The following is a 72,089-nucleotide window of genomic DNA, read 5'->3' as shown; positions in this document are numbered from 1 at the left end:
TGCCTGCGTGCAGTTTGGAGGTGCAAGATACTTGAGTGTGTAATGTTAACTTTACCTGTGATCCTTTGAATAAATCAGCACTGTTTTGAAGTTACTTGGACTGGCTCGTCTCTCAGAGTTAGCAATGGTAATAAGAACCATATCCTACAATACTGTATGTGGCGTCAGGGGCCGTAATATCGGTTTTTACTCTGAAAACAAATTTCCCCACAGGTATCACAGTTCTCATATTATATTAAACACTTCATTCAAGGTTCTGGTGATGTCCCTTCTAAATAGCAACTCTGTCTCTTTTACATGAACACACACACAGACTGACAGGAAAAACCAGACATAGAGGCAGTTAATAGCAGGCTTCATGGTACTGGTTATCTGGGGAGGACAATGTTAGACCCTGAGGCCAGGTAACCCCAAGTTAGCCAGAATTATCTGAATTTACTTGGTAGTACAGGCACCTGATGGAAACATCCGGGATTAACATCATTCACAAAGTTGGTTACTCCCACTCGAGCTATGAAAAGATACAGGAGTCAATACCACCTGATTATCAATTGGAAAATGACTCAGCAATTTCACAACAAAAGACTTTGGAGAGTTGACATAACAGCAGTCAATAACAGTCTTCATGTGCAATAGCACAAACCTGACATATCAAGTCTGCCAAAAAAGATATAACGTTAGTCAAACATACATTTGACAGGACAAGTCTAATCAGGGGCGTGCTCTGTTTTCATGTTGCATTTTACTGCTATGAGCTAGTTAAAGCAAGGCAGCTACTTGTAGCTCCAAGTTCACTACAAGTTACATCACAATTGTAAAAGTCACAGTATGACCCCTAAGCAAATCCTGACAGGTTAGCACGAATATAGTTTACCCTACAACGCTAAACCTCAGGGAACTAACTGCCACATAACAAACTCGTCCATTCATGCCTACTGCTGCCTGCATGTGGCAAAGTTACTAGATCCCAAGACTCGGGAGCAGGCAGAGGTAACTGCTTCAGCTGAGGTCTAAGCATGATAACACTCGACTTATTAGGGTTAAGGGGAAGCTCAGATCTACAGAAGCTCTGACATTTACATGACGTTAATCGTGCCTGCTTTACGTGCTTCACAACAATGACACTGTGGCGTTTGCCAACAAGCGTGTGCAGATGTGTGGCGGTGCCGACAGAACAGCTACCGACCAGCCAGTACTCTATATAGTTTCTGTAAATGGGCGTGTTTATGCAGTACATGGCCAGCTGCTGTATATTTACTGTGGTTGCTAAAATGAGCTAATGTCGCTGCTAACAGTTCCTAGTTTACAGACAACACTTTCATTGTTTTGACTGAAGCTATAGTTACCTAGCTTGTCCTGCAGTTGCACCAACCCTTTCTCGTTCCCAGGTTGCCAGATACTGACGCTTTGGGAACCAGCTGACCTCTCAGCTAGGCAGAGGACCGGTAGCCCGGAAATACACCGGTCAGGCATCACATTATGACCACTTATACATCTGTATGCACGTCAATGCAACACTTCTGCCTTAACATTTGTGTTTATGAAGCTCAAATTGTCGTAAATGTGTAAAATCAATTATATGATCATTATTGAGGTCATAGTTAAAGGTGGTGTTGTACTGGACTACTTTATATTTAGAGGTGTTTGTATATTTTTGTCCTGCCCATTGTCATACACGAGAGGGTCAGAATATTAGGAACACCTCTGAATATAATGTAGTCCAGGATGGATCACTGATTTCTTACATCTTTAGTTGAAATATGCCACACACACACATAATACATATAATCAGGTGACTTTTTCTAAGAAGGTGGGTGGAGTGTTTAGGACTATTTTTGACTGTTACAGGAAGCTAGAGTAGGACAGGGCTCCAGGTTTGACAGTAGGCTTTCTTATTTGCACTGTAAATGAAAAAGAATATGCTATGTAATAATATTCTATCTGAGTGTATCAGAAAATGTCCAAGCAGATTCTGTACTTTACAAATGAATGTTTTGACCTTGAAGGCCTAATGTGAAACCATTTTTCAATCAGTGAAGTGATTTAGCATATTGGAAACACTTCCCTTTCTTGTAAATTTGCAATACATGTATATATAAGTGTGAGTGGATTGTTAGGGGCACAACATGTATGTACAGTAATACAGGACAGAGCCTGCAGTGGTGCTACAAAATGCTCCTGCCTTTGTTCTAGACCAAGGCACTGACCTCAGAGCTGGAGCTGATCCCAGGTGCTGCATAGTGACTGCTCACTCACACTCTTAAATATTTAGGATGGTGTAAATGCAGTGGACAAATTTTCCCACACACAGATTAATGAAGTCTGTTCCACTCCTCTATGACTAACTCTTAAAGAAGCTCCCTGGGTGTCTGACAACTTTCACCATACGTCAGCACACTTGTAGGTGTGTTACAACCGTTTTGCCTCTGTTGTGCTGCTGTTCCACCCCAGTGGCAAACCTGGCTAAGTGAATCTTCATCCATAAGCAGCAGTAGTGAAGGAATCTGGTCTGACTGCGCCAAGCATGCACAGACCAGCTCAGGAATCCTCTAGAGGCTCTCTGACAGTCAGGAATGTGATTCAGTGCTGTGATGTCACCACCGGGGGGAAGTAAACAATTACATTTACCTCCTGTTATTGTGTAGGTTTTTTTAAGTGGTTACTTTATATTGTGTTTTAACTTTAGTGTCTTTCTTTGCTGCAATGTAAAACCATGTACAACACAAAGTAAACAGGTGAGAGATTACTTTTTAGTGAGATATGAGGTAATTTATGAAACATGAAATGTTGAAAAATGTAATTTCTAATGAAGCAACTTCAGAAAATAATTTAAATAATAATAATTTAAAATAAAACAATATTTTTAGTATTGTTTTATTATAATAAATGAGATAGCTGAAGGGTTGAAAACAGGAAGATTTACAATTATGTTTACTCTCAGTAAAAAAAAAAAAGAAGAAGAAGTAAACAGTGAATGCTTCTCCTTATCTCTAATGCTAGTTACATAAGTAATATACCATCCACTCAGCTCTATCTACCACATGTGTGAATGGTTGATATGTTTCTTCTGGTCACATAGCTGTTTTAGTTTTACTTATGAAAATAGTTTGGTACGCATTAAGCAAAATAACAAACTTATAACTGAGTCAGAATTGTGATGCTCTTTACTTTTAAAGCAGCTTCCCACCTGTTGTTTGTGGTCTCACAAATCATCTAAACTGTCAACTAGACCAATACACTGGTTTTTAGTATGTTTAAACCAGCATCCATTTTATTAATAGCATAAATGGCGGTGCTGCTTTGTTCAAATATCACAGTAAGACAAGCGTGACAGTGAGTCAGTGTAGCACAATAGCGATAAGTCTTTGAAACTGAATTAACCTTATTGTGTTTTCATAGTGTGACATGTCAAAATGTCTTCCATAAGGAAGGCCTGGGTGCACATCTCTGCATCAGCATTCAAACAATGTATTACCTCAGACAATATAAAAACAATCAGCATATGCTAATGTACCTTTTAAACACAATATATAACATTATAGAGGGCTATATAAAGAATAACTAGTCAAAATGTCTGCATTGTAGTTAAATAGATGCCATTTGACTATAGTCCCATGAAAGCTGACTCTGTTGCGAATGCTAACAGATTAATGATTATGCTGGCTTTTGTCTTCTCAAGATTTGATTCTTTATTTGAATAAGCTGTTACATGACATCATGAATCATAGGCTTTATGATGATTTAACAACAACTATATGTTACTAGGAAGGTAAAGATATTTTACTTAATGTTTTTAATTTACAATGTGTAGAGAAAAGTGTGTTTTACCCATTTATATTAACCAATTAATAACATGTTGTCATGAAACAGGCTAACAGTAAGCTCCTTTTCAGATACAGAGTTTACTGAAAATATCTCCCCTGTCAAATAAAGATCACACAAACATTTTAAATGTCTGGGATATTGATGTAAGGGTCGTAATGTTTCTGAGCTTCCATATGAAAATGCATGTGTGAGATCAATGAGGCCTAGAGTCTTCTATGTTAAACTGCTAAATGGTTTTTTTGTTTGTGTTCCAACTGATAAAATCAGAGCTGTGTTTAACAGGTCAACTGAACCCCTGAGCTAACAGGCCTAATTAAACACCATTGCCATGCTATTGGCCCTGTGTGTGTGCAAGAGGGAGAGACAGATGCTTAAAAAATGTCCCATGTAAATCAGTAAATGACCACCAGAGACTAAGAGTATAGATTTCAGTAGGCAAAAGCAGCCTACAGTTGCCCAGTACCTGGCAGAGAAAACACACCTTGTGCTTCTTGGTTTTTCAAGCCTACTGTGTACTGGCATACACTGGGCCACAATGAGGGCTTAGCTGATGGGGGAACTCATGGGTAAATTGAGGCATTTAAAAAGAAGCTCTGTTCAGCGGTAATCTGATCCACACCTGACTGGGGCTCAGCATTCCGGTCTGACTGAGAGAAGAGTTCACGATTACCAGAGAAACGACTACAAAAGACCCAGCACACAGGAAACCTGAATAAATGGTTAAAACCTGATTCTGGAAACATGTTTAGAAAGAGAAAATGAACAGGAGAGACTTTTCAAATTTTAGGCCATTTTATTTGATCTTTTCTTTTACATCACATAACATTATACAATGATAAATGCAGTTAATGTTATGTACAGTGTGTCATTGATAATAAGTTTCAAAAACTGTGCACATTGTTCTACTTCAACTGGAAAAAAGCCAAGGTCCTAGATGGAATTCAGTTAGTAAGGGGAAGAAAGCATGATCTTTCAACAGATAAGTCACAGTATTTTCTGTAATACATTTTTACATGGCATTCACATTAACATTCCTGCCTGCCAGCACCTAATTTACTGCACAGCATTCATGAAGAAAGACTATTGCAAGTAGAACCACTGCTCAGTGAAGAAACTCTGACTCAAGTCACATGGAAGAAACCCAAAGACATCAATCAATCTTCCAGTGCAAGGATCATAGTTCCATAGTTATAATCATTCAGCCTCATCTAAACAGTGCTATAAAAATGTTGATGTGCTTCCTTGGACTGCTCTTTGTCAATACACTGTATTTCAGGTGTATGAGAGCAAGAGAGGGGAAGTAAGAGAGTGGAAGGCAATGCCATTTAATGGACGGCATTACCAGACAGTATTAGACACTAATAATTACATCTAACCATGTCTGGTAAGACGCCTATCAACGGGCTGGAAGGATGACCTCTGAGCTTTCACCTGTGCAAAGAGGAAGAAGACAGTTGGAGGAAACAGAACAGTGCAGCAGAAACAGAGTGAAATGAGCAGTTCCTCTTTGGTTGCAATCATAGAGTTTGTATGTGATCCACTGTACTTTCATTCGTCCATACATTTAAGTTGGCCAAGCATGCAGACAGAGACTACAAGCCATGAGTAAACAAACCAAAGAAAGAAGCAAAGTGAGCATTCTGTTTCTGTTCCACACCTTCTACACTATTACATTAATACACAAACACGTGACACTAATGCAAAGAAAACTGATAACTGGGGAAAAGCTATTTCATGTTTCTATGGCTTGGGTAATAGAGCTGGGTGGGTAAATAAAGGTGCGGCTCAACATTTGTGGGGTAATTCTCCCTCCTTAAACAAACAATAGGCTTCTGCTTGCCCTGTCTGTTATTTGTCTGTTTCTGATGCCCGTTTGAAACCTGTACCCATTAAATTCACATTTCTATCCAGACACTGATGAAAATTGCTCATTGTCTTCAGTTAAACTGTATTTAACCTTTATTGTTTCCAATCAACACTGCAAGAAATCAGCGAACGTTTGCTTTTAATATAGTTGTAGTTACTTCATTTTGTGCGCACCTAAAGTACTAAGTTATCATTCAACTGTATTTAAAAGCCTTGGAAACCTATGAGGAGGCCACATGTATAGCTTTTTTTTTTTATCAGTAAAGTACTCTCACATGAACTCGTGTCACTTTCAGGATGTGCCACGCAGGTATGGTTAGTTGGACCGATCACTGCCACACAACACAAAGACCGATGCTGTTCAGCTGTCAGGGAAGGGAACAAGGAAATAAGGCCTTGCAGGACCGGTGGAACCATCAACTGACTGCTATTCTTTAACCTGGGTGGGGTGGGGTTGCTATAAAAGTTAAAAAAAAACATACAGGGTAGTAAAGAAGTAACTAAAAAAGTAAAAAGCATAAAACCTTAGCTTTAGGACTGTTACTGAATTAAATATTTACTCTTTCTAACCTGGATCCATTTCTCTTAAACCTTTTTTAAATGAAATGAAATGTTCATGTACAGTAATTTGACACAGACTAATACCCTGTCTGTCAACACAGTGAATTGTCTGGGCCGCTCTCCCTTTGTAGTTGTGACTGATGGACATACAGTATAGCCTCAAGCATTTAAAAAGATAAAGTGTACGGTAAACAAAGTCCTGGTAATCCTTTCTTGGAATTTAAATTCAGAGTAAAAAGTGAGACACTTGACAAATATTTTCCAGTCGCACAACCTCAGAATAGAGAGCCAAACCGGCTTAATAGGTTTACCCTTCGGTGACAACCCTCAAAGGACTGTTTCAGATTTCAACAGTCATTACCATTTTGAGATTTCACGATAGCATTGAATTGGCAACTATCCAAGAGCGACACAGGAGACCACAGAGCCACCCAGAAAACATCGTTACCAGACAGTGTTAGAACAACAGTCGTACAATCCAGCACTGTCGGGTAAGATGGATCCTGAGAGCCACTTCTGTCACTGCTCAAGCATTTCAGCTCATTCAGAGCCCCAGCCCGAAGTAAATTCCTGCTAACATGGTTAAAGCCGTATGGTTAAAGCAGTTTGTGTGGTTGCAGTTCACAGATGACTATCATCATCATTACCAGGCAGTATTAGAGAAAGTGATGAAATCCAATGCTGCCTCGTAAGATGGAGATAATCACCCAAACACAAAACATCTCGTAACTACACTTCTAAAGCAAACAGTACTTAATGACTCAAAGGTTGGAATATCTTTAGTTGCAAAACTTAATATGTTATCAGTGTAAGTTACTGAAGTTTAATGAATGAATGAATGTGACATCTTCTGAAGCAGATGCATGTATTGGTGTGAGCTGTATACCAAAACCTAAATATGAATGTGTATGTAAACAAGAGATAAGTGAGTATTCAACACAAAATATAGCCTAAAATATGTAGCACTAAATTGGTTTAGTCATGCAGATTTATGGTGGTAAAGTTGTAGCTCACACTGCACCAGGTACTGCCCAAAATTAGCATTGTAAATAAGAACGGGGCAGTCTGTGCTTGGAGAAGACCTCTCCATAGTATACTGTATTTGTTGTGGTTGGGGTTTTCAGCTTAAACTCCCTGTCACAGAAGAGTAGGCCATAGTAGTTGTTAATGATTGCCCAAACCTGTTCCAGCTAGTCTAAATCTATGCAAGGTTGGGAGGGCTGCATGACACACAATACATGGCAGTTACTCATTTCAAACACTGCATGTTGTGCACATTGACTCTAAAATGCCACCAAGTCAAAGGCATGTCAGCCTGAGGGAGCCGTTTTTCCTCCACATCTTACTGTATTGCGGCAGATGGTAACTGTTGTTTTGTTGTTGCAACATACAGTACTGCTCTGGCTCAAATTGTTAGGTTTGGTCCAACAGATGTTTTGTGGAATGGAAAAGAGGAAAAGCCTTTTTTTCTGTTTTCCACTGGTGGACCTCTCAGGCCGCTGTCTTTGTGTTTGCTGAGTGATGAAAGGCTGATGGAATGCTACTCAACTAGACCTGAGCCAATGTCGTGTATGCAGAGGGTCACTGAAGCAGCCCATGTTTACTGAATAACATGACTCTTTCACAGGTACACCGTGTGAAATCTTCACACCCCATGCTGACATTATAATGTACATTATTATTCTCTAAAGTTAACACTAAATAAGTTTGTAGTTACCCTAAATGGCCATTATACTACACTGCATATATAGTCGCATTCGATATACTTTACACTTTACTAAGTAATGCGAAGGTTAAAGCTTAGCTGAAATAAAAGGGGGGCTCTCCAGTATTAAATAAGATTTTAGTTCTTGTCCTGTTGTTCAAACAATGAGAACCAGCCCTCCCTTTTTGCCATCTTTTACACGTGAAAAAAATTTCCCTCAGAACAGAAACCCAAATGAAAAGCTAAACAATTATTGTGTTCAATAAGAAAGAACAGGTTTCCAGTCATCCTGCAAGCAATGCAGAAATAGAGCACATGGGGGGTGGGGGTGGGGTGTAAGGGAGGGAAAAGTTCAGGGAAAGAAGGTGGAGAAGGAAAACAGAGAATGCACCTGTAACCTTACCGTCATGAAAGGTACCCCAAGGAAAGAATGTAACAAAACCAAAGTGAAGTGAGTACGGTTGAAGGGAGGGGGCTGAAAAAGAAAGAGAAAAAAGATCTTGAATTTCCAGCCCGCTGTCTGAGAATGCTCCGTCTTCCTCTTGGTCAGTCAGGCCCCATGAAATGAGAAAGTCAAGCAGACCTGCTCTCCCAGACTCTATTTAGTTAATCATCAGCATTATAAACCAGTGCTGCAGGCCCTCTGAGGAAGAAAAGAGGGAGAGAGAGAATGAAAGAGTGAAAAAAGATTAGCCCAGAAAACTGTAGCTGGTAGAAACAAGCAGTGGAAATTACAGTACCTGGTTCAAGTAGAACATGTACTCTAACCAGCCCTCTCACTTTGTCCTCCATGTGTCCAAATACTTCCTCCTCTTCTCCTAGTCATGGTTATATATTACAGAGTTTTTCCCATTGTTGTGTATGGTGCTCTGTGCAATGGGGCTCTTAACCTCTTACGGCTGCCCATGTTTTTTGCCTGCTGGAAGTGAGGCGTGATCAGGTAACTCTGCCCCCTATGCTGGAATGTGACTCCGCTGTGAAGCGAACAACCCAATAGGTAAACTGGCCTGGCCCTTAATCAATAGTTGCTGTCTTTGAGAGAAAACAATGGCAAGGAAACCCAAAACCTTATTTAACTCTGGATGTTATCTCAGTGCCACCTATCTGGGCCTTCAGACTACTGAGGGCCAGCCTGCTAACCATGGTATTTAGGCTGTAATACTGCTTATCATCCATGTGCTGCTGTGGCTACTTGGTTGTGCTTCTAAATGTAGGCAACGCTGTACTTGCTCCTCCCCCTAGCTCAATGTCATTTCACCTTCCTGTTTTGAATATTTCAAATGAAAGACTAAGAGGCCATATTAAACAGATCTGAATATAAAAAAGCAAACTTTTCCTTTCCTACTAAGTATTTGTTTACATACTTTAATGTAGCTGTATATCCACCCTTCCTCCTTAAAGGGGGAAAAAGTAGAATTTATTATAAATCTGAAAATTAAAATGATTCATAGTACAATGAATAGTTTCATATTAGTATGATGTCACTGCCCTGATAGCACAAAATGATATATGGCATCTGTTAATGTTAATTAAATGTTGAATAATGCCATATAAATGAATAAATAAATTACAAGAAGAAAACCTCTTGAATCACATTACCTAATCACCATGGCTCCTTGATGAACAACTGTATTCTTTAAACGTTAGCATAGCATTAGCTTTTAAAAATGGCTCTGGCCCATAATGCAGTGTCATTCACCCTATCAGCTGAACCAGACCACAGCTTGAACTTAACCTCTCACCCCACAAGGTGACAACAGCTACATCTTCCTTTCATTTCAACCTGTGACTCAAACATGAACAGACATTAAAACAATCCACCAATTTGCCTGGCTTCCAAATCCCTAGATCTCACTTTTTGTTGAAATTCAACTCTACACTTCCCACCCTGTTGCCATACACTGGCAGACTGACTAGCAGTCATGTGACTTGCAGCTATTCAGGTGTATGAAAGAAATGAACAAATGTTTCCCTTTCCACCAATCACAATCCTCCACCTCGCTCTGTAGCCGCTGCTGTACAGTATGCGGTCGACATTTTCCCTCCATTTTCCCTTTTCTTTTCCAGAATGCACCAATCCTCATCTGCTTCAAAATATCTAGAGGCTAAAAACCTAATAATATATATGTTCTATCAAGTGGAAATTCTCTATTCTGATAAGTCCAGCACTGCTGTCTGTCTCAACTTGCAGCCAAAACTCAGAAGCAATGAAAACAAATAAGCAGACATTTTACGTTCGACACACATCTGCTCCTAGACACTTCCTTTTTTGCTTTAAAAGTTCATAAAACAGGCATTGTTCAATTAGATCTCTATTTTAAAAACCCAAAAGAGAAAAACTGTAACAGGCTGACTGTGGAAATAAAACCACTAAAGAACATCTGACAAGATAAGCAAGGCTTTACGGTTCAACAGGTTATAAAAAAAAAGTTGCCAAATGAGTTCTGAGCTCATACGAATAAACATTTAACATTTAGTTTGTTAAACTATTAGTAAACTACTCAGGTATCAGGTTATTAATGTGTAAAGCCGTTTCGTACCGTAATTTCGTGGATGTCTCCTCGTCGAGCACATTTTAACGCTCTTAAAGAAGGAGTCAGCCTCATATCCTTTGACAAGTCTGGCAGTTTTACCTGCCCCAACTGGTCTATCCAGTTTAGGAATGAGCATTGGCTTCTATTGTTTCCTCTTCTTTCTCTGTGGTTAAATGGAGCTGGAATTCGATACATATTATTTTTGCTTTCCATCGAAACTACCTAAACCCCCCTATACCAACAAACAACCGCAGAGGCCTTCGTGATCTAATTTGTTTGCCGCCCATTTCCTGATCTTAGCCGATGAGCAAATGTCCTTAAGGTTTTAACTATGCTGTCACTGAGCAGCAGATTATGACAACAGCTTAACTCTTAAATATAGAGAATGAAGACAAAGAAGGATCACAACTGTGAATTTACCCCATCTTTTCAAGGTGTGATCATCGAGGCAGAAACCCAAGACAAGAGGCATCATTGTATGAGGGCTCTTGACGCCAAGTTGACTGGTCTTCCTCTTTCCTGCTGCTGCTGAAGGACAGTCGACCTCTGGAGTGGTGGTTAAGAAGAGGGAAAAAAAAGCCGTCCCTTTCAGGTAGATGCAGCCATAGACAAACCCCGGAACCAAACCAACCAGTTCAAAGCGCGTCAGCAATCTTCCTGCTGCGGGAGCAGAACTTGTTTTTTTTTCCAGGAGCTCTTGTCGGCGGTGTTAGGTGAATAAGCTCCTCAAGAAGACAGAGGCTGAATTTGTAAAGGGCTTGGTTTACATGTAGCCTGACCCCCCCTCCTCCCCTCTTTCCCCACAGGTGTAATTTTCAGGTCATAGCCACTCTCCTTAGCCTCTGGCGCTCACAGGTGTGTCACCAGTGCTGTCTTTAGCCAATGGTGTTTGAGACAAAATCTCCCCTCACCAACCCCTCCCACCCTCTGACTCCCACCTCACCAGCTTGCTCACCTCCGCCCTCCCTATCAGCCCCCAGGTACCTTGTTGTGTGTTTTTTTATGATGTCAGCTCAGGCTTCTGTGGGAACAACCTCCTCGATTCCTATTACAACACAGACAACAGCTAAACCATCATCATCCTCAACTGCTGAACACACCCATCCTGTCCAAGCAGAGAAAATAAGGTATGAGGCCCGATACGCCAGGAGGGCCAAGTATTCAACATCATATATCTGTGAGGTATCACATGCATAAACCTTTACCTACTTCTGAGCTATATAAGCCGCCATAACCTGAAATACCTGCCCTTTGCTCCCATGCCTTCCCTCCGCCTCCCTTTGTGTCCACAGACCTTTTTTGTCCTAACAATGACAGGGATGAGTTACAGTGAGAGCGACAGGTGAACAAATGTAGGTGAGTATAACTTGAGAAAGACACATCAGCAGTTTGAGGTCAGTCTGAATAGTGGGAGGTGAAGTAACAGCAACAAGGGGGTTGGTGGGGTACTTGGCCCCAGGGGCAAACAGGGGCCTAATCCAAAGCTTGGCCAAAGCTTGACTGGATGCTGGGCAAAGCAGCCACTTTCGGTCTCAAGGTGTAATTGTTGGGATTAGTCTCTCAACAATGAGCACAATGCCAGGGCCATATCCTGTTACAGCAGGGGCGTGGCACAGGTTGCCTCAGAAATATGCTGGCAAAGATGGAAGAATACGATTGAATGTGTAAACCATAAAATCCATAGGCTGTGAACTACTGACCCAAACAATAAAATCACTCATTATCCACCAAGGACATTGTTTTACCTTTAAATTCACAGCTGTGATGGTAAAGGTCTGTGTTAAGCCTTACTTTATATTCTAATGTGGATGATGAGCTGATTCTGTGGCTGCGTGGTTCTCTTTCCTCAATAGAAAACCCTTGTCCACACTGCAGCCTCATGTTCCAAACATCAGAAAATGAAATAAGCAGGTAAATTAACAACATAAAGGCGGCCTTAATGCCCCTGAGCCTGAGCAAATAGCTTTATGGGGCTGAAACAGTCAAAACCAGAGATATGCTTGAATACACTGTGTATTCAAGCATATCATATCAATAAAGCACTTTGTGCAAAATAATTGTATGCTAGTTAAAACAGGCTGTAGAAAACACAGTTTGCTGTCATTTCCTACTTTATCAGACCACCAGACTAAGACTTGTTAATAATAACAGAAAGTATAAGCATTAAAAGTAACCTATTACCTTTCTTTGTCTTTGGCCAAGTCAACCCTGAGTGAAGCTCAGTCTCTTCAAAGGGAGGAGTTAGGAAATCGCTCTGCTCTCAAAGGTTTGCTTTGTTCAAGCTTTTCATTTGCATACCAAATGAGGTTTGGAGTGAAGCACAGGGGCCTGACCTGAACTTATTTGGGTACTGATGGCTATCTGGCCGACCGGTCACGCAAGGATAAGGGCATTCTTCAACAGCACTCATCCAGCAGCCACAGATATACCACAAACACAAACACACAGGAACAAATACAGTAGCTTGCATACACATGCTCAAACTTCCCAACTGCTCAGAAAATGCTGCTCCAACAGTTGTTTAAAATGGCAGCTTGTGAGAAAGTTAAAATGTGTGTGCACAATTTAATAATAAGTCCCAAAATGATAATTTTTGCTTTGATTTAGCGTAACCTACCAGCTTAATGCCATTAGTGAGCACCCTTCCAAGTATCACTATGGGTCTCTCGATTTTGACCTGACATATACTTGAGGTTTTGGCTGTTACGCATAACATTGAGATCCCTTAAACCTTTACAGGGTAAAGAATTGTTTTCCCATAACAACTGTCTGAGTCCATGAGCCTAAGACTTTCCTATGCACAGTGGTGGAAGAAGTACCCAACTCCTTCACTTAAGTAAAAGAAACAATATAATGTCAACTACTTAATTAAGAATAAACATCTTCTATTAAAAATTGTACTAAAGCTGAACTGAATTCACTGGTTGTCTAAGGGAGAGAAGATAAACCTAAATAAATGTGAGCTGATTAATGGTGTAGGAAAGAAGAAACAACAATGTTTTATATATTATTAATTATTGTTATTATGTTTTGTGTATATATACATACTATGGCAAGCCGTTCAGGAAATAAAAGCTGATATTGAAAAGCTGAATATATTGAATGAAACTTGAGAATATATATAAGGAAAGTCTGAATATATATATATATATAATAAAAAGCTGAATATATTGAATGAAACTTGACAATATATATAATAAAAGTCTGAATATATATAGGCCCTGCGATGGATTGGCGACCTGTCCAGGGTGTACCCCGCCTTCGCCCGATTGCCGGCCGGATTTGGCTCTGGCCCCTTCTGTGACCCCGTTCAGGGATTAAGCAGTAGAAAATGAATGAATGAATATATATAATGAAAGTCTGAATATATTGATTGAAACTTGAGAATATATATAATGAAAGTCTGAAGATATATATATAAAATGAAACCTGATGTCATCAACGCGTGCGCCATCTTATGTTTTAACTGGGTGTTTTTTGTTTGCTCAGTCTACTGTGAAGTTGACAATGAGCCAGTCAGCAAGAAATTTAGTGGCTGCCATCCTAAATAACGAAGAACTAATTAACACACTGGCGAATGCGTGCAGCACCCAAGATAATACCATAAACCCCACCCATGTACCACTGATGATGAATTTTATTCACTGTTTAATCGAGGACAGCCAAATGTAGTGAGTCTTACTAGCCAGACTGTTCCCAGTCACCAGGCTAGTAGTAGCAACGTTACAGAAAGAACCTTAGCGCTAGCTTAACGCTAAAAGTTGTACTCTCACAGGTGTCTGCAAACTGCCTTAAAGCATAGTCGCAATAGCCACTTTAGACTTTCATTCAATATTCTCAAGCTTCATTCCATATATACAGCTTTTCATTATATGTATATTCAGACTTTTATTATATATTCTCATTTTTCATTCAATATATTCAGCTTTTCATTATATATATATTCAGACTTTCATTATATATATTCTCAAGTTTCATTCAATATGTTCATCTTTTCATTATATATATTCAGACTTTCATATATATTCTCAAGTTTCATTCAATATATTCATCTTTTCATTATATATATATTCAGACTTTCATTATATATATTCTCAAGTTTCATTCAATATGTTCATCTTTTCATTATATATATTCAGACTTTCATATATATTCTCAAGTTTCATTCAATATATTCATCTTTTCATTATATATATATTCAGACTTTCATTATATATATTCTCAAGTTTCATTCAATATGTTCATCTTTTCATTATATATATTCAGACTTTCATATATATTCTCAAGTTTCATTCAATATATTCATCTTTTCATTATATATATATTCAGACTTTCATTATATATATTCTCAAGTTTCATTCAATATGTTCATCTTTTCATTATATATATTCAGACTTTCATATATATTCTCAAGTTTCATTCAATATATTCATCTTTTCATTATATATATATTCAGACTTTCATTATATATATTCTCAAGTTTCATTCAATATGTTCATCTTTTCATTATATATATTCAGACTTTCATATATATTCTCAAGTTTCATTCAATATATTCATCTTTTCATTATATATATATTCAGACTTTCATTATATATATTCTCAAGTTTCATTCAATATGTTCATCTTTTCATTATATATATTCAGACTTTCATATATATTCTCAAGTTTCATTCAATATATTCATCTTTTCATTATATATATATTCAGACTTTCATTATATATATTCTCAAGTTTCATTCAATATGTTCATCTTTTCATTATATATATTCAGACTTTCATATATATTCTCAAGTTTCATTCAATATATTCATCTTTTCATTATATATATATTCAGACTTTCATTATATATATTCTCAAGTTTCATTCAATATGTTCATCTTTTCATTATATATAACTGATTCACTAAGATAGCCAATCAGAGTGGTCTCTCTCACCACTGAGGCCCAACTAGCCTATGCCAATATGTCGAATCTGCTGAAAAGCTGCCAACAGAACTGACTAGTGCTAAGCCCTGACAAACGTTCACCAATGGCTAACCATCGGCTTGATGTGTCACGGCCATAATGGCTGACACAGGTGAGTACACAGTATAGGCTTTAAACAAGTAAATAGGAGCACAGAAAGTATAATGGTAGGTATGAAGCATGCAAGCTAAAACACAGGTAAGCATGGTAAGCACGATGGCTGGCTTAGGTTAATACACAATGCAGGTAAGATGGCAGACACAGGTATAATGACTGAACAGGTGAGTAATACAATCCTGGGAAGATGGTTGACTCAGGTGAATACACAGTGCAGGTAAACAGAAACATAGGTAAATATAATGGCAGGTATTTGGCAGGCAATCTAAAGCACAGGCAAATGTAAAGGCTTTCAACCATAAACAACTACTGACCAGGTCCAGGGAATGAACAAGTGTCCATAGACAGGTGACTGCCACAGAACAAGCAGGGAATACATACTGATCGGAACTGATGAGAAACAAGTGTTAGTACATGAGAATCCAAAACAGACAGGCAAACTCAGAGCCTGATGGGAGATACAAGTGGATAGCAGAACAGGAAAACAAGAATACAGTAATGTTACAAGTGTCGTTTGTGTACTTACAGCAGTTTCTGCTGAAGGTTCATTTGAAGGCTTGTATAATATAGAATCACATGATCAGTGACAAACAAGGCCTCAGTTTCTTGTAGAATCACATGGTTGTTTCAGTTTGAGTTTTGATTTATGATACAAGCACTGGAAAGATGCTGAAAGGTCACATAAAACGTTTCTTCATGAACAAACTGGCAAGGAATGAATGCTGGCTGCTAACTTAAATACTGGGTGGTTGATTACACTGTCAAACAACTGAGTAAGGGTTGATCCGGGTGGAGCAGGAGGGAAAAAGCAGGAAAAGAGACAAAGACAAGGGGCAGAGTCAAAACAAAGACTGGGCACTAGGGGCCAGTTGTAGAAAAGATGCATACACACAAAAACTATGCGTACTACTTTTCCCACACAAAAACTTGTATGTATAAACACAGAATGTGCAGGAAGAATGTGTGCACCTCACACATACTGCAGCCCATGCGTACACATGGTTTGAGTCGGTGAGATATCGTAGGCATACTGTAACTAAGGATGGCTGCTCTGGCGTTACTAAAGGATCTTGAGAATGCAGCTAGAAGATGAGAATAAAACTGTTTTGATTCCCCGTAAAGCTGTGTGGCCAAATTATGATGAATTTGTCTGTTATCAATAATGCAGGAGTGGTCGGCCTGCCTATGTGCACAGGCACATATTTTCATACGAGGCGCTGCCTGGGATACATGCATGCACCCGGTTGCCTTTGTGCGCATGTTTAGAATAAAATTTGCATGGAAATGTGGTATATTGCTCTACATCGATTTATGGTTAAAGGTGGGAGTGGAAAAGAAGCTCATGCACATGTGCTGAGTTCCACAGTGATTGAGATTTATAAAACAGAACCAGTCAGATGTACACTCTGTATTTCCACTATCGGAACCTAATGAGCAGTCTACCCTGTACTTCCTTTAACTATCACCATCTCCAGGTTTGACACAAATCGTCCTTCTTTGTTTTTAGGTTGTATTTTATCTGTCTCGGTCTCTGTTTAAGGGCTGTTCCTCTGTCACTCACGCAGTCAGCTGTATCTTTACGCACGGTACTTGCAATGCTAATGCATGAGGTGTGAAGACACAGACATTTAACCAATCACTAGCGACTGCTCTGTACGCATACACCCCCATCTCCCCTCGCGTTCCTGGTACTTGATTTTAGTGCTAGCTCCTGAGGGGCACTGAAACTTAGTTCGTGGAACGTAACTTCACAGAAGACACACTGTAATGGAAACAATAGCAGAACCCGTGCTGAGTAAGGCACGGGTTGCTGAGTATGTTTCTTCTTATAATGGAAAAGCCCATGTTAGTGAATACGCACAGTTTTAGTCATGAATCTACTCAGAGTTTTGTGCATCTGTCCCCTGGCTATATATAAATTAGATGTTTTTTCAGCTTTTAACATTTTTCTCTTAATTGATTTTCTGAATTACACTGTAACCCCAAATGGGTCACATGAGTGTCGTACATACGGAATCCTGGGAATAAAAAATGATATGGGTCAAATCTGTGACAAGTAAATTCCTGCACATTGTAAAACTGTTAAGGTATTGTAAACACGCTACTGGACAGCCTGGCAGGTTTATACACATTTGTCTTTGCAGTAACCTGGCAGCAAAGGTGTGGATCACAGCCTGGATCCATGCCATAGCTTGTCAACTGAGAGAAGGAAAACAAAGACTCATGTTTGTTTTATCTTTCCCTCTGTGCTGTTGCAGAACATGTCCATATAGCCCTTCACTTATCTGCACCGAGTATCCAAGGTTACTAGTAAAGCTGGATATGCATCTCCTCTCAGGCCTTTAACGTAGCTTAATGTAGCTTTGTGGCACTTATCCGACTGAATACACACGAGGTGACCTTGGAGGGCATGCTTAGCCCTTCTAGGCAATCTTGTCTGTCTTGTTCTAGTTTATGAGTGCCATTTTAATTTGTTTCTGTAAAGCACATTGGTCAAGATCTGCTTTTTTGAAATGTGCTATAATATAAATTTGACTGGTCAGAACACAACAGAGTTAAAGTGAGTGCTGTTTTCTCATAAAATATATAGTGCCGCTGTGAATTAATTATTTAATGTGACTCTCTGAGCACAATGTGTCATTATATGACCATTAGGAAGCAAAGGCATCAGTCATTATATTATTAGGTCATATAATCTCACCTCATTTTGTCATTTACAGTATATTATCGCTGTGCCGTAATATAACCGACTTTTCAAATCTGTTTCCAGTAGCTTTACCTAATAAATAAAGAGCCAGATACACACTGTCTATCACTGGTGCTTATTTTATTAACATGTCCGTCCTCAGACTTTCATTAGGTAAAAATGAATTTTTCATCAAGACATCATTATGTAGGTGAGTACAAGTCACATAGTGTGTGGAATCCCTTGTTTTCCTCACAGTGCACAGTTGTTGATCTTATGTATTATCTGCTGATGAGACCTAATTTCCATGATTTTTTTTCTGAAATGAGTTACGAGTCTTTGTAAATCAATTTTCCTATAATACTGAAATAAAATGAAACCAAGATTTTCTCAAACTCTGCTCTAAAAATCTTAATCATTATGATGACTCAGTCAAAATAGTGTGTGTATGCAGATCAGCTCTAAATAGTGATCATGTAAATGTATGATGTAATGGATAAATACACTGCTTTAATGGGGCTGTATGCTGATACTTTGCTTTGCGTGATTTGTAGTAAATAGCCACCTTTTACTGTAGCCAAACAACCCATGAAACTGATCCTGAATTATATCCTGTGTTCTAACATATTCACCAGTGATGATTAATCGATAACAGTCTTTCTATGGCCTCTGAAAAGTCCCAGACAGAGTATAAAGCCATCAGAAGCTACTTTTCTTGTAGCTCTCTTGTAGAGGCTTTTATACTCAGTATGCAGCATCTGTGTGTTCAGTCCTTTCTGTTGTTTTATCCACCTGTCTCCTTGTCCTGCCCTTCTGCTCAAGTGACTATGGCATAATTATAGAGAATTACATTGTCTTAGAGGAAATTGGAGGACTTAGCCCAGGTGTGATGTTTAAAGGCCCCTCATTACACTGATCAGCACTTACCCACTCATTTTTACCAAGTCTCTCACAATTAGCTCCCTGTCTCACTACCGGGGCAACAAAGCCCCTTCCCCAGGTTATAATATATAAGGAAAATATATAATACATAGTTTTTAGGTACAGTAATTAAAATTGCATATTGAACTTTTGTCTTTGCCTGGTTGTGAGGAGAACCAAGCCTCATTTCTCTTCACCAAGCCAGAGAATCACCAAGGGAGCAGCATGCACACAAGCGGTCTAGCAGCCGCAGCCTTGCTCTGACTTGCCGCTTGCCACCGGCAGTAGGTAATTGGTCCCAAGGGATTTAAGGCAGCGCGGTGTGTATGGATGGCACAGTCGTATCCCATAATCTCCAATGGGGCACGTTGCCATAGAGAAGTGGAGTGAGGCATACCAATTATTACTGAATCTTATTCCACAACACACCTGTTTGGCTCATGTGCTGGTTTAGAGCCAAACTGCTGCTGCTGTGATCAGAATGACATCAGGGACAAGCAAAGCGATAATCGGGTTATATCCAGTCATGTTCACTCATCAAAATGTACCTAAAGTTGTTCGTGATTATTAATGAAGATAAATCCATGTGCAGTTGCTTTAGCAAAGTACAAATGAGTGGAAATGTGTTGTCATTAGGTTTATGTTTATGTTTTTTACTGCATTATTATTATTCACTATTAACATTTCTCAGTTGATTAGTCCTCAAAAGTTAATGCACTGTGATTTTAACACTGAGTTATGTGTCGGTTTGTAACTGTAACTGCTTTGCTGTCAAGGAAAGTGGTTGGTCTTAGTAAAATATAAACTAGTCTTAAACTGAACAGAATCTGGTGTTGAAGGCACCAACATTGTTGTCTTTTGCCTCCAATAGACAATAATACTGTATAAACACCACCAACATTGTTGTCTTTTGCCTCCAACAGACAATAATACTGTATAAACATTATTAATTACTGTACAAAACACTGCCATTGCATGAAATTCATTGTGGATATTATTAAAATCAGACATTTTAAAAATAAAATTATTTCATGCCAATATTTTCTAAAAGTGAGGCAGTTTTGTTGTTCCCATCTTGTACGTTCTCAAATGTGAGGTCACTGACCTTGACCTTTGACCTTTGACCACCAAACTCTAATCGGTTCATCCTTGAGTCCAACTGGACGTTTGTTCCAAATTTGAAGAAATTCCCTCAGTGCATTCCTGACGTATCAAGTTCACAAGAATGCGACCTACACACAGATGACCGGACAAACTGAAAACATAATACCTCTGGCTGCAGCTATTGTTGGCTTGGAGGCATTAAAACAATGAACAGCTAGCAGAGCTATTGCAAAAACGTTTTTGTCAAAAAGATTATAACCCACACATTGAGTTACTGTTCCAAAAATTATGTTTATTCGGGCAAAGCTGCCACAAAAGTGATGTTTCCACATTAAATCTTCATTAGCTTGTACTCTGACCTTACACACAACTTCAAATTGATTGTCAGGACAAAAACAACAGCACAGTAATATAATAAGTTTTCTCACACAATATTTTTACCCACGCATCATATTACAGTACAAAATACAAACACACATTTATGCACATTTTAAAAAACTAACAAATTCTTATATAAACACATACAGTAATTGGTTGAATAACTCCGTATTAGACCAAAAAATTACAAGTATCCAATAGTGCAAAATGTTGCTTTCAGTCTATACATGACTTTTGCACCCACTAAATAAACCATAATAATCACATTGTGATTAAATCTTATGCTAAGGTCCAATTCATAATAAACTAAACCTACAGAAAAGGTCTAATATCAAGTTTTTGGGGAGGTGCATGAACTGTTCTCAATGTATTTAAAAAAAAGGCTTTACACATGGAAAAGTTGGTTTCATGAATGAAAAAATATATGATAAAGGATGATAGAATAATATCTTGCAAATGCATCTTGACACTATAGTATCTGCTTCTGCTTCTTTTACTGTGGAGAAAACATTTAAGGATAAAGTATAAAAGAACTACAAGGCATCAGGACCCAGTCGGGGTCTTTGTTGCATGTCACCCCTTCTCTGCCACATTACTGATGGATAAAAGTTGTGTATTGAGGATCAATGATCTATGTAGTGAGTCAAATATCAATAACAACACACTCTTCAGGTCATGTACAACACATAATAGGAATTTAAACCTTTAATTAATTGCTTTTTAGTATGTTGAATTATGATTACATGATTACAGCAGGCTGTAATGATTCTCACTAAGTGACTGAGCAAAAAAATGTTTGACTTAATGATTTTAAACACGCCCTTTGAGTTCAGGTGAAACATATGATGGTGTCAGAAGAGACAGTGACAAAGTGCACTGTCACTGTCACTGTACATAAACATGAGACGCTAATCTTCTAAAAGTGTTTTCTGGTCAAGTTCAATGTCTCTGAATGGATTCTTACATGTGCACATAGTCACACGCATACACACACTCTAAAGTTTGACCTGTCAAACACACCTGCTGGCTGGGTCAAGTTTCAGTCATTCACGGCCGAGACGTTGCAGTTTGTTTAGGAAATGAGTGCAAACGTTGACCTCAAGGCCATCATTCATTGTGCCTGACTTTTAATAGCTTGTCGGCCTCACCTGCCTCAAAGGGTTCGTGTGTGCTCGGTTGAGGGCACCATGAGGTACTATGATAGCAGCAATCACCAAACACACCTGCCTGTTTCTTCCAAAAGACTCTCTATATTTGGTTTCATGTAATTAGCCCTCTGTTTAATGTATTTACTAAGGCATTAGGCATTTTCAGAGGACGAGCTATATGCTTTAGTTTATCCGTATGCTGAATTCATCCAGGCATTGAACTGTATGAATGGCACTAACAGAAGATGAGTGCCCACTACACAAGCCTTTTGAGCCTCATGGCATGGAAACATCGCTCTGTGAACATGTCCACACAGCTGATAACAATTTGGGTAAATAGTCAGTTGCTGTATGTGATTTTACAATTATTACATGAGCTAAAAAGATTGCAATGAGACAAAGTAATAAAGTTTTAGAGCTGCATTTACATTTAGGAAGAATTCCTTTCTCAGGTCAGTCTAGTCCAGAAAGCAGAAATGGTTTAGAAAAGCCTTTGTAAGATCAAGGTTTAATTATTCATTTCACCAAGAATCATGGATGACTGAAAGATGCCTGGTTTAGCCTAAATAGTTATGAGGCATGAAAACACACTACTGCTTTCAGTTTCACTGAATAAATGTTGCTGTTGTTGTAGCAAGTTTGTGTTTGACTAACATGCAACTGAAACAGTCAGCAGAGCAATCTTCATCTGGACAGTCCCTGGGTCGTCAAAAGTTTAGGGGCTGGAAACAAAGGATTGAAGATCTGAATGTCAACGTAAATCCCCTTTCTGAAATGCAGGAAAAATCCCTGCATTGCTGGAAAAGGGCTCTATGACACTATATCAAAGGGAAGCAAAGGATAGCTCAAAATAGACCCTTACACTAGACGGTGATCATGTAAATTAAGCCTCGGAGTAGATTCGCATCTGCTATATTAATCTGACTTTAGAACAAGCTGTACTGAATACCTCAGTACTCTGAGTATTTGGCAGCGGGAACACTGGCTTCATTATTTCAATCATATTTTTTAATCCTTGGATATTAAAGGTATGAGATGTTAAAGACAAAGTTAATGTGAACGTTGCAGAAGCAGACTTAATAGTTGCCTACATATTCACATACTTTAATACATCACTTGTATTAAAAGCTATGGAACCTAATCCAGGTGGCCCGACAACAGTTAAAGAGCAGATAAACAATAAAAAACAGACAAACAAAACAGAAAAACAATAGGACACGACTCTGGTGGTTTGAAAAGCTCATACAACTATTTTTGTAACGGAGATGCTGACAGGTTATATTTTGTGGTGATATGAAATATAAAGTTTAAATATTTTTGTTTCATAAAACAATAAGCAATATATTTTGTAATACTGAGAGAACTGTGTTGTTTTCAGTGTTAAACAGCAGCTCAAACATCATTTACTGTAGAGCGCAGTGATAAGATACAGTACACATACTAAATATTTAAATGAAAGCAAATACATGTATTAAAATGTCTTATTAGCATAAGGGCTTTAAAACTCTGTGCTGGTGTAACCGTCAGAATAAAGGTACATTTCTTTGTTTATATTGGTTGATACAAAGCTTTGACATGCACCGTGCATTCACAGTGTGTTGGGTAATGACTGATCTCTCCCACAGAGTGTATCATGGGGTCTGGATGCAGGGTAACAGCCGGTCATGCTAATGATGCAAGATGTGTTTTTGATGTGGAGGCTCTTTGGGGAGGCAGGGTTCAGGTGAAGACGGAGCAAGGAAGTGTCCCACTGGGACCAGTTACCAAGAAACACAGCCCTCACCTTTTCATCGGTACCTGCCTGTACCTCACTACTTCCTCTGTTTGTAAGGACAAGGGCCGTGACCAAAACATAGTCACTAGAAAAAACATGCAAGAGTAGCTTTATAAAAAAATCTACATATTATTGTCTAATAAACAGGAGTACCTCATGTGTCCCACCTCTTTATGCATCATTTGCTTAAATAAAAACAATCTCCAAGTCAGGACAGATTTCCCAGTGACCTTTGTATGCAGTAGATTTACACACACATCTGACAACTACGCACAATATTAAATACAGTGTAAAAGCAGGTGGAAGCTGTCAAATTTGTCACCTTTCGAACTTTTCTTCAAATTAAAACACATTATGTTTGCCCTAAAGTGTACACACAAAACAAAGACCAAATTAAAACCCAAATACTTTTTGGGTGTGTTTACTTGAAGGAGCATCTCTCATGTTCGGTAAGAAACACACTCAGCTTACTGCACCATCCAAAGTAATCGCAAAATCATCAGCTGTAAGTCCAGTCTAAGAAAATCATCAGCCTGCTGAGATGATGCAGCTGCTGCTTATTCGAACACAGGAGGAGACACTAGATTTGACCTTTTGACAAACTTTGTTGTTTTTTTTGTTTTTTTGTCCTGGGAGTTTTATATTCCTGTATGACTTCAGCATATAAAATGATCATGAATGCATTGTCTCTCGTCACTGCCTGTTGGCGGTAAATTACTGCTGAGCAATGCAAGAAGGTGGTACTGTAATTAAGTGAGATTTATAGCTCAGAGAAATTTACTGTTCTCGGTCATGCTGATGACCACAGCCAAAATATACATCTGACCTAAGCAACGAGTGGGCAGGAAGATACCAGTATATTCAACCTGCCCACAAAATTATTTGATGGGAGGAGAATATCAAAAGAGATCGTTAAAAGCAGGAAGAGCAAAGATTCTTTCTGATTATGTTGAAGGTTATTATGGTCAGCCTGTCCCTCATTTAATCTGAGGAGGAACACACTGGTTTCTTGAATGAGTTATTCTAAAATGAAAGTGTCGTTGACAGCTTACATAACCATGCCACAGCTCTTATCTATGCAGGTAAAGTTAATGATTTCCATTACATCTGTAGCTTTTGCTCAGGTTCCTCAATTGTAAATGATGAAAAAGGTAGTTGAGTAGAGGAAACTGCAGCACTGATTAGACTTCATTGTGCAATTCTGTCACCATATATCTGACGAGCACCAAGCCTGAGCTCAATGTATAGCAAGAATTTACAGAAATACGCCTGCACAGTTGGTGTGTTCCACTGAGCGATGACAGTGCTTTTATAACTAAATAAACCTTAAGATGAAAATCATCAGTGCAATGTCATGCATAAGCTATAATCATGTACTACAGACAAAATATTTGGCTGATATTAAGAAGTAAGTGCAGGTGAGGTGAAGCCGAAAACCTCCCAGTCTGGAAAAAACCCCCACATCAGTTCTAACCCAGACTGACACTGAATCTGTACTAAATTTACAGGCCAGTATGCAAGTTAATTATCAGTAGCTTCCATTCTTCAGTCTGAATCAGGTAGAAATGAATATCAAAGTCCACGGGCCTAAACATTATCTGAGCCTCTGTGCTACACAGACCTGTCACTGTATGAGAGCTACACATTAACACATTCAGGGCATCGGCTTTCTCAAAGCCCAGCCAGGGTTTTACAACCATTCAAACACACCCTTTGGATTTGGGCGCAGCTCTGTCAACATTACAGCCTCACACAACACTCCTAGGCCCATCTAGTCCTTCCAGCCATTAAAAATGAACTACAAAGAGCAGGTACTGTAAAGACAACATGGTCTCATGAGAACATGTGGAAGAGCAGGAGCCATGGAGACCAGCTGTTCGTCTCCTTTTTGAATAGTGAGGTGTGGGGAAATGCTGTGTGTGCAGGTAAAGTTGGCATTTTGGCAGAGTGCATATGTTGACCCTGGAGTTTTAAAGTATAACCACTATAGTAGTGTATTTACAGGGTCTAATCACTGGTCATTCGGGAAGACACTGATCAGAGAGGATCAATATCTTGATAGTTAAACATGCAAATCACATTAAATTCTGCATAAAATCAAATAAAATACACCAACACGACCTACCTTTCATTATACCTCTAATGACACTTCATACCGACATGTTAAGGATCAAATATGAGAAATCTTTGCAAAAAGAACCCCTACCTGTGCATTTCCTATGAATCAAACCTTCCTGTTCTCTTTTAATAAATGGTTTCCCAGCAGCATGGAGGGTATAAATATTCAGGAGATGTGGGATCACCTTCAGCTTTAACTGCATACAAGCAGCTGGCCTACCTCTTGATGAATGTGACCTCTGCCCTGGCAGGTCACCCAGTCTCTCCATCTTTTCAAGACAAAACAGGTAGAGAGGGACTCCTCGAACATGTTGCCTTAACTCCTGTCTCCTCATGAATGGCTCAGGGAAACTCACACTTTCTAGCTCATCCAGGGTTGTGAGACAGTCTGTATTTAATTGTGAACTGGGAAAAACCAAGGCAAAGATGCTGGCAGCTGTGATGTGTGTTGAGAGGAATGCGCCAGTGTTATCACTCACTGAGTTATGCAAGAACAGTTTGGTGGAAACCTTTGCCTGGTACAGTGTTGGGCCTCGGCCTCCTTGTGCACAGGCTAAACACACACTCAGCAGCATGCTGGTACACACACATGCACAGATCCTGCCCTGAGGATTTTCTAATTACCCTCAGTGAATGGGAGGAGGTCAGACACAAGGAGGGCAGACTGCCTGGGTTATCACACATCCCCCCAACACTCCTCATTCTTCTTGCAAATATCCTATTTTTAGCTTTCATCTATGGCTCTTCTTCCCTCAGAGGGCACAAGGTGCATGGGAGGCATAGTGAGGAGAAGACCTGCTTCACTGTGACCTTTTAGTTCGAGCCTAAATAAAATCTTCTCTATAAAGAATTTACTACCAGTTGCTTCTCCTTCACTAAGGAACTCACCAGTAGACGTCTCACAAAAAACTAGTTCTTGATCTAAATAAACAGACATCTTGAGACAGAAAAAATATCTGACATAGCAAATACAATCAGCAACAGGGGAAAAAACACTTTTTGCACTGAAGATGTTACCGAAAACCCTCTTAACTGAGCACACTGTGAAGTTTGTTTTATACGTGTCCCTTCTCATTTAGTCCATTACACTGGGAACATGCTGACTGTGTCTTATATTTTATAGAACTTTCTCCTGGTGCATTGTGTAGCCGGTGTCAGCGCTCAGCATAGTCAGATTAACAGCCTGGGAGGCCTCTGTGCAAAAATATTCTGCTGAGACCTGGGGCTTGAAAAAGATTAGGCCTGAATGTTGCCCCAGGTTTTCTGTGTAATTTGATTACAAACTACTTTTTTTTAGAAAATGTAGCATGTAAACTTGAAATAAGAAAAAAGTAGGAAGACAAAATATAGTGTCCCCTGCTCAACGGAGTTGGTCTTAAAACAATACTGACATTCCTGTATGTATGTGAGAATAACTTTTCTTAGTCTCCACACTGAATGTTTCCACCTTGTCCATTTTGACCACTATTAGCTACAGCGTGGTCCTTTCAGAGTCTTTCGGGTGAAATGAAAACAAAAACATTAGTTTTCTTGGATATACTGTTGTTTTTGCAGGATGTAGTCTTTTAAAATCACAGGAAAACCTTCAATATTAAACCAGATACATAATCTCATCTGATAGTTTTCTGTGGCAAGTGTTTATTTTATTTAGTGTTTAGTGTCAATTTGATGTCTTATCTTTTTTTATATCAGATGACAAGCTTTAATCTAAAGAGCACCAAACTCATAAGCTTTAACATCAGCAGCTAAACAGCCTTCTGACAGTACTACAGTACTGCTTATTTCCAATCATAGTGAGGGTGCAAATGGATCCATGGACTCCAAAGGTTGAACACGGTGTGGTACGAGTCCTCAGCCTCGGGCCACAGAGCTGAATGGAGACAGTAAGGTGAGGAAGAGCGATATCACGTGAACACATGAAAGAGGGAGGTTGCTGGATTTAAGGCTTTTTGTCTTTGGGTGTTCAAAGGAGACAGCTGTTGACTGCACAAGGCCCGTCTCTATTCATGTGGGGGAGACTGCAGACAGAAACCACGCCAACGTACATACATACACACTTCAAAGGTGGTGTGCGTCCTCATGCGTTTGTGCTTCTTCCAATAGATCCACGCTGTTATTGTAATCAGTGAACATTACTTTATTCGGAAAGTACACTGAACTGCATATCTAGACACGTCACCTATGTATTATTCATAGGGAAGGTGTGTAACATTTACAATGCACACAGTATTCCTCTGTACCGATAGGTGTTGTAGCCTACTTCCGGGACTGAGACAGGACCTACACTTTAAAGGAACAGACCAACATTTAGGGAAATACTCTTGTTTATTGTCTTGTCTTGCACAAGAAGATTATTATAATTTTTATCTTCGTCCAGAACAGAGAACATTTTGGACCAGCTTAGCACAAAGTCTGGAAGCAGCTCCATTACTGCCTTAATTACAGAACGTCCTGTTCATTCATGTAAAAGTGAGAGAATAAGGTTGTAGAACCTGTTAAACAATATTTCTTGACAAACAACCACTTACTCACCCAGCACCTGTTGCTAAAACAGTTTATCCTGAAAACAAGCCAGTGATGTTGGACCATGTATAGACCCTCATGAAGGTCATATGATTCAATGTTTTGATGAAACTGTTGATTCAGCTGTGCTGCTGTTGAACTGTACTGCATTGTACAGAGAGGTGTTTCTGTTATTTACCCTTGCCTTATTGATATAAATGGAGAGGACAAAGTGATAGAAACACCTGTCAGTATGACACAATACAATTTTAAAGCACCACAAGCACTTAAAAAAAAAAAAAGATCATACAGTTGAATCAACATCGTTATAAAACAGGTTAAACAAAAACGGAACATTACCACCTTTGTGAAGGGACAATTTATTGCAAGATTGTTGAATCAGACAGCACTGTAGGGCCTGCCAAATAAACTGTCTGTTTAGTACTGTACAGTAGGTATACTGTATATAAAACATAAACCTGTAAACATTACAGCTTTTAAATATGATAAGATTTAATCCCCTGTTCTGTTTCCATCCTGCTTTTTAGTGCTACACTAAACTTGATGTACAGGCGTCTAATAAATATCTTGTTGCCTGACTCTGGGCAGAAAACTCCAAAATTCCTGTTTCTTTAAAATAGTCTATTGTTTTGTTGGCATAAAGTGAACATAACACCAGTTCTTTTTTTTTTTTATTCACAGCAAGCACAAACTGGTGACACTGTTTGGCTGACACATGAGCTCAGGGAAGTAGACGTACATGCATAGCACTAGAGATTACAGAAAACAGATCCACTAGGAACTAAAGGTTTACCACTTAAGGGGTCACACGTATCATTACTACAGTCAGAGGTCTAAAAATTATGTGAAGGTGATCTAAACATGGTTATGTCAATGCCAGTAACTCTATAAGTATACGCATCTTGTATTTTAATTATTAATAATGCTTAGAAACTGTGAGCTTTGATTAGTAAACATAAAATCCCTGTCTGAGACTAAAAGTCAACTCTCTCCCTTTTGCCTGAAGGAGCTTTTTCCTCCCGAACTGCGTCACCACTGCAGCTTGTCTTCAGTTGATATTTGCATCAGATGGAAATCAGTCAGCGAGAGAGAGAGAGAGGTTGTGTGTTTACCAGCACATAAACCATGTGTTTGATAGTTATAGGATACAGATGTCTTTCTGAACTTGCTTCCGCAGTGTCTGTATTGTAATTAAGCACTAACAGTAACTCTTCATTTGCTTCTATATCGCAGCTCGTATTTATTAATTTTTAGCCATAAGAATGAACAAATACACAGTAGCAGAAGGAATATGTAATACAGCATATATTGTATTCTTTTTCCTACAGCACAGTACATATTGTAAATAGCATCACTATACATACATCAGCTTTTCTCCAAACTGAATCCTCCAGTGATGTCAGTGGTCACACCCCATCCCCCACTGCCAAGGACTTCACTTGCATTTTCCTATATGCAAATAGCTTTGCATTCACTGAGCGGATGCAGGAGACAGGGCTGATCTGTTGTGCTTAGGTCTCATCGTAACCTCTTTTGTTCACGTCAAGCCAGGATGCAAAACCGGGTTCAGCAGCACACGCGACTAGGAAAACACATTTATCTCCTACAGTTTGCACAAGAAAACCAACAGAAAACACCAATGGGGACTCTGAACTGCACTGATCAGTGAACATAACACTGATCTCTTTCTAGGAAATGTATTAAAACGTAACAGCATCACAAAATATGTCATATATTTTTAAGAAAAACAATCCAAAGTGCGTGAAAAGGAAATTATGATAAAATACTCTGATAATTTCTTATAGTTTCAAAAAAAGAAAAACTGAACAGACTGAGCATTAAACCTGCACCGTGTTTTTTTGGATAAGTAATCTCCAAAGAAAGGGGGACATATGTCATCTGGCTGTCATCAGGCTTTAATTAACCTGTTTCCCACCCAGTTTACCCATCTGCTGTGGGGAGTCTCTCTGCATACTGTATGCATATTCTCCTATAGGAAATTTAATGACCACCTTTACCAACCTGCAGTAAGAGGCCTCTGGGCCAAGGCAACGGCAGACTGACAGCGAGGACAGGATGGAGGAGGGGGGTTCACTGGTTGGTGCATGGGCGGGCTACTGATGTGTTAAGCGGGAACACAAAGGGTGATATTGGCCTGTAAGGAGGGAAAAGAAGGCTATATCATACAAAATGGGTTTTCAGGTTACTTATTGTCTGATTGAAGTTGGATAAAACTGTATTATGTAGTTGATACTAACTGTGGAGTCATATTAAAATTATTTTTGTTGCTGGAAAACACACAAAGAAAGTGGTTCCTGTTACAGTCCTTTCATAACTACTGGTATATTGTGAACAAAACACCTCAGACCAAAATTAGACTGAGCAATGCATCCAGAGAGTTGGCTGATATTGCATCAGTGGGAATCCCATCATAGCAACCAGGTGCCTGTGGTCAGCCCTGGAGTCTGGAGACAACATGGAGACAGAGAAAAACAAGGTGCTTAATTTACATCTCACCTCCTGATCGAAACAGGCTCACCATTTCAAATGCAACACACACACACACACACACACACACACACACACTCACACACCATTTCATTCACATCTACTGTCCATGTAGTATCTGTTTTATAGCAGTACTGTGACTGGGATGTAACAATGTAGAACAAAGCGCAAACCTGTGTCATTAATCATTAACCAGTCACAGACAATTGACTGTGAGTGCCAAGTTTAAGATTAAGTGTTGTCTTAATCTGTCCTATGACTAACTGTGACACTACTAACACTTTGATGCCACACCATCCGGTATCATATTTAATTTTTCATCTTTTCGCTGCTTTTAGTTTTCATGTTGTAGCTACAGAGTGGCTCCAGTTCAGGTGTGCAGTGTTAAAGGGGCACACCTACAGAGAGACAGACTAAAACAAACACTGTAAAAATAGGTAATCTACAAACCCATTTCAAAATAACCTCAATGACATCATTGTACATGTGGCCATGTATGTGTGTCTTTGTGGATGTTCATGATATAATAAAACAAAATAAAACAGAGCTACGAGTGGTTAAAAAAGGATGTTTTTAAGTGACATGATGCACAACAATTTACAAAGACAGTGTTAGGTTAGAATAGTGTCTTAAATAAGACACTTTTGATGGAGCAGATCAATGTACCTCTGATCTAAAGGAGTAAAAGCCCTCATCACAGGAACCAGTAATACACTCCCACATATGTCAGTACCTGTCCTCTGTAACAGGAATTCATAAATAACAGGCCCAAGAAATCAACCCTACAGTTATATTATGGCTGTTCTGACTTATGTTACAGAAAAACACCTCATAGTGAAACTGGAAATATTCATTTGAATAAAAATTAATCTGATGTTATGTAAAAAACAGCAGATAAGTGTAATGGATTAGAGAAAATGAATACAGAAAAATGACAAAGGGCTTTAAATTTAGCTTGAAACTGTTGACAGTGGGAGTTTCTTTTGTCTCATTTCACTGAATGACTGAAATGACCTTGTCTGGCTAGTGTCACATTTTGCTTATAAAGTATAATTAACATCTGCTCTTTTGTCTCAGACATTATAGACAAGTAAGGTGAAACTCGGGGGCTCCGTGGGGAATGCTCATTTACTGCATTCATGAAACAATAGCAACGCCAACATCTCCCTCCACCCCAACAACCCAGTTTCATGACACAAACCACATCAGCAAATCCTCAGTAATTGTTCAACTGCCTGTGATTTTTTTGTTTGTATGTGGAGTGAAAACCAACCGATGCAGCACAACTTGTTGACGGAACAACAGGTGTTTAGTGACAGTGTAAACAAAGCCACCTCATCTTGAATGTCTGGTTTCCTACTGCTGCAGAGGAGCCGATTCACTAAACACTCTCCGGGCACCAAAATATCTAAACCTCATTACTTTATAAAGTTCAGGTGACAAAGAGGAGCAAACACTGATGAGATCATGTTTTGTCAATGTGAGAAATCACCAAAGCACACTTACTAGAAAACTCACTGAGGGTACCTCATCTTGTAACACAGCTGTTTCCCTGGGGATCACAGATCTGGACGCTGCATGCAGGGCACTCAGAGGGAGGGGTCGGGGCTGGTGCGGTCACAGAATCAGAGTTCAAATGCAGATGCCATGTACCAGTACTCAAAGGTTTGGACACACTTTTCCATTCAATTCAGGGGGAATGTGTGTCCAATTCTTGAACCAGTAGAGATTTAATTTCATGAACACTTTGCAAAGCATTCACAGGGACGCCCAGCTACTTAACATTTTCATATTGTCATCTGTAATGATAAAGTGTTAAGAGGATGAAATCAGGAGTCAGCTGCCTGAGTGAACCTGGTAGCGTCAGTGGTTGAGTCAAAAAGAGGAGTCAGTGAATATGGACAGGTGGTTCAACGGAAAATGAGGCAAACCTCTGACAAGCCTCAGAGGCAGATGGACCATCTGGTAGAGGGATTGTGGGTTGTACTGAATGTTAACATATAATTTTCTGTCTGTGGGATGATACTCATTAAACCACTAAATGAAATAGCCTAATGTTCCTATATTATCTTAATATCAGTGTTGGAGTTTTTCTCAGAAAATAAGCAGGAACAAGTCAAAGCACACCAGTAGACACTGGTGAGCACTGAAAAGCTCACAGATGAACATATTAGGCTATGTTTCGTTTTGAAAAATAAATACAAAAACAGAAATGTAGAATTGGAAGTGCAAAAACAACAAGTTAGCAGTATTTGCCCTTGGGGATTAATAAAGTATCCAGCTCTATCTAGGCTATCTATTTAAACTAAGATAAGCTAATTGTTTCCTGAGTCCAGGCTAGTTTTGATCTTCTCTGCAAAAACAGTGAACAACACCAGGATGAAGCTAGTCTGGCGTTGTCTGAAGGAAACAAAATCCATCTACCCACACATAAAGTGTCTTGATTAACACATAACCTGGTTCTTTAAACCATTCAGAAAGTGAAGTGTAGGCAGTTATCCCTGTTATGACTGTTTCTTGGTCGGACACAATGACTTCCTGAAGCTCCGTTGGTTGTCAGCCATCCTCACCGAGATGACAAGGCTCAGGGTCTTGTGTTAAGCCAGGCTGACCGATCACTGGCTGTATCTTAAACTTAAAATGTGGCATTCTTTATGAATTATTTACACTAAGACAAGTCTTCCAAATGTTACATTCAGGTGCTTTCTGTTTGTATGTTTACGGGGTGTAAGGAGCAGAAGTCTGTCAGAACTGTTGAATTGACCTTTTTGACCTTACTCAAAACATTTTGGTGCAACTCTTATCATCTTCTCAGATTCAAATGTTTTTTTTTTAACTCCTGCAATATAATGAGTGCAATGTCAGCAACAGTGTGAGAAAATGCCAAGAAATAGGGCTGCTGTGAATATGCTGTGCAGGAGAGAATGATGATACCATGATATAAGGAAAGTACTGAAGCAAAAGGAGCCACTGGCTTCATTGGAGGAGACAGTCTGAGCTCACTGCAGCTCAGACAGCAGTTCTGTGAGCAATTACGCCCCCTAGGAGACAGTACTGTTGTTCCTCTCTTCTCTTTACCTGCTGAAAATAAGTTCAGACGCTACATACAGTCCCCTAAACAAAATCATTCACTCACCTATGACTTTACAGGAACGAGTTCCATGACTATTTGTGTGTTCTGACTGAATCTGGCTTTAGGTTTGATGATCAGGGAGTTTACACAACAGGAAACAATATTCATCTCTTACATTTTTCATGCAACACTAGATGGTGCCCTCCACCCATCTTGTCCACACAAGCTCTGCTATGCTGACACACAACAGGTAGACAAAATAATAGGAGCGCCTTACCATATTTATCAACAGTGCTTTGGTAAAGCTTAGAAAGTTGTTTTTGTTGACACTGTATCAGAGCTGCTTTTGTATTATTTTGTATTTTGATGTGTTATGATCCCCAACCACTGACAAACTGACATCACAGGGACATTTTCTGTATGAACATGTAAAACTGAATGATTAAATGTCTTTCAACACATAAATAGTATTTATCATCGTATTCTGGAACAACATTTCTTTTTCTGGAGAATTTATAACAACTAAAGTGCATGTGATTGACTTTAGCTTGATGTTTTAACTCCAAATAAAAGTAATTTCCATATATGGAACAACTTGATTGCAATCTGATGTTACCAACATTTTTCCTTGAACTAAGTTTAGCACATGATTTTGACAGGAAATGCCATGTTTGATTTTATATTATATTTCAAAAGTGAAGATGAAAACATGCATTGATGGTGAAGCAAACAAATTTTTTCATCTTAAAATGGATTTAGCAGATATTTAGGCCAGTGTTTTGACCATTACAAATGCAAATGGCCTCTCAAAATATAATCACAAATATGTACCAGGCATATAAAAATAGATTTAGTCAATCCACCAAAGACAAAGTTCCATAGTGTTACACTGAATGTACCGTATATAGTTAACTTTTACATTCATTTCTTTTTAGCTTTGTGGATATTAAATAAAAACATGAAATGTGTTGCAGCGCATCTGGTTGATGCCAGTGTTCAAATCTGCCATCCTGTCCTCAGAAAGGACGTCACTCCAAAAGCACTGACTCATATGCCAAAGCCATGTGAGCTGTAAGACAATTAGCACTAAGTAGTGGAACACAACAGCATTTAACAGGATATGCTGTAAGATAACAGCCAGTCTAAATGGGGTACACAAAGCTTAGCTTGCTTGCCTGTTGTTTATTTACCTGAACAGAAGAGCAGTTGGTGTAAATGTGAAATAGGTCAAGAAACAGTTCACACAATTAAATCTTTAAACATTTATTTTGATGCATCTGTCAAATCATTTTCTCCTCTCAATGAGGAAAAGTCTGACTCATTTAACGCTTATAAACAATCACCACAATAATTTTGAGACATCAGTATAAACAGGGTGGGCTACGGAGAAGTAGCCCGCCTCTAATACCAGTGTTAGGAGCCAGGTACTTGTACTTAGGGTTCCGGGCTAGTTTCCCCTGGCCCACCCTGTATAATATAGTTTTTGCAAGACTAGTTAATGCTTTTTCCATGGTATAAGCCTATTACTGCATCAGAAAAGTGCTTTGTTGTTTTACAAGACAAAACAATAAGATGGTGCTACTTTTAGGAGGCAAAATGTGTTCCTAGAAAAGGACGAATGGATGTGAAAATAACCTTTTGGCCTGAATGTAGAGTTTAACTGTGGAAAAAACAGAAAGAAAGAGGTTATCAAGAAGTAATTTAACTCTATTAATAATGAGAACATAAATAACAGTTCTTTAGAGCCATCTTCTCAACCATGGTGTCATTTACTGTAATTAAATTACTAAGCTGCTCAGCTGCCACTACTAGAGGAAAAATATCAGCTTACAACAAAGTTATTACAAGTTACTAACTACAAACTACTAGTGATTTTTCAACACTTGTTCTTCCTTTCTGGACTGTGTTTAATAAGTGGAAAGTTAAACATTTCTTAGCAGAAAAAGCTGTACATTGGCAGTGCTTGAGATACACAAGGTGCATGTATCTGCTAACTGGCCACTTGACCTACATTGCTAAAATGTATAAAACATGACTGGCAGTGTATGGATTGCTGTGTCATCCTACTGCACAATGCTCAAGGTTTTGTGTTTCCAAACTTACTCAACATTTAAAATATATGAGGACTAAATATCATATTGTGGGATAAATGAAACTCTCTCATTTACCTTAAATGACATAAAATGTCAAAATGTTTTGATAGGTTGTGGACAATGTAAAGTATGGGAGTTTGGTGCTGTAACACTGAGGATACTGGTGAAAAAAGATGGGAACAATATGGGCCAAGAAGTTTCTGTTTCACCTGACTTGTCTGCAGTAAGCCTAAATTTATAAGGCAATTTCAAAATGTCAAAAATACAAACAACCTGAAAGAAAACGTTACACCAAATCATTAAAAAACAGTCCATATTTATTGCAAAATATTCTTGTACAGAATAAAACTGAAAAAACGTGAACAGAGGAGGAATCAACAGTAAGGCCAACATCATGACGCCGAGAGCTGAACTGTACAAACACCAATAGTAACATTTGCTGCTTAAATAGTGTTTTTATACATAAATGGTTCCCCATGATCGCAGCAACCTCCTTAAGGGGGAGAAAAAACAAACTGAAAAATCTTCACCATTTTACTAAAATGTTATTGCCTTTGACTGTAAATCCATCAACTTGGGACACCACTAGACAATCCTTGAAACGCTGGAATTCCTGTAAGAAACTTGTCACTCAATTGATAACATCTCATAAAATATAAATATATATACTTGTAAAAAGCTCCACATGACATGGGACTGATAATATTTTGGAACTGAGTATAGAGTCACTGTTGTCACTGTTGATTCAGAACATGAGGTGGTTCTGAGCACTACAGCTAAAGTTAGCAGGCTAACACCATTAGCTCAACTGCTAATGCCAGTGCTGTAACTGGGTGTGCGCTGCTGAGTTAATACTTCTGATTTGAAACTAAACAAAATATCTTAAATATGTTTAAAGTTTGCTTCTAGTTTACATCACACTGCTAGAATAATCAAACCCTCACTTGAGCTAGGAGGGTTTTAGCATAGGCTGTCAAGATAAATTCAGGTGTGCATGCCCATGCACATCCTCATGCGATTTGGCACTAATGTCAAAGTTCTTGCTTCACAGTAAACCTGGTGGTAAACACATTGGAGTCTCTCCAGCTCTTCCTCTTACATCTTTTTTTCTTTACATATAAAAAGGCAGAGTGAGACAGGACATATTTTTTCTCTGCACATTCAAATGTACATCCTTAATACCGGCTCTCCCAAAATTTGGGATCTAACAAAGACACACACACACACACACACAAAAAAAACAAACAAAAAAAATCCTGTCTCTGAAAGTACACTGGGGGAAATAAAAATTAAATAAGAATTAAAACTGATAATTATTTTTTCTCATATGCATAAGCCCTTCAAGAAAACACAAGATGATGTGCAATCCAGAACTCCAGAGGAGAATTAGGGTTTCTTATGAAATTACTTGACCAGAAAGGTAGAGCTAGAGACGCAACACAACAATGTCATGTTTCTGCCCTTCTGACACTGTATCTTACAATACATCTGGTGGATAAATAACAAAACACAAGTATCCTTCCTTAAACTGGGAAGCCGGTGCTCAGTGGGGTCTCCACGCCAGTCAGAAGATGACAGACACTAACAAACAGACTAACACAATCTCCAAAATTAAACAGAAATACAGCTGACTGGTGCTTCTGGGATGCTTTAAGGACAATTTTGTGGCATTTGTTGGAGTAAGATGTCAGTTTTGTTGCAGAAACACCTCTGTAAAAATTCATTTTATTAATAAGAAAGAAGATTTCAAGGTTAACTGAGTGTTTCTTCTGCAGTTTTGAGTCACAATCCACAACTTTCTGATCAGTTATTACTGACCTTTTCTTTTAGTGATCTGTAGCTCTGTGGTGGTGGCGCTGTTGGATATCATAAGTGCTTTCAGTAATTTGATACCCTGAGCGGAGGACATAGGCTTGGGGTGAATTTCAGTAGAAACAAATAATTTTTGCAGAGCAAACAACAACTGAAAACAGGACACTACTAAGTACTACCACAGAAATAAAACAACACAGTCAGCTTTACAATATGCATATACTCATGCATATATAGTGTGTATTCCCTCTTGCATACCGGTGAGTGGCTGGGGACTATATAGAGAGCTTTTAGTTATACCAACTCCCTCTGCAGAGACTAACAGTGATTATTTAGAGAGACTGATATAAATGAGAGCCAACATAACTAACAGGACTGGCAGAGTGGTGAGAAGACAGGGACTGATTCTGTGCAGCTTGTAAACAGAAGAGGCCAGACAGCCAGAGAGGATAATGGGTAACAGACATCCACTTAAAGCAGCAAAGATTTAGAGCCTGGATGGGAGTGAGGAGAAAAGGTGAGGGACCTTTTTCTCTGGGCTTACCAATCAGAGTGGCAGCATCACCTCAAGACTTCGCCTTCACCGCTTCCCATTGAGCTTTAGCTCAGAGAACTTCAGCTGTGATGGCAAAATAAAATTAAAGTGATCGACATGTTCCTGTCTGTGCTTCTCGGGAGAGAAACTACTCAACAAACAGTGGACTCTCAGTGATGTAACAGCATCTTATAGTAAAGCAACTGGTGGGCAGAGTGAGCATTTGATCACAGGGGGATGTGGGTGCGACAGGTAGATATAGGTCGCTAGGTCTTCAAAAGTAACAGTTATCCCCTCCCACCCCCACCCTCACTTTTTTCCAACCCTTTCCGACATCCTCTTTGGGTTGTTAAGAGCTGAGAGGTCAGAGAAGCTCAGACAAATAACTGGATCCGCTCACGGATGGCCTGCCGGCAGATCGGACATGTCTTGAGCGCAGCGCTGCAGTCAATGCAGGAGGCATGTCCGCACTGGAAGACCAGCTTGATGTGGTTGTCGATGCAGATGGGGCAGGTAATCCGCTCCTCCATCTGGCGGTAGCGAGACTGCAGCTGCTCCAGCAGGTTGTGCTGCTCTGAATTCTCATTGCCAGGACTGCAGTCCACTTCTGTTTGGTCTGTGATGGGGAGCAGTCATCAACAGAAATGAAGCCCACAAAGAACTGAATTTACAGACTTTGACAAAAGCTACAGGTTACTGTTTTCTGATGTTAATGGAAATGGAAATGGAATTCATGCAACCTTTGCGATCTTGTGCAAGATGACACCATCCTGCTGTTTCACCGTGCTACTGGTTCAAAGATAACAAGGGTGCAAGATGACACCATCCTGCTGTTTCCGTGCTACTGGTTCAAAGATAGCAAGCGTCTATACTATAGATTCATTGGTGGTTTGTTTTCGGCACAGAGGCCTTTACTCTACCGTCCAAAGTTGTCCTACTGGGGCCTGGTCAACAATAGTGATCATGGCTAAAATTCACAGATTTTGAATGTTTTGAAAGTCCCTCTAACTCTAAAAAAAACAAGATGGATGCACTGAAACATTTACTGTACCACTGTACATGTAGATAGATTACAGCATTAAAATGTCCTTTGTCTTACCTTGCCTAATTTTCTTGGTGATTGTGACTTGGCATTTAATGCATTTCTTCATTCGATGGGCGCACTCTGAAAAGCAAAGACCAGGTCAGCACAGACATACACAAGAAATACAAAGGAAATACAATATGACAAAACCTAAATACATCGTCCACAGTATTTAACATAAAGCATAAAAAATGAATTGTAAGATTTTCTTCAAAAATAAAGTACCATAACCTTAAAAGACCACTTACTGTAAGGGCGCAGCTGATTCACCTAGGTTTTTCTTAACTACAATTGCAAATCCTGATTGTTCTCAGTAAATATTTCTGACTTTCTTTCAACTTACACACCTGGTATCTGCCTATTGATACAAGTCCTTTCCTGCCACCGGCTCTACACAGAGCCCTCCACTAACTCTAGTGTCTACACACCTTCACAGGCCACACTGTGCTGGCAGGGGCAGAAGAGAACCAGCAGAGCCAGCTCAGAGCAGATGAGGCATTCACTGGGCCCTGGCAGTGTGGGAAGAACCAGGTTGGTCATGGTATTGGGTGTAGTGTGGACCCGGCGCAGGCTGGCACTGCTCAGGCCCTGTCCACATGTGATGGCCTGTAGACACTGCAACCTGTCAGACAACACACAGCTATTACAACGTACAACACTGTTTGCTATAGCAGTTGGAGGTTGAAAACACGTGTTTAACAAAGTTATCAAAAAGGTTCTATGAATTTCATCCCTGTCTACCTATACTTCTCAGAGAAGCTCTTGATAATTTGCAGCACTGCGCTGTCTGCCACCAGGTCCAGAGGACTCTTGCCCTTGTGGTTGGCATAGTTGGTGTCAGCTCCTTCCTGTGCTAGAAAACACGCGATAGCTGCCCCAACACTCAGCTCAGTACTCCCCAGAAGACCTGAAGCACTCAGCTGTGGATGCACATGGGGATAATGGGAGAGACAGAAAAAGGGAAGAGCCATTTAAATGAACAGTATGCAGACCCTGAATTGTAGAAGAGTGAGAATACAATACAACAAAGAGGTAGCTGGAGTAAAACCAGCGCAATCAAGCTAAGGCTGGTACAACTCAAATCTAAGCAACACTGAAGAACCACCAACTCATCAGCTGACAGTGGCCAAATCAGCCCTGAGGACTTTAGTTCAGGCATCCTCAAAGCTCTGTGTGTATTAGTATTTGTGTGGTGGCTTGGCAGGTGTCCAGGATGTTGAGTGGAGCTGCAGTGTTTGCAGTCATGCGGACCAGAAAGGTCATTTATTCAATGGTACAAAGATATAAATAACAGCTGATGTAACAGTATTTAAAGCAGGTAGCCGAGGTTCGGCAAAAAAGTTCCCATAAACCAAGTGAATGCAACGTGCCCAGCACCAAACAGCAGACAGAGAAAGTTAGCAACTGCTTGGTCAACAAAATAGAGCATTTAGCAGCTAACAAGTCAGACATTTCTCTCATAATAAGGTGGAAACCCAAACTGAGCTAAAAGGCAAACCAATTTTGGATTAGTCATGTCACTTGAATTACAACCCCAAATGAATGTAGGTGATAATTTTACAACTTGTTGCACTGCCCTTTAATGCTAGATAAAGTTACTAAACTACAGTGGACAGTAACATGCAGCCTTTGGTTTAATAAAAAGGGTTTCATGAGCATCATTAATATAAGTGTTGCATTATTCATGCAATAATGAATATTAAAATGGCCTCAGGCCTCTTGCTCCATTTACAGAACAAGCTAAAAAATTGAAAAATGAAAAACATGTAAGAAGTTTAAAGAAGTGTCAACAAAACACTACATCCACTCCAGCTTCCCCACTGGTCCTCACCCTGCAGTAGAGTGATGTGGTGGAACAGCCCTCACTGCTCTCGTCAGTGCTGCTGGTCCCCATGGTAGGGCTGAGCATAACATTGGCCAGCTGTGGGCGGAGAAGGGCCACGTGCATGGCCGTGTCTCCATCCTCGTCCTCCATGTTGACGTCAGCGCCCTCGGCCACCAGCAGCTGCACCAGGTCAACGTGGCCCTGCGTCACTGCCAGCTGCAACGGCGTCTGGTTGCGGTTGTTGCAGATGTTGATGTCGCAGCGACCCTTTGCATAAGGATGTGGGGGAAAACAGTATTTTATAAAACCAGAAAAGCAAAAATGTCATTAAATCTTAAATGTGTAAAGAAAAATAAAATTGGTGATGGCAGACTTTGCTGCAACTGCTGGTATGTATTAATCTAAAACAACTGTTTTAAACGACTCTTAACTTGCTCCCGACCCCAGTTCACCTCCTTGATGAGGATCTCGGCGACATCCCTGTGGTTGTTGAGGGCAGCCAGATGCAGCGCAGAGAAGCCGTCGTCCTTCTTAACATCCACCAGTTGTCGTGCTCGGGCCAGGATCTTCTCTGTGGCCCTGCCACCAGGATAAACAACACAAGATTCAATTAGCTAAAGTGAAAAACACTTCTCATGGTTTATGACCTAAATTAAGAACAGTTATATCTGCAGCATTTTAGCCAGTGCTTTTTACCACTGCAAACACTAAAAAAAAAAAAAAAAAAGAATAAATGTGACTGACCAACATTATATATTTAAGTGTCTATTTTCGTACCAATATCTTGATTTGAGCCTAGTATTAACAGTATGTACTTGATCCAACAGAGCGACAATGCATTAACAATGCCGCCAGTGCAGACAGCATAGCATGAACAAACCCGCTCACAATATGAAGCTAAAGTTATCCTGTGTCACACTGTGCTTGACATGAGCTTGGAAAGAGACGCAGCTGTTGCAGAACTGTTAACAAGAAAACACTGAGCCACAGGAGGCAGCCAGTTCTCACCGAATGCAGCCAAATGACCTCCTGATGTACAAATAATAAAAAAGGAACCACTGCTTTAACAATTCCATAACCAAAGTGTTACAAGTAAATTGTTGCTTTAAGCCTTAATTTATAGTAGATTAATAATATCTGTCGCTTGCCATCATATAATATTCAACTACTGTGCTATACAATAATATGGACACACACTCAACATCTCACAGCTTGATGCCTGACACGAGGGCATCTGTTTTTGTCAGATCACAGCAGGTTATTTTTAATGTGAGGGTTAACAACAGAGAGGAAGTTTAGGTGCGGTGCATTATGAGTCCACAATCAGTGAAGTGAGACCATTAGAACTTTTTTGTGATTCATGCAGTGGGCTGATAATGCAGCGTGAAGCTGGGCAACACTGTCGAGATGTTCTCTGCTTTCTAGCCGAGTCTGCTTTGTAATGTGTGAAATTCAAGCTGGCAGCCTTAGCGAGCGCCCAGGAAGCTGGCATGGCAACACAGAGGCTTTCTATGGACGTTAGGTAAATTTTAACGTTAGCTCTGCTGGACCTCACTGTTAAACTCTGGTGTTGCTCATGTTGACAGGTGATGCAGGTGCCAGTGCTTTGTTTTTAAAAAAAATAAAACTCAACATGAAGCACATGAAGGACAATACACAAGAAACAGATCAACTAAAAGTATTCAGTTTCTTTTACATTTTTGATTGTTTGCATTTATTTGATTTCTTTTACCTAAAACTGGCATCAGTGCAAAGCAGCGCGACTCTGTGCTCCTTGATCAGTCCAGTCCAGTGATCAGTGACACATTTAAATGTATCAGCAGTCTGCTGCTAATGAGCCTGTAAACTGATGTACTTTCCATGTTACCATAATTAGAACTGCATTAATGTATTTAATTTGTGCTATGAATATAGTATTATGGTGTGCCTGGATACAGTGATTTGTGTTCTTACTACTCTCTTGCCTAACCAGTCTATCAGATAGGGGCACAATATGTATTGGGGATGACACGTCATTGGTATGGCTATGTGCCATATTGGATGGGGTGGCCAGGTTAGGGCACAGACTTGGAGAGGGGTGGCACATTTGAAAATTGTAAAAAGTATATTAAACTCCTAGTTCTATGAAATAATAAACCATACATTATTAAGAATCAAACAGTTTGTGTTAAAATGAAACACACATAGTGCTTTCTTTAGCTAACTTTGGCTGCGCTCCTGGTCGGGGATGGCACTGCAAGTAGTGCACTCCACAACAACACAGTTGAAGAAATTAAAGTAAATATTGTGCTGCATGCATGATATAAAATAAAACCAATTAGAACAACATCAATAAAACACCAGATAAATGTTAGTTGTGTTCAAGGCAACAATCTGTTATTCTTTTTCATTAATTAATACTGACAAGCACCACATTTTGACAAGCACCACACTCTGGCAAGGATGGCACCAGGGCTGGCTACCCCCTGGCTCTACCGATGGTGCTACCTTGGGCAATAATACCACCTTTTATTTAAGTTGCAAAACTATTTTAAAATGTATCAAATAATTCTAGTTGTAGAACTCTGCTCTTAAACTTGTCTTAATGTGGAGACTGTGCTGTCAAAGCCTCCAGACACCCAGACTTAGTGAACACCACTGGCAGCAGTTCAGAGATATAAGCTTCTAAAGGGTTTTGAGTAGGACTGATCTCTCTAACCAATCAGGGATTTTCAGTTATTTCTGGTTGATTAGTAAGTTTTGTTGCGTTTTCATTTATTGTAATTTCATAACAACAAATATCTGAAGAGCTGGACAGAATGGCAGGGAGAGGGAGCGCTGGGCGGAGCAGAGTGGGTTGATTTGGAGTGTCATGCTAGTGATACCTGTTGAGGAAATTAAATTACCTATTGTAGCTTTAACTCTTATAAAACCTCCCAAAACAAATGAGTAATATGGTATAGCTTTATCAGCTTTTCATTATGGCTAATCCTGCTTTCTTTACCTAAGATGTTGTTGCATACAGATGGCTGAAGTTTCAAATAATAATAATAACAATGCTAATAATAATATTACATTTACAACATTTACAGGGTCACTGGCAGCAGACTCCTGATATGTTTTAAATTCATTACTGAGGAACACAAGCTACTTTGTTACGTGTAGTCACACATGGCCTGAATCTCCTCTGAGTGTGCAATTAAATAGGAAGGCCGTCACTGGTACCTGCAACTTGGTTCAGTGTTTGGCAGAGGCGCTGATAAAAGAAAATACTATTTCTGCTTTTAAGCTGTCTCCCGAGTACCTTCATTAGCTTAAAGAGCTTGCCCTTGCAGTTGTAAAGCAGCCTCTCTCTTTGGATAACAGCTATGTCAGACCGTGTCTCCTTTGTATTCATTATGCCACACTTCACTGCATTATTTCCATGATTTTTATTCTTGTACGTTCGTGAACATTCAGCCTGACATATGGCCGACAAAACAGCCAGAGGGCATCTCTGACATGCTGGAGATGACTTTTCAGGAGGCTGAAGACTTCATCTGGTTATTTTGGGGAGTTTGCATCATTCATGTTTGTAAATTGCTTCTTGATCAAAGCTTAATAAAAACAGAAGAAATGTACCATGATAAGTACTAATTATTTGACTCTGGAAATAAGAAATGATAAAACAGGAAAGAAAATAAAGCATTTTAATTTCATGTCTAATTAGCTATGAAAATGACCTTGCTGTGAAATATACAGTATCAGTATGTGTTAAGACAGTTTATGCTGTACTACTAAAAGGCACAATGTACCTACAGACATACGGGAGTAAATAGGAAGAGAAGGGTTGTAAGAACACAACAAACAAAAGGAATCTGGTGAAAGTGAGGAGAAAACCAAGCAGCTACTATAGGAGGATGCAAGACCACAGGAAAGAGAGAGAAATCCAGGCAGGCGATTTTTGTTTTCAAGTAAATACAGTAAACAGACTAACCATCCTGCCTCTTGTGTCTAGCTGAAAACTCCTGTAGAAATCTGGCTGCTTGCCTTGTTTCTCTTCTTTCCCAGGACTGTTCATGAACTTTCCCTCTAGCCCTCTTTTTCCATTTCCTCACAGTAAATACTCTAATAGACATAACATTCTCATTATTCTGTCACAAAAAAAAAAAAACAATAGAAGGCCACAGCTGCTCAAAGTAACTCCAAATAGAGTAGCATCAAGAAAAAAGAAATCTACATTTATGGTTAGGATAGCACAACAACCATCAATTTACCTACAATAGAAAAAGTACCAAGCATACAGATCAGATCGTACTTTGATAGTTATTATTTTACTCACCTTGTAATTATAACTCCAGTCAGAAACCACAAGAAAAATAAATAACTATAAATATACTTAAGAAAAGCCCTAAAAATATTATTAAAACTAATTCATTCCACAAGGTTTAAAGTCACTCTCAATCAAATGCCTGGAGACATTCAAACTGTAGCTTCCAATTTGTTTTTAAAGCTATCTAATCTCCTTTCAGCTGCTAAAGGGTCTAATGAAACTTAAAACAAACTGACACCATAACCCACTCCTAATCGCTGTATTCCCTTCCTATCACATTCCGTTTTCTATTGATCTTGTACGAACTTGAACTACGGATGCCTCGTTGTGACAAACTGTACAAAATACAGCCTCCAGTCCAAAGCTAGCGTTGGCTGACTAATGAGTAAATTTGGAAGCACAGTAGAAACGTCTGGTTACTGCTAATGTGACACAAAGCACTGACATAAAACAAAGCTCAAAACTCAAAAAATAAAATCATATTAATTCAGTACAAAGGTAAAATCACCACCATGCTAGGTTGCTAATGTTACCAAAACAAACACATTAGCTTTAGATGCTAACACATCCAGAAGGAAGAACAAATGGTCTTATACTTGTATAGCGCTTTTCTATGCTTTACAGCACACTCAAAGCGCTTTCACACTACTTGGCCATTCACACTCCCAAACACTCACACACCGGTGCTATCACCGGGAGCAACTGGGGGTTCAGTGTCTTGCTCAAGGACACTTCAACATGTTGACTGGACAAGCCGGGAATCGAACTGCTAATCCTCTGGTTAGGAAACGACCCGCTCTACCTCCTGAGCCACAGGCGCCCCCAGTTCAATTACATAATGAAATTCAATTGTGAAAACTAATACTTAATTGTTTAATTGCCTCACAAGTTCTCATATGTCACTGTACTGAATGCATTGCCCGATGGACAGAAGTCACACACAACATTACATGCAGAAACAAAGGCAGAATTCACAACAACGGTATGGGCTTTTCCCTCTCAGGCAATATCACCATTTCACAGTATTACACAAATACTATTATCAGCTACAATTACCCTCAAAGGAGGGAAAACAGAGGGTGTTTTAATGCAAGTGACTGTGACAATTAATTAGTTGAATTTCAGTGCTAGATTGACCTTGAAGAAAAAACCATTCTAAACATAAAAAAAAGAATGCAACTAAAGCATGTTAGTTGCCATCTTACATGAATAAAATTAAGTTCATGGGTGAACTTAAGATCCCCGACTTACCGGGTGAGAGACAGGTGATGTTGGCCAGCTAACCCTCAAAATGTCAACTCACGCCAAAAAAAGAAAAGTTAATGCCAACAACACATCTGAATCAAATTCGAATCCTTTGGCTCAAATGGAGATACTCTCCATCTCCACAAGGTCAAACCGATGTTAACAAGGGTTTTTGCCTTTTCTTTGTCCCACTGTCTGTGTGCAAAAGAACACAGCCTCTTCAGTTTGGCAGCCACGGTTTTGGACTATTAGCTGCTGAGAGTGACTTCATTGCTTACAGTTTGAAATGACTATTTGAGGTTTGAAAGAGAGGGTCATGGAGGTGGGCAGTATGGATGAGAGACATCAAGTCCTGTCCCATTTTAGCTTTATTTATCAAACAATGTGTAAAATCTTAGTTAATGCACCTTCAAGCCGAAACAAACTAGGAAAACATGCAGAGGACCCACAGCACCTGGACTGTATCAGTGTAGTTTAAGCCTGCTTGATGATTTATGAATGAACTGGTGAACTGAATTGATCCTGAATGTTGTAAATCCTGTGTCTCTACATTTGGCACAGCGCCTGATGTCAGGCTAAATGAATGCTGCAGAGCATAGCCTCCAAGCACTGCACATATGACACTCGCCAGAACAGATCAGATACTTATTAAATAACTGTCTACTGTGGCCTTCACTACTGTTCTTACCCTCTCTCCATTGCAGTTACTGGTTGCCCATAAACATTCGGCCACATATTGCACCGATATACACGGCTCTCCTGAAATTATATTTTTTGCAGGATCATTTTCAAGGTTTCAAGTATTTTCAAGGTGCATACAATATGAGCTGGGGGGCGGCTGGTTGTTGACCCGTTGATGCAGACTGCAGGCAAACAACCAGGCTGTGAGCCTGACATCTTTACTGATGACAGGAACAGTGCCACTCTTTGGAATATCCATTTCCAAGACGTCCCTCATTGGGTCACATAAGTTACAGTTTAAAGGTTTCTCTTTGAACCTGGTATTACTTCAAAGAGGATGGTTATGGTGATGCTGGTGTTTTTCACTCCTGCTTGCTTTCTTTCATGAAAGGAACAATTTTCCATTACATGGTTTTGGTATAATTTGAGACACAAAGTTCATATGAGATCATGAAAGTCAAAAAACAGGAGCTTCACCATGATCAGGCAGACTTGGTGCAGTGGGAAAAATATCAACTCTAAGAAGTTCCTCAGAGCTTTAAGGAGATGTACTTCCTTGTATACTGTATGAAATTGGTCAAAACTGTTATTTGTTTAAATAATATTTCCTTGATCTAAGCACCTTAAATTGACTTGTATCACCATATTAAAAACAATGCAGTTTATATTTCCACTTAAAAATAATAACATACATATTAAATAACCTTAGTTTAGTTGTTTTTTGAAGTATTACACTGTAATAAATAAATTGTACTGCTGAAAACAGAAAGAAAAGAAATATTCTATAGATCAATCAACACTGCTCAGTTGCACTCATGCACACATTAGATGTATGGCAATGCCTGAACAAAGTATATGATGGTGCACAATGCAAATAATCTGAATATTGTATCTAAAGACAAACTGCACAACTGTAGAGGCTGGTTTAAAGTAGTGGGTAACTGAGTCACAGGATGAAAAACTGTCTAAATTCTATTCATACAGTGCCTTGCGAAAGTATTTGGCCCCCTTGAACTTTGCGACCTTTTGCCACATTTCAGGCTTCAAACATAAAGATATAAAACTGTAATTTTTTTGTGAAGAATCAACAACAAGTGGGACACAATCATGAAGTGGAACGAAATTTATTGGATATTTCAAACTTTTTTAACAAATAAAAAACTGAAAAATTGGGCGTGCAAAATTATTCAGCCCCCTTAAGTTAATACTTTGTAGCGCCACCTTTTGCTGCGATTACAGCTGTAAGTCACTTGGGGTATGTCTCTATCAGTTTTGCACATCGAGAGACTGAAATTTTTGCCCATGCCTCCTTGCAAAACAGCTCGAGCTCAGTGAGGTTGGATGGAGAGCATTTGTGAACAGCAGTTTTCAGTTCTTTCCACAGATTCTCGAGTGGATTCAGGTCTGGACTTTGACTTGGCCATTCTAACACCTGGATATGTTTATTTGGGAACCATTCCATTGTAGATTTTGCTTTATGTTTTGGATCATTGTCTTGTTGGAAGACAAAGCTCCGTCCCAGTCTCAGGTCTTTTGCAGACTCCATCAGGTTTCCTTCCAGAATGGTCCTGTATTTGGCTCCATCCATCTTCCCATCAATTTTAACCACCTTCCCTGTCCCTGCTGAAGAAAAGCAGGCCCAAACCAGGATGCTGCCACCACCATGTTTGACAATGGGGATGGTGTGTTCAGGGTGATGAGCTGTGTTGCTTTTACGCCAAACATAACGTTTTGCATTGTTGCCAAAAAGTTCGATTTTGGTTTCATCTGACCAGAGCACCTTCTTCCACATGTTTGGTGTGTCTCCCAGGTGGCTTGTGGCAAACTTTAAACGACACTTTTTATGGATATCTTTAAGAAATGGCTTTCTTCTTGCCACTCTTCCATAAAGGCCAGATTTGTGCAGTATACGACTGATTGTTGTCCTATGGACAGAGTCTCCCACCTCAGCTGTAGATCTCTGCAGTTCATCCAGAGTGATCATGGGCCTCTTGGCTGCATCTCTGATCAGTCTTCTCCTTGTATGAGCTGAAAGTTTAGAGGGACGGCCAGGTCTTGGTAGATTTGCAGTGGTCTGATACTCCTTCCATTTCAATATTATCGCTTGCACAGTGCTCCTTGGGATGTTTAAAGCTTGGGAAATCTTTTTGTATCCAAATCCGGCTTTAAACTTCTCCACAACAGTATCTCGGACCTGCCTGGTGTGTTCCTTGTTCTTCATGATGCTCTCTGCGCTTTAAACAGACCTCTGAGACTATCACAGTGCAGGTGCATTTATACGGAGACTTGATTACACACAGGTGGATTCTATTTATCATCATTAGTCATTTAGGTCAACATTGGATCATTCAGAGATCCTCACTGAACTTCTGGAGAGAGTTTGCTGCACTGAAAGTAAAGGGGCTGAATAATTTTGCACGCCCAATTTTTCAGTTTTTTATTTGTTAAAAAAGTTTGAAATATCCAATAAATTTCGTTCCACTTCATGATTGTGTCCCACTTGTTGTTGATTCTTCACAAAAAATTACAGTTTTATATCTTTATGTTTGAAGCCTGAAATGTGGCAAAAGGTCACAAAGTTCAAGGGGGCCGAATACTTTCGCAAGGCACTGTATGTATATCACTACATCAAAACAACATAAGCACAACATCATTTTAAAACAGATTCAGTGGACTTCTGTGAATGGCGATAGTTCAAAAAAGGAACAACTGACCACACAGTACACTTTTGGCTGTGTTCTCTCTACATTCTCAGGCTATTTTTGAGTGTGTGGGAGCTGATGTAATGCAACACTGGCTCACCAAAAAGAAGCCAGATGTGTCTAGGAAACAAACCCTTATCACTGTGAGAACAGTTATCTTCTGCATGTCTGTGTGCTCTGTGCCCATTCAGCTTGTGATTTAGCACCTTCAGTGTCAAAAAGTCTACCACTAACATAGTCAAGTGAATGCTTTTGTGTTGCATGTGCTTTCCTGGGAAAATCATCTAGCACACTGTCTTCAGTTTGCTTGGAATTTTGTCTACTCAAACCCTAAATGTGCACTGCATAAAAATATCTATCCATCCATTATCAAGTACTTATCTGGGTGTGGGTCACAGGGACAGCAGGATTAGCAAGGTAGGCCACACATCCCTCTCCCCAACAAAGCTTTTCACCTCCTCCTGGAAGACCCTGAGGCATTCCCAGGCTAGATGAGATACAGTATATTACCCCTTCTGTGTATTCTGGGTCTGCCCAGGGGTCTCCTACCAGTTGAATGTGACTGGAAAACCTCTAACAGACAGCGCCCAGGAGGCATCCTGATAGGATGCTGGGACCACCTCAGCTGACTCGGCTCTACTCTGAGCTCCCTCCAAATGTGTGAACTCCGCATCCTATCTCTAAGGCAGAGTCAAGCCATCCTACAGAAGAAAGTCATTTTGGTTGCTTATATTTGCAATCTCAATCTCATTCTTTCAGTCACTACTCAAAGGTGAGAGTTGGAATGTAGAGTGATAAACTGAAAGCTCCCTCTTCACCACAGTGGTCTGGTACAAAACCTGCATTACTGCTGACACTGCAACAATCTGCCTGTCGGTCTCACACTCCATTTTACCCTGACTCGTGAACAAGACCCTTAGATACTTAAACATCTTTGCTTGGGGCATCAATTTGCTCCCAACCCATATTAAGCGATCCACTGTTTTCCTGCAGAGAACAAAGGCTTCAGAGTTGGAGATGCTGATTCTCATGTTTAGTACTTCACACTTGGCTGCAAATTGTCCCAGTGCATGCTGGAGGTCACAGTCTGATGCAGAACAGTAACTTGGGGAAAAATTTGGAGGACAATTTGATGTGTAAAGAAACAGAGTGCAAAAGTAAATGTTGCTGCATTTTTACCAGACATTGTGGTGCCAGGCTGCTGACAGCAACAGAAGCAGAAGCAGCAGAGCCCTCATTTGAACACACAGGAGAGATTCCCACACACATGCCCATAGTATCATTTCCAGTGCTCACATCAGATCTATGCATTCAAGCTACCAGGACACTAAGCAAACTAAAAGGAAGTGATAAGACATGCCTACATCTTAGAGATGCTGGCTCTAAGATACAAATGGCTGATGAAAAGCATACCTGGAAACCATGAGAATCACCTGTTTTGGTCCACAGTGAGTATTTTAAAATGAAAATTAACTGCACTAAGTGTTGACTGTGAGACCCTGTGATACAGTATTAAAGTTCCTGGAAAAACGTCAGCTATGATATGAGCTCTACGTACAGTTTGTTTCCTTTGAGGGCAGCGTGGTGCAGCAGGTTGAAGCCTCTATGGTTCTGGTGGGTGAAGTCAATGTTGGGCACCACAACCAGGATCTCGATGATACTGCGGAAATCTTTAGCAATAGCGTCATGGAGAGGTGTGTCCCCATATGAATCCTGTTTGCACGAGAAAAAAATAATGGACATGCAGCACAGTGAGAAAGGCTGTTGCATGCATTCAGATTGGTGCTGCAGGTTTTTATTTTTCTTATGACATGTGTTGATATGACAGCTTAATGCAAACTACAGTTAAAACTGTGTTATGTTGGCAGTTAAATTTCTTATATTAATAGAGTGGAGGGTGCAGTTTTATTTTCAAAACAGCATTAACCATTTGTACATTATCTGCTATAATACAAAGATGCTAATCTGTAAACATAACATGATTCAGTTCATTTAAAATGTGTTGTAATTCAGATTTTTTCTGATCAGAAGTTGGTCTTAATCAGTGTTCCTCTATTTAAAATGACAGACACAAACAAAGTATATGTGCTGCACACAAACACAAACAAACTGGGCCTTTGGCTGAGTAGCCACACAACTGAAGCAGGGAAAAACGAGTTAGTTAGTGAAAGCTGGTCCTGACTGCAGGCATGTTAGACAGAGACACTGAACTGCTTTAATGTGGCTAAGGGCTCAAGTCAAATACCCATAAGTGGATGAATTTGTGTGTGTAAAAACTATGTAGAAGTTTGTAAAGCCACTGCTACACTCTGTGCTATTAACTAGCACAGAACTGGTTTTCATTTGTTTTGTTTTTTTTGCCACAGCGCAGAATCAATCAAGACCAGCTGAGGCAGTTAAAATAAGATGCAAGGTTGAAAATGGACACTGGGTCAAGAATAATTCACACTGCTCTCTTGGAGTCTTTGTTAGGTGCTTAGTTTAATTAGAAACCACTGTGTAGAAATAGAGAGCACTAGCCCCTCTCACCTGGAGATTGACGTCAGCTGAATGTTCGGTCAGCACTTTCACAACGTCAGTGAAGCCCTTGTTGACGGCAATGTGGAGCGCTGTGCAAATGGAGTTGTTCAGGAGGTTCACATTTGCCCCCTTGCTCAACAGGAGTCGTGCGATCTCAGCCTGATTACTAAACCAAAAGGCACATGCAGATGAACCCTTAATGTCCTTATGCTGAGTGATTCAATCAGTGTAAACAATGTTTATTTTAAACCAGCATATAAAATCTCACACACTTATTCTGAAATCCTACTGGGAGGTACACAAAGCTCAAGGGTTTCTTGTGAATTTGCACAAATATCCTTTAATACTCTGGCATTTTTTTGCATGGTGTACCACTGCTTCAAGCCATCAGCAACACAAAGTTATTTTTAAGAAGCAAAAATAGAGATTTTGTCAAATGCTAACCTTCTGTTGATGTGTTAATGTGGTGAGAGGAGGAATGATGGCTGGCTGATTAGGCAACACTTTACTGCTGTCACTACTGTGAACAGATTATTACATTACAAGGAAAAAGACCTGCACAGTCAGGATGGTGTACATCTGCAGTTTCCCTTTCCCAGTACTCCATTTATCTGTCTATTTGACCATCATCAGCTGTTTCTAAAGTCACTGAGTGCGTGTATGTGTTTGTCCTCACCCGAACGCAGTATAGTGCAATGCTGTGTCTCCATCTTCATCTTTGACTTCGATGGAGCTATTGGCCTGGAGGAGGGCCTTCACCACCTCCATGTGGCCTTGGTGAGCAGCGACCTGCAGTGCAGTCTTGCCCTGATTCTTGATATCCACCTGCCAGGACCACAGACACAGTGGAAGATTCATTAGGGGCAACAGCGGCCTGGACGCTAACAGAGCTGAACATAGAGGGACTGGAAATAATCTAAGCATGAACAGCAGCTGGGTTTGTCATACACGTGATACATAATCCTAATAAGTAGTGTAATCATCAGCATGAAGAAAAAGAAATAGACATGGCTATCCTTGTCTTATCCAATATTAGACTATTCATCTTAAATTCCATATTTCCCTTTTCATTATATTTGTAAATATCAAATATTAAGAACTAATTGAGGGAAGTTGTTGATTTTTTTATGTGTATATTTTTGAATATGGGAGTTCCTCAAGTTCCCAAGATCTAGAAGAGTGACTACATATACAGTGCAATATCTGGTTCACTAAATCACCCTGGCCCTGAAATTCCCCACCCCCAGTCTTGGTATTTTGGTGGAAAGAAATCTTGGCATCGGACTGCAGCAAAGGCAAGGAGTGCTGCACTAACCTTATCAGGATACTTCTGTACCAACTCCCGCACTTTGTTGGCACTGCCGTGTGCTGCCTCAATAACCAGCCGGTTGGGATTGTCCTGCTCTGTGGATTGAGAAAGTAGCTTCTCCAGCACTGAGATGACACTACCTGAACACAGATGTAATCAGATGAAGAAAAGAGGGGGGAAAGGGAGAAGAAAACGGTTGTGAAAAGGGGGACAGAGAAGCTTAATCAGTCTCATGTGAACAACATGACTAGAAACATAGGACGAAAATAGTACCACAATGCCACACTGGTTAATGGGTGTGTCAAGGATGAATTCAAAGCAGAATGAGTCAAAATGTCCCTTCATGAAGTGTAATCTTACCACACACACAGAACACAAAATCACTCTGTTGTCAGCCTCCCATTTCCTGCCCTGAACACATGCACAGAATAGTCATGACAGAGACTGCTGAGACCTTCTGACAATATAACAAATGTCTGCCGTGCTGGCAAAGCCTCCTGATGACATGTAGGATGACATGCTACAGAGAAGAATGTTTAAGAAAGTGACACCCAGTCCACAAACTGCTGAAAAAAAAAAAAAACCAACAACAACAACAAGTGAGTGACTGTGACAATTTATGCCACAGTTGCAGCCTGTATGCGAAAGCATGCATGACAGAGACTGAGCTGGAATGAGAGCAGGGGAGCATGAACGATTGTAAGAGGAACAAAAGCTGAAGCATTAGAGATCCCCTTGCCCCAGCAAAGGCCTTACTTCCAGATTCGTTGGGGTTCTCAGCTGTCATGAGGTTGGCGTCCACGTCCACAGGCTGTGCCGAAAGGCACGCTGGGTTGAATGTCCACGTCTGACCTCCAAATGCCACCCGTAGGTCACCATCTGCATATACTTTTAGCACCTTCCCCACCTGGCCAAGCACCTAGGAAAAACCAGTAAGCAAAGTGAATGTGGCAACAGTCAGTAAAAAAGGGCTTAAAAGAACAAATAAAGAAATAGAATGGAAAAACTGATCAACCAGAAACTATTCATGAGTTTTAAACAACCAGGTTCTGTGCGTCTTTAAGGCTGCATTCAAGGAAGCAGCTGTAAACCTGACTATTTCCCGTACACCCAATTTTCTTGAAGTAGGTCACTCTCAATTCAGAGAGACGTCTGCCAAATAAAGGCAGAGAACACAGTTAACAAACTGCACACAAACAGGGATCAACCAAAGTACAGCAGAATACAGAGGTTGGTTAGTCTCAAGTCTTGGTCTAATCAAGACCACAAGTTCAAAACAAAGTGCTAAATTTAGTTGTTATAATTCAGTCATTACGTGTCTTTCACTTAATCTGCACTTTTCCCTCCTGCTCAGACAACATGATAGGCTGCTACTTGACAGATTTATAGCAAATCAGTCTGGGATATCAAATCCAGGTTATGTGACTCCAGTAAACCTTTGCCAGAACACAGCATTAACTGAGCATTCACAACTAAAGCTAAGATACCACAAAGCGTTTGTCTCATCAGGCTACCATTTATAATTAGGCTAATTGAGCATACAGGAGCCATGCTGTCTGTCCACTCTCCATGGCCAGCCTGGAGTTTCTTCACACTCTCCATGTCTTCCAGTACTCTTACTAGTTCACCAACTCCAAAAGTGTTCACCTGGGGGAAAGACAGATGAACAAGTTATTAAAAGGGTGGATAGACTATTAAAATCAAAACATACTGATAAACCACATAAGCTCTTGATAAACTGAAGTTCTGAACTGGGTAGGAACCTGCTGTAAGACCCTCTCATAAAAACTTAGTACCTTGGTGAGGGCCCCAGGATGGAAAGTCCAACGGATGTTGTTGCTGTACTGGACCCGCACATCTCCTCGATCAGTGATTCTATGAACAGTCCCAATCCGGCAAATGTACTGCAAACACAAAGAGGCTGTGATTTGATGCCCTGCTTCCTTTTTCCTCTGTTGCAGGCCAACATCCATCTGAGCCACATATATAAATATGCCAAGTTTCAAGAGATGTGTTTTTTTGTTTGTCAAAAACATAAAGACTACATACATACACAGATCAGCCATAACATTATGACCACCGACAGCTGAAGTGAATAGCATTGGCTATCTCGTTACAGTGGCACCTGTCAGTGTGTGGGGTACATTAGACAACAAGTGAACATTCAGTCCTCGAAGTTGGTGTGTTGGAAGCAGGAAAAACAGTCAAGCGTAAGGATCTGAGTGACTTGGACAAGGACCAGACTGTGATGGCTGACGACTGGGTCAGAATGTCTCCCAGACTGAGGATCTTGTTGGGTGTTCCTGGTCTGCAGTGGTTAGTACTGACCAACAGTGTCTAAGGAAGGACAAACACTGAACCAACAACAGGGTCACGGACGCCTGAGGTTCACTGATGATGAGGTCGACCAACTGTAGATTAAACCTTTAAGTTTCATTCATCCTTTTCAAAAGATTCCATTCTGTTTGAATCTTTGTTAAAGTGGCTGAAATGAGAAATACTGTGCACTGGTCTCTATGAAGAGAAACATTCAGAGGCTACAGTGGTGATATCACACCTAGAGTGGGGAGGCTGTTGGATTTATTTAATATCTCTAATTATCTCTAACTTGTCCTCATGATCACAGTTTTCACTGCTTTTTCACAAGCTTTTACTGAATGGTCGACACATTAGAGCTCTTCCTGACAGTAGAACTAAGGAAGCAAACAGATTCACAAAAGATGCACAGTGAGATGCAGAGTGACACGAGTGCCAATTGACTGCTGCACTGACTCCCTGTGTACACAGTATTAGGCAGGTGGTCATAATGTTAAGGCTGATCGGTGTATGTATCCAGTACAAAGAGTTCATGATTTGCTGGAAAAAAACAAGGGAAGTGCACTTTGTACTTCCTTATTATGGAAGAACTCAACTGGGAGTTGTTTAAAATTGTCCATTGTTTCTTGGAAAAAGATTTACCTCTGCCATTTTGGGGTTCCACCCTCCGTGGCCCTCCTGCATCTGACGCAGGATATCCACCTCAAGGAGACATTTGACCTTGTCGCCCTGCTGGAAGGAGTGGCCGTCAGCACTCTCCTGGCGCTGTAGCTCTGCATGCTCCCCTGGATAGATGTAGGTCAGCATCAACAAACTTGTATGGGTTTTTCAAAGCCAAAACCATATCACTGTAATGACTGAAAATGTCACACGCAAATTAAGCTAACTCTAAGTTCTTTAAGTAGCTCCTTAAAGATTTACAAACTGTCACTCACTAAGAGTTTGGTTAACTCTAGTATGTCACAGAAAAAATAATATATAGATTGGTGATAAGGCAGAGGGCAGACCTCCATTTATCACAGTGCAATGAGATAACAGATTTTTCTTCAGGGCCTATATCTGTAAAATGTACTTCTGTAATCTTATTCTCTTACACCGTGATCCACTGAACAACTGAGAAAAAAATGACTTAGTGCCAAAGGAATGCATACTTTAAAAAGAGGAACCCGTCTGTCTTACCAAGCTTTGGTAGGTGGTCTTTGTAATAGAAGCCTCCTTGACCATCAGACACATATTTGAGGTCTACCTTGCCCTTGTGTCCCATTCGGTAGACGTTGGTGGTGCCATTAGACCAGGCGACACTAGCCACGCTGCGACCAGACTCTGTGTCCCAGCCACGAATGTCCACTACCTTCCCAATCTTACCATCACCGCCTACACACATACATACATAAACACAGAGGCACACAAATATGCAAGAAACAATAATGTATCCGCTCCTTAAAGAAAAAAACATGGTTAGATAAGAGAGAGGACTTTGGTGTGAACAAGCAGTCATCCATAGTGAAAAGCTGATAAGCACTATATGCAAATATCAGAGTGAAATACACGCATATGAGACAAATGAGTGACAGGCACAAAGGTGTGTGAGAAACATTCTCCCTGTAGGGACAAACTGCCAAATGTCAAAATCATTCACTTCCATTTTCTAGAGGTAGCTCAGTTCTCCATGTTTTTGTTCCATGACTCAAACACCTGACAAACCACAATGTCCCTTCTTCAAATAACCAAATATCAAAAGAACTATTTAAGAGTTACTATTAAACAAATATATTTTTCCAAGCCACATTATTAGTGCACATTTGTTGTATCATACATCAGACTTTGTGACTAAACAAAACCTTTTTTAAGTCATTGAAGTAATCAAGCTGCCTTAGTGAATAACCACACCTAAACCGGTGGCTCCTAAGAATACAGTACACGGTGGACTGGAGGTTTCTGAGCATGCCCAGAGTGTCCTGTATACACTTACCACATACACAATTTAAGCCTGATGAGTGACTTAACCAAACCCCTGGGCACTGATTTCAAAGACACCAAAAGGACATTTTGACTCATTCGTTCTAACTCAAAAAAGGGAGCATTGCTATTCTCAGAGACAACGATGACCTCAGAGCAGGAAATACAAAGACACATTCACTCTTTGCCTGTAGGGAACATTCAAGGGTTTTAATATAGCCCACCAATGTGAAAGATTGTTTTAGTTACTATTTAAACTATCTCAAACATCAACCAGTGTGGGCTATCTGAAAGAGAGTACATTATTCAAAACAACAACATTGTAGACAAGTGGTTTACATGTAAAACTGTGGACATCCATGAAACCAACAATCACAATTCATAGCATGGAATGATCTCCATTCTCTGCTTTCACAACATTTACTGCATAGACTACAGTATACTGGAAATCGGTGGCCTCTCGGTTTTTCCCACTGCACAGGGCTGGAGAAAGAAAAGATAAGGAACATAAAGTGTACTGAACAAAGACATTATGAAGACACATACAGACAGGCACATCTGTGGCACTGACTCAGATGCATCACTGGCACTTAATGTGCACACAGACACTAAACATTTTGTGGGCTAATGAGACGAGAGGTTAGAATGTTATTATGGGCTGTGGATTTTAAAACACTTTGAACCGCCTCCATGATGGGAGGGATGCTGAGCTAGCAGCGCCAGGTTAGTGCAATGAATAGTCCCCCCCCACACACCACTCACCATCCTGGTTGCCCCAGTCCCAGTCAGGTCCACGAACCACTTTAACCCCCTGGAAGATTCCTTTGAGGATGATCCGTGGAAGGTTCTGCCTTGGTGCCAAGCTCACTCTGTGATAAGGGCATGGAAAAACACACATGGAACATAACAATGAAATCCAACAGTTTGAATAAGTATGCATATTATAACCCCAGCAACTAGAGATGTAACAATACCAAAATCTCACAGTACAATACTGCCATAGAAAAGTCTACAATAAGATATTTATCATAATATTTAAAAAATGGCATTAAAAAGATCAAAATAACCCTTTACTAAAAAAAAGAATTCAGCATTTTTTGTATAATGTATATACTGTAAAAAATTATGCAGAGATCAGCAGCAGTCCTTTTATGAGATAAAATAATATATTATTGCAGCAGCTGGATCTTCTAAATAAAACAAGTTGCACTCAGAATGGAACATCAGTGTCACAGTACTTCTCTGCAGGTGGTTGGGTTCTCAGTAGGCTATAAGACCCGATGAAGTGGGTATGCAGAAACCCAACCACCAGGGGCAGTATTGAGCATACTGAGGGGAAGAAGACATCAAACTAGCATAAGCCACATAAAAGTGAGATTTGTACTTTACTGGAGGTGTTTTTCAAACATCGTCCTCTACTTTTTCAAAAGAAAAGACTTAAAGGGTGGTTACTAAGTGGCTGGTTTTCTGCATGTTGCATAGTTTGTCTGCCCAATTCTGTTAAAGTATTGCACAGCCTCGTCCTGACCGTTTCTGAGAGACATATCCAGGACTGTCTCAGTCCTAAATAGGGCTAAGTATTGCCATCATCCGGCAATATTTGGAAATAGTTCAGCATTTGTAGTTTCATTTTTGCAGTCATTTTTACTGGAGGTGTTTTTCAAACATCGTCCTCTACTTTTTCAAAAGAAAAGACTTAAAGGGTGGTTACTAAGTGGCTGGTTTTCTGCATGTTGCATAGTTTGTCTGCCCAATTCTGTTAAAGTATTGCACAGCCTCGTCCTGACCGTTTCTGAGAGACATATCCAGGACTGTCTCAGTCCTAAATAGGGCTAAGTATTGCCATCATCCGGCAATATTTGGAAATAGTTCAGCATTTGTAGTTTCATTTTTGCAGTCATTTTTGAAATAGGAAAACTGAAATGCTGCCACACAACAGCTGTAAAAGTCGATGATGCAGCATCCACTGTGTCAGTTTCAAATTCTGCGACCAGTACGCAGTTATACTAATGAAATAACCATGGATACCATCATAGTCCCACAACATTATCAAGACATTTTTCTATTGCGATATCACAAAATTACAAATATTGTTACATCCCTGCCAACAACACATTTCCTGCATTGATTACAGGCTAAACCTGGTATGGTAAGTGATACAAGAAATGTCAAATGTGGATGTAAGGTTTAAACATTTGTCAGCTCTGTTATTGATCAATAATCTATGAATCATTACAACCATATGAAACAATTTTGCTTATGAATGATACATCAAATCAACAAAATGCTGCTGCCACACATACTGGCAAAAAAAATATTAATAGTGTGCAACTTACAGGCTTTCCTGATGGAAAAAATATAATGAGATTTAACACGCAGGACACTTAGAATAAAGTCTAACCCATTTTATATCAAAGAAAATCCCTACTGTATGTCGAGATGAGAATAAAACAAGCTGTCCTGACCACTGACCTATGAAGTTTTCACATATACAAGCTGCATTTTGTTTACATTTTAACATTTATCATTAAAGCACATTTTGGATATCATAATATGATGAATATATTTCATCTATATATAACAATTTTCAAGGCCTTTTTTAGAATGCTTTGAAACATGAATGGCTTACATCAGTCTTTTTCTCTTATTAGCACAGTGCTCATATCATCCCAGAACCATGATGTATACATGTGTGACTGTGTTTGCTGGTAGGACATGACATACTGGGATCTGCTCATATTGATCCAGGTTATTCGCAGTAAACCCCAAGCAGGCACAATCAAACAATTACTAAAATCCATGTTAATATCTACTCTCATATCTAACCATCAGTATTGCTGTGACTCTGCTTCCCAGCTCTTCCACTGAGCAGATTACGTCTCATTTACTGAATGATGCCTATTCTGTGGTAGTTCTTCAACAAATGGTCAAGCAATAAGTCCAACACCCTACTTGAGAAAAGGTCTTTCTTGTGATAGGGTTTCAGGACTGTAAACAGATCAACTCAAAAAGCACACTTCTATGCACAGTCAACATCAGTGTCCACAGATACTAGAGCACATTGACCAAAAACCTCTAATGCAATCACAGATTCAGACACTCAGATAAGGCAGGCATACCTTATTGTAAAGATCTGATCAGATCTTGGGGCAAAAGAGCTGCCTATTCCCATACTTTCTTGACAAGATCAAACTTCAGCTTCCATTTCAACCAAACAACTTTGTTGCATAAAGTCAAAAGCATATGAAGACACATAAAATCCAGCGTAATCAAAAGAAAAAAGCCCTGTGAGAGCTGTCATCCTCAGGGAGCCTAACAGAGGCTTGCTGCCCCCACATGTGTCTCTAGCATTGGAGTTTTACTTAAAACTAGCTTTGACTAACTTCATTCCCTGCCACGGCCTAGACCTTTCAGGTTCCTGGGTGCGGTGGCAGGAAACAGTTGTACATGTGTCTTTCAGAGCCAACTAACAGTAAACCTCAGTGTGGAGCTGAGAACAGGGCATAGTCTAATCCCTGGACAGCAGTGCTATCTGAAAACAGGCCACCTCAGGGCACGTGTGTGTGTGTGCACATATTTATTTGAGCTACAACAAAAAAAAATCTGTACACTGGGTACACTGCTATAATGCATTAAATTGCTGGTGTGTTTTAGTGGAATTTCAAGGGATTAAGGATGTGACACAATTGTGATAAGTCTAAGTAAAACAGAGCTAGTTAAAGTAAGAGACTTCCTGAACTCGTAGTATTAAGGGTCATGGAAAGAATGTAGCAAGCTGTGCTCATTTCCTGACAGTACAAAGAAGATTTAGCTCAGTCTTGAGGGATTAAAATTTTACCAAGAGAAGTGTTTACAACAGGACAGCTAGTTCACTAAGAGACTATTCCTAAAACCTGGCCGAAAAAATACTTCAAGATCAGGTGAAATCTGACAGATATCCTTATTTCATGACTTCAGTGTCTGACATATCAGTGTAGCTACTCTGAGCAGCTCTTTCAAGAGCTCAAGATTTGTAATCCTTCTCGACCAAATGTCGTACCCTGCTCCCAGACAGGATCAGAAGACCTGCACTGACTGACACAACAGCCAGGTCAATAGTCAGCCAAGGGTTAGATTTACTCTTTGAGATAAACACAGCAGAATATATTGCATAACCATTTGTTTACAGAAACCAAGATGACCCTGGTTTAAAGGTTTGAATTTACCTCATGTAATGTACCCGAGGTAACTTTGCAACTGTGAAAACACTAATCCAGACCAGACCAGATTAGACAAAATCTAAGTGGACACGTCTAAAAAAAATACATATAAATGCACAATGGTATCAACTTCCCCTTTACTCACACCTACAGTACAAAAGCCCAGAACCCTTGTTCAAATATATTTCAGAAGGCAACACTTTTGTCATGGGACTAGAAATGAGAAATAAGAGCAAAATAGATGCAAGAGAAATGAGACAAGAAATGAGTGGAAAGATTCCCGTTTGTACCCTAGAGCTAAATTTAGGAAATGTTTCCAGTATGACAACAGAGAATGCACTGGACAACTCTGCAGGGCAGTTGTTTGGATGTGTCTTAAAAGTGACTACAGAGTGGAGAATTGAAGAGTTCAGACGGAGCAATGTAATGTGATTCACAAAGGAGGGATTATGCATTGACTGTAGCTGATAGGTTCCCTGGAACTGCATGTGTATTGTTTGTGTGTTGATGAGCCGATTAACCAACAATCTTCTCATTAACATATGGTACACACATATGCCGCCCTGAGCTCTGTCAACGTGTGCACACATGCCTCAGTGTACCATCAACGTGTGCACACATGCCTCAGTGTACTATTTAACATACAAGTCTTAACAAAACAGGTCACTAAAGCCATTTTAAAAAACTGAACAAAGTAAACAACCATCTACAATAAAGCTTCACAGCATTTGGATTGAGATACATAAGAACAATAGTTTAATGAAAGTCATATTCTGAAGATTCAAATAATAAAAAATGCCATCAATCAGTGCTGAAGAAACACACGAGTGTAAATCTGGAACACTGGTACATCAGGCTCTGCGAACAGTTTTTATAAGCCACACCTTGATTTGCTTTGTATCCAACAACTCTTATCTTATACATGAGTTCTAAGTTGAAAACGTTAACATGCTAATCTGTACGGCTGAGAATGTTAGCATCCATTTAATTCAGTTGTAATTACAATGTGTGCATAGTCCATCCAGCTCAGTCTCGCACCATGTTTGTGATGGTACTTTGAGTGTTTTATCACTGCAGTAGTTTAGTGTTGACAACTTCCCATCATCCCCTCACTCTTCGTCCCCACTTATAAGGTTTCTGCCTACAGTACGGGTACAAAGAGATCTCAGCTGTTAAAATTGCTATCAAACTATCATCATGTTTGGTCCACATGGAAGAATCCCTTTTAATTATACTAAGCCCAAGCCCAGTCTCCTCATGTAAATCACTGCTAGAACAACACTAATAATGAAACCAAGTTAATTCTGCTTTTCTAGGCAAATATCAGTGTGCCCCTGACTAGATTATAAATTAGTCTTTTTAAATGCTGTCAGTGAAATATGGGTCATTGTGGACTAGAAATTAAAAAAGTACTGTGTTTGGCAACACTGCTCTTCTATTCCATTGATGTGACATGAAAATAAGTGACTTTCATGTGTTTTCCCAGACGTACACTCTTGCTACATGACAATCACAACTCCACATTCAATGAGAATATGCAAAAATGACTTTGATAAAAGGGTGAAGAGAGAAAGACTGAATGCTATAAATGAATCATTGTGTTAATACGTTGAGCAACAAACTGTGGATTGTTAGGCATGTTGTGATATTCCACAGTAGAATGATCAAATAAATCTGTTAATCTACTGTTAATTATAAGAAATCAATATATGTTAACATATCCAAAAAACATCTGACTGAATTTTTCTTCATTTCAATATATTTAAAATTGACTTGTCAGCGAGCTAGTATCGGTGCAAGGTCCACAGATGGAAAGTAGTGGCCTGTCTGACCTCTGAAGAGTCACATTACGGTGTTTGCACCACCAAAAACACCACCTTATTGACAGACCCTGCTGAGCCAAACAATGTTTGGGCCTCAATGACAAATCAATACTTCTGAAGAGAAACTGAAATGGGAGGTAAAATGAGATTCCAGTTACTAATGTCATAATGAGCACAGCACCATCTTGTCTCATTGGCTGAGTCTCATTTATTCTGATGCTCCATTTCCACCCCATCTGTCACAATCCACATGGTCCACAATAAATTGTGGACCCAAGCTAATTCTAAAATAAGACTTCAATAAAGACGTTTTTGTATTTAATAAGAATGGGATCACAGAAAATGACAGCAGGAAGTTAAATGAAAAAGATGCAATGCTCGGGTTAACACTTGAAGCTAGGGAGTGATAAGTCATATGCTGCACTTCTGCATAATTAAACTGTTTCAATAACACAACATAACTGTGAATCTGCTGAGCTACACACACACACCTATTTGTAGCCTGTACTGGACAGGAAAATAAAGAGCTTTGTGTTGGACCTGGACCAGGATAAACTATAGAAGAATTCTGGGTCATACATATCACCTTGTAAAAATGAGAATGGGCCATCCAGCCCGAGACATTCAGACAGTGCCTAAAGCAGCTTGGAGCTTTACTGTGAACTGATGCAGAAGAGTGGATTCTGAAGGGAGAACTCACCCAAGTAAATCTGGATACATAGCACACTTGAATCAACTGAACATTTATTCACAGCAAGGCCAAGGCGTGCTTTTGACTATGCTGAATAATACATAGAAACAACAGCTTTTTGACTATAAGTGTCCTTGCAAACTTGATAAAAAATTTCAGCTCACTGTAATCAATAATAATTTAATTGTGCTTGTGGCTAATGTACATAAAGATAAAGAGGTTGTTACAACATCCTGCAGATTGTTTGCAGTATTTTAGCTTTAATAACCATCATTGCACATATCTTAGGAGCCACTTGTGTAATATCAAACATTATTTACAATTTACGTACACTGCTTAAAGCTATAGCTGATGAAGATGCATTACTTTCATTTTTCTGTTGGACGATTATGACTGACACAGATGAAGTAGATCCTAATGTACAGTAAGAACACTGGCTGGTGGTTGGAAGTTTAATTTTGGAAAGAAACATGCAGAAATAAACAGAAAGCCAAAGTAAAGTCAATAAAGCATTGATTTGTGAAATATCAGTGTGAAAAGGTCAGTTTAACAGAATAATGACAATTAAATGGAGGATGCAATATTAGCTGAGTGGGACTTTAATTGAGCAAGTCAGTGGAACTGAGACACAACCATAACTAGAACTTAAATGAGGATCGGTGGTGCTGAGGATGTGGCGGTGCAGTACTCACGGCTGAGAGTGTGCCGTCTCGTAGCGCTCGAAAGCGTGGCTCAGGTCATGCTTGTTGCTCATGTAACACTGGGTGCACAGGTCATAATCAAAGCACACCTTGCACTTCCAGCGCATTCCCATGATGCCATGCTTCTTGCAGCTGTCACAAATGATGTTGGAGTGGCGCACGCCTGGAGTGGAAGGAGAGGGGGTGGTCATAAATGTAATATTATTCTATTTCTGCCGCAAAGAAATACATTTTTGTTAAGAACTTGTCATCTCCTGTATACCAAGTACTATGCTACTATGTATTTCCCAAATACAAGTCACTGAAGCAGACAAGGCCTGTGCCACATTCTTGCCAATGTTACTCATCACAATGGCTAATATCATGAGGTGCAGAAGAACTGAGCCACAAACAGCATGACACAACACCCCCAACCCCTCAGCTCCACATCACTTCTCCTCCTCTTCTTTCACTCCATTAACTGAAGGGCCAGCTTCTGAGGCAGAAAAAAGTTGCTTTAAATGGAGCAAAATGCTAATGAGTCCTGCATTAATGCATGTGTCATTCAAATCCAAAATAGAGCTGGGTGCCCGATGATGATGAGAGATGGTCTTTACTGTAGCATGCTTACTAAATATGGGCTTTGTGAAGGCTGCCTGAGTCACAGTGACAAACAGGCACAAATATGCAAGATAAAAACTTGGAAACAGCTGATGGCAAAGCGGATTAGGAGACCTTTGAGGTTTAAGAGGTGGCGTTCTCAAGAGTTAACAGCATACTGTACCTTTTGGGTCAGGGGTCTATGGAAAGGTTTAGAAAGAATGCAATTTGGCTTGAAAAACATCCATTTTGACTTCCATTAGGATTTTTTCAAATCCAGCATTTTATTGAGCAATTACAGAAGGAAAACAAATATATATATCTACTGTAAATAGTATTCAGCTAAGTCTTCATAGAGCCATACCTCCTGAATGCAAACCATGAGACTACCTAAAAGGTTTTTACAGGGGTCTACAGCAAACAAAATACAACTCCTTGTATTTAAAACAAAAATGAGAAAGGGAGGTTAAACTAAATATACTGAAGAAGGAATGGGAGAAAGTCAGCGAGGGCCCTCTGAGGCAAACAACTATTATATATCCTGGTCTTGGTCAATATTAAGTAAGTTCTAGCTGGAGGTTCATAAAGCTGTGCAAAAAGTCCTCCAGGTCAACATCCCATTAAAAGTGGAGACCCTGTATTTCGAAGCCCTGTCTTCAGAAAATGTTATCTGTCAGGTCAGATGCCTATTATTTCAGATTCTCAGTGCTGGTGGCGGAACACTAAACCCAGAAATACCTACAATTGATGACTAGCTTGACATTATGTGTGATACCTATACAACAGAAAGAATTTTGTTTTTTCTGTTAGCATGATTCTGAAAATACAGGAAAGTTGGATCTTGTACAATATATGTACAGCCATCATTTGTTTCTGAGTTCCTTGGTATGCTCAGATAAACACAGTCCTAACTGACCCAGTGTTTCAGTATGACTTCAATCTCTCTTACCAATTTGAGCGTTATCATAAAGCAGCAGGTCGTAGGCACCCTGGTAACCAGTGCGGTAGTTGGTCCGTGTACCACTGTCCCACTGCACCACCACCGTCTTGTCTGGCGTGGTAGTACTGCCCTGCCGCCCGATCTCCACCACAGTGCCCACGTGGCCCTCACCATCATCCTGGTTTCCCCATTTCCAGTCCAGGCCGCGCACCACGCGCATGCCCACCTCCATGCTGCCTCTTTTGGGGCCTGGCCTGGGGGCTGAGCGCAACGGGCGGGGCCTGGCAGCGCTGTCAGTTCGGCTGCTGCTGTGCCTCTGGTTCCTCTGAAGGGCAGAGCCGGCTTGCACTGGAAATACTGGGGGCAGCAACGGCACCAGGGGTGTTTCCAGGAGCAGATCAGGGGTGACTGGAGGTAGGAGAAGATGAAAGTTCAATGAAAAGTGAGGCAAGCACAGCAGCAAAGTACAGTAGCATCCTACAAGTACAAGTTGCCTAGAGTTCATGTAAAAGATTCTGAAAATGTTGCCTTTTTAGCAAGGAAATCACACAACATGTGTGCTGTTGGACTACCTGTCTGAAAGTGGCTGCTGAGGGACTCAAAGAAACACACCATATGTCCCAATAATTTCTAAGCCGTATTTTTCTCTTTGCTGGTGGATCACTGAATGGACGCCTTGCTGTGTGTCATGGCACACTTCTGGAAAGAGCAGCTGGACAGGGCTGATGCGGCGTATGTCGAACTAATCAAGCCCTGACATGACACACAAGCACACACATACACACTTGTGCTGACATCCTTGGCAGGACGGTAGATTGGCTTCATTCATGCCCTAAATCTCAATCATAGCACACGACTACTTCACCAACCCTAAACTAGCAATCATCAGGTGCAAGTTGTGAGCATGTAAGGCGAGTATGCCAATGCAAACAAAACAACAAACCTATTTATACTTAATGTACAGTAAGTGTGTGATTGTAAACATCTGAAATGGTAGCCATTTACAGCAGCACTGTAACATTATAATTCTAACACTAAGCTGTAAACCTAGGACTGAAATATTACAGCAAAGATATAAAAATGCCAAAATCTCATTTTAAGGACAGTTGTACAAGAACTCTCACATTCACACCCGTGACTGATGATGAATGCCACTGGGAGGGAGAAACAAATACAGGGAGGAAGTAGCATTTCTGTAGCAGCATGAGTCAGCAATGTAGAAAGGAAATTTTGCTGCGGATCATGACCATCAACAGACATCCATTCGCAAACAGCAATCACATCTGACACATCAGAAATATTATTCTATACACAGGCACGGTGTTTCTCCTCCACCACTACAATTATTGAGAAGATTTAAAACTACACCAAGCAATACTTGCAGTGCTGTTTCTCTAATCATACAGAAAAAAAAAATTATTGCCAACAATTAACTATAGCTTTTAAGTAACAGTCCACAAAATGCATGTTGTGATTGTGTGCCTGTGTTTATGCTTCTTTTCTAGGATTGTGTTAAGACAAAAAGTAAAGTTTACTTGCGATATCTGACACATACGGAAGGCAAACGATGATAAATAATCTTTCCAGTGTTGTTAAACTAGGCTAATGCACAGTACCTCAAGGAAGCAGAGCACACCTCTTAATTGTTGTCACTCTTCAATGTAAAGACAGTGAAACGCTCACAAGTCCTGCTTTGTATTAGCACACCATATGAACAACACTACCCCGCAGGCTTTGTGTTGGGGGGAAAACACCAGTGCTTACCCGAAATCAAGTGCCACGTTTGTCAAGAGTCATGCATGTGACTATATTCCTTAGACGATGGTGGCGATAATCCATCATTTCTCTGTTTAAGACAACCATTAATCTAAATGTGAGGGAGAATTCAGAGGCTTAAGTCTTTTCTGTGCACTGAGAAAATGTGGTAAATGATGATCTGTAAAGGCTGGTGTAGACAGGAAACTTTCAGCAAAAATATACAGTATATACATCATTAATCTCGTGATTTATTTGGTCATTTATACCCATTATTCTTTTTAGTATATATCTTGACAGTTTGGCCAGAGATCACTTTAAAATCACTTTCAGAAACAGGGAGGACTGATGTCTTTAATGTGAAATTACTCTTGCATGCTTATCACGATTACAATGTCATTTTGGGTATTAAAGGCGTCTCCTTAAGCATGAAAGCATAAGGGATGAAGGGGATCAAAGGAGGGAAAGCAGGCTGCTTATATTCCATTTTCTGTCCAAAATGACAGCTTAGCCTTTCATATGCACTGGAATAATACCTCAGCCAATCATCTAACATTTCAAAGTGCAAACAGAGCAGCTGTCACAGGCAGTGCACGGCTTTCACACAGCTCCCAGCATTCTGGATGTGGATGGATGCAGGAAATGCCTAGTTGATCTAAGAATAACTGAGAATACAATCATGATGAATCAAGACACTAAAAAGACACACTGCAAAGCAGGCCCACACTCTAGTATTCTGGGTTGAGGTACTGTTCTACAGACACAGAGCAAAATAACATACCACCTACATTTAAAATTGTTCCGCTACCCACATCCTCCCCGCAAACACCCACCCACCCTGCTGCCCCCTCTTTGTATGTTCCAGAGAGAATTCAGCCTGAGAACACCGATATCTTATCATTAATAAATAAACCAGGGCTTGTACTGCCAAGTTGACACAACAAGGGATCTCTCTACACAAAAAGCCCCTATCCCACATTCTCCAGGACATTTCTTACAGTGAGCTTTATCTTCTGCCTCTGTAATAACATCATTTACATATGCACACTACAGAAAAAGGGTGAATACACAGTTCAAGCTGTAACTGGCAAGAATATGTGGTAGAAATTCTTAAATCCCAGGGCACCTTGATTTTTGGTGCTGAAAGGTGGTCACTGCCAGAAAATCTTCTCCACACAGAAGGTGTGAAGAACCTTCTGCAGCTTAAACAGCTGTGAGCAATCAGTATTTCTCAAGTTACTTCTCTGCTTATATTTTGGACCAAAAAATGTACAAAGGAGAGCAGCTTCACTAGTTCTGATAATCACAGCTCCATACATTTTAAGTAAGGGACAAGCATTCCAAACGTTTTCAAGAAAACTGTGTAGAAGATCAGAAGCAATGCGAAAAATAAAAAAATGCAGATGTAAAGACAACTCAGTGTGTTCTAGACTGACAAATGTCCATACAAATGCACTTCTGGTCTGAACAGTGTTCGTTTCTATTTCAATTTTTGTATTTATACTTGTATGTTTACTTCTGCATGTCAATATCCTGTGTGCAACGTTTTAACAGGTAAAGACTTGCAGCTTTATAAGGCGGAGCTATTAATATTTTGTTGTATGAAATTTTAGAAGGAAAATTTTAGGATTAAATCTGCCAAAGTTAAAATTTACCACCAGCTTTGCTAAGAGTTAAAATTGTACATGACATATATTCATACATTTACAATAAAAAGTAAAAATTCCCGAAAATTCAAATTAAATGAACATTCAACAAATAAATATAAATAAAATAAAACACTAACAAACAAACATAAATAAATAAAATGTCCAATAAATTCAAGTATCGCCACATTTTGACAGTGCAGCCTAAAATCTATTTCGACCCTATGGGTGCTACTGCAGCATGAACTCTGTTCCTCCGGTCACTGGCTGGCCATCAGACATTCCTGTGACTTTTTTTCTGTGACGGGGGACTGAAGGCAGCCATGACCCGGCCACCCGTGTTGCTGAAATGTCACTGCAGCCGAGGGCTAAGAGAGACAGGATTCCAGCTCTCTGCCTGCAGTAACAGATGGGCTGGCTTCCATCATACACACTGCTGAGGGCCAGTCTGCGAGGGCAATGTCAACTCCTTCACACAAACAACCAGGCGTTTGGCCATAACACAAATACACACACCACCGCATGCAAAAATTGCTCAGCAATGTAATTTCAGCTTAAAACCCTTTTAAGTTACTACACTTGACTTTTTAAACATCAATATAAATGTTACAATGTAACTGCAAAATCTTTTTAAATTTTTGTTTTAAAAAAGTAGAAATGATGAAGAAAGAAAATATTTCAAAATTAAAATTGTGAATGAATGGTTTTCAAAACTGGGTATGAATAAGGACTGAGTCTGCAGTAACTCAATGCGATTTTGTCATTTTTCCAATATGAATGTATTGCATATTAAACACACAGCTGTAGGGTCTGTATAGTCAGGACACACATTGGCTACTGTAGAACTCTACCACCTGTGCGTACTCTACAGCTATTTAAATCTTTGTGCCATAAAGCACATCAGAACATGTCCTCTAAAACGTGACTAAGGGGCACACACTGTAAAATGTAGTGGAGTGCTGGAAGACTAGACAATGTCAAATGCAGTGCTGCAACGGGATATGGATCCCACAGGTCCCACATGCTCGGAATCACCGTGGAAGCCAGAGAAAGTGATGGTGCACAGGTAGCAGCGAAGCCTACACGTGAGAAACACAGTTCATCACATAACTCTGTAGCTCTGTGACACTATGGTTGGTTTGAAGTGATTAAACAAAGTAATGGTACACATGTAGCTGCTCCAGCTAGGCCAGAACATGACAAATGATCTAAAGGCACTGAGGGTTTCACCAGGCAGATACAGCATATCTGCAGTTCTTAGTCACTCAACAGCTTCAAACTGGAAAATACTGTAAGTCAGGAGTATTATTATTGGCAGACCCAGCAATGTCAGATACATGCTACTGTGTGGAGGAGTAAACACCTACATGGGCTGTATGTCCTGTGGCACCTGGTCTGACCTGGTCACTCTGACTTCTAATAAGAACAGAATAGAAACATCTGGTGAGCAGGGAGCATTCAGGGAAATCAAAAGGGACCCTGAGTGAATCACACATTTACAAAGATTTCTTCAGAGTGGGCGACAAGCTTTAAAATAAGACTGCATTTCAGACTTCTAGCTAGCCTACATACATT

The 72,089-nt window shown here is 39.9% G+C and overlaps 2 protein-coding genes across 3 annotated transcripts in view; both read right to left on the bottom strand.

The window, feature by feature from the left end:
• The window catches only part of ttll10 (tubulin tyrosine ligase-like family, member 10), a 20,503-nt gene extending 19,063 nt beyond the window's left edge, over positions 1 to 1,440 (bottom strand). Inside the window, exon 1 of one of the 2 annotated variants that reach the window (XM_020612519.1) lies at positions 1,347 to 1,440. The gene's annotated coding sequence lies outside the window, so the exon portion shown is untranslated. The remainder of the gene's footprint in view (positions 1 to 1,346) is intronic. The other variant, XM_020612520.1, reaches the window with a different exon arrangement.
• Positions 1,441 to 36,197: 34,757 nt separating this feature from the next.
• mib2 (MIB E3 ubiquitin protein ligase 2) lies at positions 36,198 to 67,728 on the bottom strand. Its single transcript, XM_020612512.1, has 19 exons — positions 67,686 to 67,728; positions 67,123 to 67,521; positions 65,586 to 65,757; positions 58,943 to 59,049; positions 57,401 to 57,595; positions 56,864 to 57,006; positions 55,702 to 55,809; positions 55,448 to 55,552; positions 54,662 to 54,824; positions 53,912 to 54,045; positions 53,273 to 53,421; positions 52,606 to 52,762; positions 51,635 to 51,789; positions 41,610 to 41,736; positions 41,164 to 41,424; positions 40,074 to 40,252; positions 39,761 to 39,954; positions 39,348 to 39,413; positions 36,198 to 38,864 (listed from the first exon to the last, which is right to left on the bottom strand). Exons 1-19 carry the CDS (start codon positions 67,726 to 67,728, stop codon positions 38,623 to 38,625), a joined length of 3,099 nt encoding a protein of 1,032 aa, XP_020468168.1. The 3' UTR covers positions 36,198 to 38,622.
• Between the last annotated feature and the right edge of the window lie 4,361 nt (positions 67,729 to 72,089).

The sequence above is a fragment of the Monopterus albus genome, unplaced genomic scaffold, assembly GCF_001952655.1.
Source record: "Monopterus albus unplaced genomic scaffold, M_albus_1.0 scaffold126.1, whole genome shotgun sequence".
Classification (NCBI taxonomy): domain Eukaryota; kingdom Metazoa; phylum Chordata; class Actinopteri; order Synbranchiformes; family Synbranchidae; genus Monopterus; species Monopterus albus.
The sequence above is the reverse complement of the archived record's forward strand: the minus strand, read 5'-3'. Positions and strand labels throughout refer to the sequence as shown.

Bases quoted from the DNA above. Each gene is read 5' to 3' on its own strand.
- mib2 (XM_020612512.1), bottom strand. From the start codon at position 67,728: ATGGTGTGTTTCTTTGAGTCCCTCAGCAGCCACTTTCAGACAG. The intron at 55,810-56,863 runs GTAAATCTTTTT...TTGTGTTTGCAG, and splicing joins GGAACCCCAAAATGGCAGAG to TACATTTGCCGGATTGGGAC. The intron at 39,414-39,760 runs GTGTGTAGACAC...TTTGCTTTTCAG, and splicing joins GCACAGTGTGGCCTGTGAAG to AGTGCGCCCATCGAATGAAG.